The sequence below is a fragment of the Ambystoma mexicanum genome, chromosome 8 (assembly GCF_040938575.1).
Source record: "Ambystoma mexicanum isolate Mex_15411 chromosome 8, UKY_AmexF1_1, whole genome shotgun sequence".
In the NCBI taxonomy this organism is placed as follows: Eukaryota; Metazoa; Chordata; class Amphibia; order Caudata; family Ambystomatidae; genus Ambystoma; species Ambystoma mexicanum.
This window is the reverse complement of record NC_090929.1, coordinates 870,688,313-870,760,401: the sequence shown is the minus strand read 5'-3', so window position 1 is coordinate 870,760,401 and position 72,089 is coordinate 870,688,313.

Here is a 72,089-nt window from a genome sequence, read left to right as displayed (position 1 = left end):
CATAAGGATTCCTTTGTTCATTGGCCGAGTTACATCGTCTGTTGTAAAGGTGGGTCTGCGGATATGACAGGGCTACCAAAGGCACCAGTCCTTTCTTCCGCATGCTCGTACATAGGGATGCTGCGTCACCTCTCGGTGAAACCGGAGGGGGTGCTGGTGCAAGACCAGGGATAGACACAGTGTTCAAAGTTTCCATTGTTTTTACCTTTGACATTGCAGTCACCCCACGAAGACCACAAACACTCTGCTTCACTCTACTACGTTCCGTGTTCGTTAGGAGCTTTTAGGCAGGAAACTCCACCTCCAGTCAACAAGGGTAGAAAAAATACTCATGGCTGCAGCTCCTCTTGGCAATGTGTCACAACACAAACACTCTGCTTCACTCTGCTATGCTCCGCGTTCATCAGGAGCTTTTAGGCAGGAAACTCCGCCTCCAGTCAACAAGGGTAGAAAAATTGCTTGTGGCTGCATCTCCTCAATGTATGAAATCACCTACATGAAAAACTATACTTTCTTTGTTAATTCCAAATGTTTTCTGTCATTATGAAACTATGTATTAAGTTTCCAGGCGACATGCCCTAATGTTAGTAATACAATACAAACTGTCCACCTACTTAATTATGTTTTTTCTCTGCTGAGATTCCTGAGACACATAAACATTTTGTGATCCATGCCACAATATATTGAAATGAAGTATTTTCGGTAATCACAACCTCATGGGGCCATTAGCTATGTTGTCTCATAGTATAAAAAACCAATGCCACCCCGCAATGCTTACGGTTGCCATGACAACCGTTTGTCAACAATATTGTCTAAATTAACTTTTTAGACACGCGTTGACACTAATCACACCCATAATTGATTGAGCTTTTTTTGTGCCCCCAGGATGGAGCAGAATTCATCATTTTGTTTCTCACTCGATCCTAGGGCCATTCCAAGATGGCTGACATATAAATACCTACAGGGACCTAGCAACAGCGTTACCAACGCTTTGCAGTCTGGCCCCTGCAGTCTCAACTGTGACACAGCAGCCTGAGGAGCTCCAGCTCGTACTTTTTTGGCCGACAGGCTGCCCATGCTGCAACCCTCACAGGTACTTTAAAATAAACCCTGCACTTACTGCTATATATATGAGACAGTTGTTACTAGGTAACCACACTCACCTTGAGCCATATATATTTTTTAGCTGTGCAAGCCGTGTCTGTTTCCCACTGATACCACCCTGGTTCAGCATTTTTCGACCTCCAGCGAGAGGTAAGATTTTTTTCCCTGCATATAATAAAAAACTTTTTTTATGACTATTTAAATGGGGACATGTTTAGCTTCAACCTCCCTTTGCTTCTCTCGTTCTCTGTTATTTGCAACAGGACCATACAGAGACCAGCCCATGCGGCTATCAGATCTCAAATTTAGCGCCTATGAAATCTATTAACCCATAGGTAAGCTATGTGCTTTTTGATTTTACATCAACCACACGTGATTCACTCAAACTAAATAATTTTGGCTCAGACACCCCCCTGACTGTAGTCTCCTTCCCCTGCAGCACAGACGTCAATCTACACAGAACTCCGTCCTGATGAAGGCCGTGTTAAAGATGAGGCACACCTAGCCCACCTAGAAACGGCTGAAACACCTGGTGTAGACGAACTACTCCCCCCAAAACTACAGCACATTAATGCTGTTTACGCAAGAAAAATAATTTTGTGTACCTACCATTGTTCTATGTGTTTTCCACAAATGTTGACTTGAATATGTACACTGCAATATGTGAATTTCTTGGCAAATCCTAATAGGAGTTGGGTTTGTTACACACACACAATTTGGAGATTGTCCCAAAAAATGTTTTTTTGGCACTGTGTGTTGTAAATATATTTTTTTGTCTGATTGTTCTGTTTTAGCAAACCATTTTGATGTCTTAATTTCTCTAAATGTTGGATTTATGTCTTTTTGCACACAACTTTAATATAAAAAATGAGATTTATCTCTACAACATACTATTGAAGAGTGATTCCTTCCTTAGCAATGCAGAGTTTGATAATACATGTGGAGGTGTTGTTCTGAGCCTAGCATCCTTGGACCTATTCATTTGTATCTTTTGTTTTCCTCTTGGTAATGTGTCACAGCACAAACACTCTGCTTCACTCCGCTACACTCCACGTTCGTCAGGAGCTTTTAGGCAGGAATCTCCGCCTCCAGTCAATAAGGGTAGAAAAAATACTCATGGCTGCAGCTCCTCTTGGCAATGTGTCACACCATAAACAATCTGCTTCACTCAGCAATCTTATTTGAAGACATAATTCTGACTAAAACTATTCCGGCATCTTGGCATTACTCTTTCGTAATTCCCATTTTCAAACAAGGCGATCGTAAGGCTCCGCGGAACTATTGCCATTTCGCAATCTTAGATGCGTACTCCAGCATTTTTGCAGGCCTTCTCTTAAAGAAGATTGAAGACTGGTCAAATGATAATGCCATCCTGACACCTCACCAATATGGATCTCGAAGAGGGGTAGGAACAGAAGTACTTGGCTACTGATATCTCTCTTGCAAGAGAAATCATGGAAAGAAGGCTCCACTCCAATCTAAATGGCAGCCATGGATCTGTCTATGGCCTTTGATCTTGTAGACAGGTCCAGACTTTGGCTTAAAGTAAACAACGTGGGGCTACCAGGGGAACTTGTATCCATACTTATTGCACTACATGAGGATTCACAGATTTGTGTCTGTTTAAACATACAGAGGCAACTGTCAACTCCTATACCAATCTATAACAGGCAAAGACAGGGATGCATTTTTGTTCCCACACTTTTTAATCATTATGTCTCAGATGCAGGGGAATGTTGTATGCACCTCCCCTAGTTGAAAACTTTAGAACAGCGTGGTGTGCTTACACAGATGATTTTTTAATCTTTGATCAAACGTAAGCGGGTGATACAGAATTCACATGAAGCGTGGGTCGATCCCTGGGCGTGGTTTATATAGGCAACAAGGCCCAGAGACTAGACCGCACTGCTTACTTTGTGCTGGGAACCTGTTACGTTCATCTGATATCCCCGGGGGTTTCTGGAAGGCTCTGAGATCTGGATCCCTGGATGCTTAGTTGCCCAGTGCTGAATAATGAATCTTAGTTATTTGTAGGGTGAGCTATCCGTCCTGCATTTCTTGTGCAGGGGCGCTTGATGTTTGTTGGTGAGCTGCCCGAGTTGCTTCACTGGTGCAGTTCGCCTTCCTTGGGCCCAGGCCTGCTGTGACCCTGAATCTGCTGGTAGGCAGGTAGGTTTGTTAATTGTAAGTCTTTGTTCTGTTTATGGTGAGAATTTGTTAATGTCTTTATCTCCTTCTTTTCAGGGGTGAAGGTCTTGATGCTGGCGTGCCGGATGGAGAGGCACATTTCTAGGTAAAAGAAAGCGCAAAACGCAGCGCCTTTATTCTCTTTTAAAGCTAACCTGTTTTTTTCTTCTTCTTCTCTTCACAGGCCGCTTTGGTGCTGCGAGTGGATGAGAATGCGATGAAAAACAGGCCCCTGGGTTCCATTAAGGTAAGTACAGTGCTGTGCGGTTGTTTAATACTGAAAGCGAACATGAATATGTCTCTTTTCCTTTGCAGATGTTGCTGTGGCGCTCCAGATGGAAACATGGCATAGCGCAATGGAATTCAGGTAAGACTGATGGAATTCGATGTTTTGGAAGCACGCATTCTAATATTGTTTTTCCTTTGCTCGTTATTGCAGGTCGCAATGTTCGAACAGCAGCTGTGGTAGCGGTTCGCTGGAAGACCTTAAGCTAGTACTCACAGGTGAGTGATGTTTCTTCTTCTCTTGGTTTCCACAGATTGCAGCACAGTTGAGATGCTGAGTGCTGGATGGTGTTTTCTCAGGTAAGACAGAATAATCTTTCAGAAAAATAAGCCAAAGGCACCAGGACTGACTTCAGTAGCCCTTTTGCAGTGGTTTTAAGGCCCCCAGGGTTCTGGTGGGAGCCTGCTTGTGGCACAACCTGTGCACCCTCACAGTGGTCATGACAGCACTCCCCGCTAAGGCCCCTCTCATGTTATCCTTCCTGTCCAATCCGGGTTTGGTGGGGTTATCCAGGTGAAACCTCTTAATCAGATGTGGTGTGTGAATATGTTCACTTGGTTCCCAAGTTCTGTGTTGAGGCCCGTACCCTTTCCAGTCCACTAAATAGTATAGCTTAGATCTGGTACGTTTCAAATCCAGGATGTTTTTAACTTCAAATTCAGGCTCTCCATCAACTAGCACAGGTTTTGGTGGTGTTAAGACTCAGGTTCCTGATTGTACAGGTTTTACAAGTGACAAATCGAACACTGGATGAATTTGCATGCTTGGTGGTAAGGCTAACTTGACGGCCACCGTATTTATCACCAATTCGATGGTATATGGTCCTAGATATCTTGGACGAAAGGTCTGGGTACCTTTTATGGGCACATGGTTTGATGCCAACCAGACTTCGTCTCCAACTTGGTAATCGGGAGCTTTCTTTCGATGCCGGTCCGAGAATATTTTTTGTCTGTCTTTGGCTTGCAGTAAATGTTCATTTGCCCTCTTAAAGGCTTGGGTTATGCTTGTGTGTAGAGTCTTTACCGCTGGCAGTTCCAAGGTCGTGGGGGAGTCTAGTTCAGAGGTACGTGGATGTCTTCCATATATTGTGTAGAACGGGCTTTGTCCCGTGCTGGTGTGTATGGAGTTATTGTATGCGTATTCTGCTATCCATAACAAGTCTTTCCAATTCTCTTCCACTTGATGCAGCATGCAACGTAGATACTGTTCTGATGTCTGGTTTGTTCTTTCTGTTTGTCAATCCGTTTGTGGGTGATGGCTAGTGGATAATCGAACATCAATTTGTGCCATGGTACAACATTTCCTCTAGAAGTTGGATACAAATTGGCTTCCACGATCTGAGATTAGGACTGAGGGGAAAACATGCAGTTTTATAAAATGTTCAAGAAATGCTTTTGCCAGACCGGTAGCGTTAGGAAGTCCTTTGAATGGAATGAAATGTGCCATTTTAGAGAACAGGTCTACAACCACCTTGACAGGGAGGTAAGTCCGTAATAAAATCAAGAGAAAGAGTATGCCAGGGAGCTGGTGGAATATCCAGTGGTTGTAGGAGGCCAGCTGGTTTCTGTTTTTGTGATTTATTCTGTGAACATATCCCACAGGATAGAACAAATCGAGCAATGTCCTTACGCCAGGTTGGCCACCAATATTTCCGTTTAACCTTGGCTAGAGTCTTAGCAATTCCAGGATGGCCTTCGTTCAGGGAATCGTGATAACCAGACATGACCAATTCTTGCAGATCTTTACTTGGTAGATATAGTCATTCCCTGAAGTAGGGTAATCCATCCAGAACCGTGTGATGTTCATTTTGGGAATTCCATTTCTGCAAGATCTCGGGGTTCATTAAGGTTTGAATCTTATCTTGAAGTTCACTCAGAGTTAATGTGGTGGTGAGTCCCAGTAGTTTATCACTTGGGATGATGGCAACAGGGTCCAGGGTACTGTTCATTTTCTCTTCAACACCCATATGAGACAAGGCATTGCCCTTCCCATTCCAAACTCCCAGTCGGTATGTTATTACGTAATCCTATTCTGTGAAGAATAGTGCCCACCGCAACTGTTGTGACGATTGGGCTTTTGCTGACTTTAGGTATTGAAGGTTTCGGTGATCTGTGATTACTGTGATGTTATGTCTGGCACCTAATAGATACTGGCGCCAGGCTTTAAAGGCTGATTTTATTGCCAACAATTCTTTGTCTGTAATTGCATAGTTAAGTTCTGGTGGTGAGAATTTACGTGACCAAAAGGCCACAGGGTGTAATTAGCCTGTCTCTGGATCTCTATGAGAGAGAACCGCTCCCATAGCAACGCTGGAAGCATCTGTGTACACTACATTGGGGAGATCAGGGTGAGGATGTTGTAAAATTGGCGAGGTGAATCTTTTCTTGAGTTCTTGAAAGGCCTGTTCCGCCTCTTCTGTCCATTGGAATTATTTGCTGTTTTTTTATTCAGTAATGTTGTGATTGGTGTCAGGGATAATTCTCATTCTATGGCTAATTTCTCTCAACTAGTGAGTCCCCCAGCAGCTTTGCTGGATTTCTGGAGTTTATTTTTTCCACCGGGTAAGAGTGTGAGCTTTTCACCCACTCTTACCTGTGTTTTGCCATGTGTATTTTGACTGTTTTTGTGATTGTGGACTCTGGAGTACACCACTTCATTAGCCCCACCCTTTTATGTGTTACACAGCACCTTCAGTGCAGTAACACAGGGTTGTCTCTTAGGCTTCCCACCGACTCCATTTTCTGGGGCCGACTACTGTCCCCAAGAAAAGGGTAAAGTTGCCATTAACCACAGATCCAGTGCACCCCATCTTATGTGGAGTATTGGAAAGGGTTAATTCTTAGCCCGTTTTTATCAGTACTTCTTGGAGCATGGTTTAACTCCCTTAACATTAAGACTTGGCTGGTGGCAGGGGTACCTACCCTCATTTTCCTACCGCGATTATATTATATAACGTGGTAAAATTTTAGGCTATTTTAGTAGCCTCGAACATTAAACCTGCTTGCCCAAATACTTTTTATTTCGGCTCTGGTTGGGTTTAATCACCATTTCTTTCTGTTAACATCCTTCTTGGGTCTTTCTTTGCGTGGCAAATCAGATTTGACTCCTTTGTTCGCCGACCGTGGTGGGCTTCTGACCAGAAGCACTCCTTTGGTGTCTGGGTGCTTAGGTGGGCTGAATGTGAGGGAGGGGTGTAGTCACCCCCAAGTCGCACTTTGTGTTGATTGCCTGAGGTGGTTGTCCAGGCTGGACAACCCCCCTGCTGAGTGATTGACAATCAGGTTGTGTGATTGGGGAATTTTGGCATACAAGGCTGGACTCTTAGGCTGGAAGTCAGAGTCGCCACTGGAACTGCAAGGTACCAAAGAGAAGCAGAGAAGAAGACAGCTGCTGCAACGCCGGATCCCGGTGAAGCCCTGCTGCATTCCTGAGCTATCTACCCTTCAATGACAAGAGAAGATCCAGCCCGGAGTCTTCCTCCCTTGAGCCTGATGGGATCAACCAGCTCACCCTTTCTTCAGTCAGAGCATCCTCTCCTGGGTCGAAATCACTGCTTTGCTGTAGTGGTCTGGATAGCCATCAGAAGAGCCCTCTCCTGATTTAAAGGAGTGCACCTTTTATTCATTGTTATCTTTTTTGCTGCTGCTGGCCGCATCCCTGGGTAGTGCAGATCACTCCAGACGTCCTCATTCTTGTCCCCACGACTGAAGCCGCAGGAACCGTGAGTCTGCAGGAACTATCAGGAACAACTGCCGTGGTACCAGCTTTTCTCCAACGGAATAAGGTACTGTGCACATTTGGTCGTTTTCTCCGACTGACCATCCGGAATCAGGGTGAACCGTTTTCCTCCACCAAGATTTATACTTTCTTCCCTCCCTCTTCTAACTTTTCCTTCCATCTGACAATATCTAAGTACTCTAGGCATCTCAAATCTCGAACTGTTCAACGTGTGATCCTCAGCAACTGAGCATCTGCTCCATTGACACTGGCACAGGCCTGTTGACTTTAATCTGTATCTTTGAACAGGCCCTCCGATTCCCTGGCCTAGACAAAATTATTGCCTTTTCCCTTGTATTAAATTCTAAAGTACAAAGTGTGTTTTAACTTCGTGAGCCTTTCTATCCACGGGTACGCGTTAGTATCGCAACACCAGTCTGTCAAATCCTAATGTACTTACCTTGAATTTGCTGGAACAAGTGGTTGTGTGTGGTGGATTATATGTGTGGTTTTGAATTTATAGAAGTGAAGTGTTTTAGGAACAGATGGTTTTAAATAAATGTACTCATATTTTCTACCTAAAACCATGAGTCAGTGTTTGCTTGAGTCACAGTAATTGTCGTCCTTTGTGTAATCTCTACTACTGCTCATTTACTCTTGAGATAAGTGCGGCTGCTCCACTACTGCTACCACTTTAACAGTATAGTACAGGCTTGTACCAAAGCTGAACTTGTATTACCACTTGTTGGCCCTCATTACAACCCTGGCGTTAACCAATGGCGCTATTAGCGCCATGGTAAACACCGGTAATTTACCGGATCCGCCATGATGACTTGGGGAATTACCGCCCCATTCCAAGGTTGGCAGGGCGGTAATTCCCCATTTACCATTGGCCCTTCCCCATTCCCATTTTTGCCCCATAGGGCTCAATGGGAATGGGGAAGGCGGTAATTACGGTACCGCAAAATGCGGTACCGTAATCACCTTCAAGGTCTCTTTGCGGGTCCCTACCTTAATGGCTGGTACCAGCCGTTAAGGTTGGGACCCGCAAAGGGACCTCGTAATCAGGCGTTAAGGGATTACTGGTACCGGTACCCTTACCGGTACTGGTAATCCCTTAACGCCAGGGTCGTAATGCGGGAGGTAGTCTTAATTGTGTGTAGTGGTCCCTAAGGGCACTGCACAGGATTCTGCCTAACAATTGGGTGGACTATCCTTGAGAAATCTGGAATAAATTGGTGATAAAAATTTGCAAAGCCAAGCCTGCTTTGGGTTCCTTTAAGTGAAGAAGGTGATGGGACATTAAGGATGGCATCTACTTTGTGCAAATCCATCTTCACTCCCTTTGGCGAGAGAACAAAACCGAGTAACTCAACTTCGGTGACATGAAAGGAGCATTTCTCGAGTTTAGCGTCATGTTTGTGCTGGCAAAGTTTTGCAAGGACTGTGCAACATGTTACACATGATCGCTTTCAGAGGGGGAATACACCAGGATGTCGTCAATATAGACCAGGGAACAGACATCGATTAATTCCTGTAATACATCATTCATAAAGTATTGGAATGCTGCAGGAGTGTTGCACAGCCCGAAAGGCATTACCTGATATTCGTATAGGCCATACTTGGTGCAAAACGCGGTTTTCCATTCATCCCCTTTCTTAACACGTACAAGGTGGTATGCTCCTCTGAGGTCTAGTTTGGTGTAGATTTGGGCATCCTTGACATGGTCCAACAGTTCCACTATAAGGGGCAAAGGGTAGCGGTTATTTACTGTGATTTGATTAAGTGCACAGAAATCGATGCAAGTCCTCAAATCTCCTTCCTTCTTGGGTACGAAAAATAAGGGAGAGGCTGCCTGTGACTTTGACGGGCCAATAAACCCATTAGCCAGGTATTGATCCAGATAGGACTTCAAGTGGAGATGTTTGGTTTCCGTAAGAGCATAAATTTGACCCCAAGGAACCTGTGCGCCAGGTATCAGGTCGATCTGACAGTCATGGGGTCTATGTGGCGGTAATGTGTTATCCTGTTCCTTCTGAAAAACATCTTGATAATCCTGGTATTCTTTTGGTAAGGTGTCCATTGGTTCTGCGATCCCTGATGCTATTCCATGAACAGATTTCAGGCTTAGATGTGGTATAGATTGCGGGTAGCAAGCGTGGCTGCATTCGTCAGAAAAGGTCAGTCTCTTTGCACGCCAGTCTATGTGGGGATTTTGAGTTACTAACCATGGCATCCCTAAGATCAACGGGAACTGAGGAGCTTTGATGAGGTCAAACGTGATTGCTTCTTGATGACCATCCTGACACAGAAGGGTTAGTTCTGTTATGCATTGGGTTACTGGTCCCGAAGCAATTTCTGTACCGTCAACAGTAGTTACCTTTTCATTTGTTGGTTTTGTGCATAAGGGAAGTTCCATTTCTGTTGCCAGATCTCGATCTATGTAATTACCAACTGCTCCGCTGTCTATACATGCATCTATGGCATGCATCCGTGACGGTTGTTGGTGATTGATCAAGGTTACTGGTAGGGCGAAATGTGATTCTGTGACTCATCCATTTTGCTTGAAAAGCGGACATCTACGCTTGCCGGGACTGGTAGTTTTCCGATTCCTTTCCATCATCTTCTTTCTCTGTAGCACCTACCACCTTCCTTAGAGGTTTCACTGGGCATACTTTGAGGTAGTGACCCGATTTACCGCAGTATAAGCTTAACTGTAGATGTCTCCTCTTGTCTCTTTCACTCTTGGTTAAAGGGGGTCATACTCCTCCAATCTTCATGGGTTCTGTGGTATTTTCTGATGGACGTTGAAAATTATCTTTTGAACGTACGTAAATGGCACGATTTTCGAGTCTACTTCGGTCTGTTCTTCGATCCTGTAATATGTGGTCCAACTGCACTACCAGGTTGATAAACTCTGCACAGTCTTTAGGTGGGTGTACCACTTGAGCAAGGACATCCTTCAGGTCTCCTCGTAGGCCCTGATGAAACAACATGGTTCTTTTATCTTCTGGCCACCCCGCTTCACAACCAGTTAAAGGTGGCAATATAAGTCAGCAAATCTTGATTCCCTTGGCGGAGGGACAGGAGTTCGTTATCAAGTGCTTGTCCATTCAAGTGTCGAGCAAATAACTTTTCCATCTCCTGTTGAAAACCCCTGAAGTTCTGCAGTAATGGGTCATCCCGGCTCACTAAAGGTACCGACCAGTCTATGGAACTTCCACTCAAATATGTTTACACAAAGGCCACCCTTGCCTGATCGTTTGGGAAAGCCCCAGGCCTACTAAGAAAATGGAGGCGGCACTGGTTCATGAATGTTGCGTACCTACTGGGGTCTCCATTAAACCGTTCTGGTGGTGCCAGGGGTAGTGCTCCCGGCAACGTTATCTGTACTAGATTGACTGATGATGGTGTAGTGACGGATGGGGCGAATCCGGGCAATGGAGCCAGCCCCGCCTGTGTCTGTAGTAGCTGTTTGCTTAGTTCATCAGTACGGTCTTTTGTGACTATTAACTCTCATCTTAAGGCATTGGTTACCTGCCAGGCTGCGTGTACCTCGGCGCGTAATCGTCCCAAACGCTGGGCTAGCTGATCAGTTTCAGATGTCTCCATGACGCCCATGTGGATAAGGTTCAAAGGCTTTTAGTTCTGTTACACTCACCTAATATCTCTGGGGCGTCTGGAAGGCTCTGAGATCTGGAACCCTGGATTCGTACTTGCCCAGTGCTGAATAATGAATCTTAGTTATTTGTAGGGTGTGCTATCTCTCCTGCGTTTCTTGTGCAGGGGCGTTTGACGTTTGTTGGCGAGCTGCCCGAGTGCTTCACTGGTGCAGTTCGCCTTCCTTGGGTCCAGGCCTGCTGTGACCCCGAATCTGTTGATAGGCAGGTAGGTTTGTTAATTGCAAGTCTTTGCTCTGTTTATGGTGGGAATTTGTTAATGTCTTTATCTCCTTCTTTTCAGGGGTGAAGGTCTTGATGCTGGCGTGCTGGATGGAGAGGCACGTTTTCTAGGTAAGAGAAAGCGTGAAGCGCAGCGCCTTTATTGTCTTTTAAAACTAACCTTTGTTTTCTTCTTCTTCTCCTCACAGGCCGTTGTGGTGCTGCAAGTGGATGAGAGCGCGATGAAAAACAGGTTCCCGGGATCCGTTAAGGTAAGTACAGCACTGTGTGGTTGTTTAATATTGAAAGCAAACCTAAATATGTCTCTTTTCCTTTGCAGATGTTGCTGTGGTGCTCCGGATGGAAAAGTGACGTAGCGCGATGGAATTCAGGTAAGACTGATGAAATTCAATGTTTTGGAAGCGCGCGTTCTAATATTGTTTTTCCCTTCCTCGTTATTGCAGGTTGCAATGTTCGAACATCAGCTGTGGTAGTGGTTCGCTGGAAGTCCTTAAGCTAGTACTCACAGGTGAGTGATGTTTCTTCTTCTCTTGGTTTCCACAGATTGCAGCCCAGTTGAGATGCTGAGTGCTGGATGGTGTTTTCTCAGATAAAACAGAATCATCTTTTTCGTGTTCTTGCAGGATTAAAGGAAGATGATGAAGACCAGGAGCTGGACACGGTGAGCGTCACGCTGCGAGTTGCAGAATAATTCAAAGCATGTTTTGCAGTCAGGGTGTAGTTTATATAGCCCAGGTAAAGCAGTACCAGGGAAAGTAGTTCCAAGCCTGCCACACGCAAAGCACTAGACCGCATGGCTTGGTTCTTAGAACTAGACTGTGTGGGTGCTTCCATGTTGGATTTAAAGGCCCATGTACATAAATGGCACCTCGTTTGAACAGCCCTTCCTTCCTACATATGAGCCTGGTGCCAAAGGTGCCAGAACTGGCTCCATGAGCCCTTTTGCAGTGGTTTTAAGGCCCCCAGGGTTCTGGTGGGAGCCTGCTTGTGGCACAACTTGTGCCCCCTCACAGTGGTCATGACAGTACCTTTGTCCATATTGGGGGAAGCAGGAAGTTCTCTTGGCTGTGATTGGATGATGGGGTTTCCCTGATGACATACCTTGGGTTCTCAGAGCCTTAACCCATGCCACTCCTGATTGACTCTTCCACCTATCCCTAGGAACAACACAGAAAGAGGGCCTGCAAGTATGCCTCTGGTCCGTAACCATGACAGTTGAGCAGGGTGGCATGGTTGACAGTGTCAGAGGCAGAAGAGAGATCAAGCAGGATGAGGACACAGTGGGTGTTAGAGTCAAGCTTGGAGAGCAGGTCTTCACGGATGTTCAGGAGAGCAATTTCTGTGCTTCTGGAAACTCTAAAGCCAGACTGATGGTCATGAAGACAGCCAACAGATTCAGTGTGGAGATTAAGCTGGGAAACAGCAAGTTTCTCCAGGAGCGTGCCCAGAAAGGGAGTGATGGAGATTGGGTGGTAGTTAGCCGGGCAGCAGGGGTCTTCAGAGTGTTTCTTAAGAAGAGGGTGCACAAGGGAGAGTTTCAGGAGGGATCGGAAGACTCCAGTGGCGAAGGAGTGGTTGCAGAAGTCAGCCAGGGCAGCGGGAAGGGAGTCAATGTTTTCCGTGATGGTTTTGGACGAACTGGGGTGAACATGTTTTGATGATACTTTCATAGATCGGACTTGTCTAGAAACTTCATCTGCGGAGAACAGGGGAAAAGCAGAGAAGGAGGGAGGAGAGATGGTTGAAGAAGGGCCAGAGGAAGAGCAGGGAGTAGGGGGAGGGAGGGGAGAGAAGAGTGAGGACAGGATGTCCTGAGTTTTAAAGTTGAAGTGAGAAGTCAGTTTGCGTAGGGCCTGGGAAGGGACTGTGGCAGGATTGGCCAGTTCCTTGCAGATTTTAAAGAGTTCAGCCGAGTTGTTGGATGCCACAGAGATGCAGGCTTGGATATGAGCTCTCTTCTTGGTGAGGACAGAGAGCCGGTATTGCCTTTGGAGCTGGTGGCAGGCCAGTTTGTCAGATGATGTACATGAACCACAACATTTCCTCTCGGCCACCCTGCACTTGCATTTTAAGATGACAAGGTCGGAGTCATACCTGAGTCATACCAGGAGTTGCATCTTGCTTTGGGCTTCAGGCGGATTCTAATGACAGGGGGAAGTAAATCAAGAGTATCAGATATAGCAGAGTGAAGGGTGGAGAGGGCTGTGTTAGGGTGAGTGTCAGACAAAGGGGGAGGAGGGGTGAGAAGGTGACGGTGAAAGCCTTCATGAGGGTTAGGGAGGGTGAGACTGGAGGAAAGGAGAAAGTGATCACTCCAGGAGAGTGGAGTGGAGAGTGGGTCAGAAATCAGGAAGGTCTGAGGAGATCAGAACATCCAGAGTGTGCCCTGCAGAGTGAGTCGGGCCAGAGGGGAGAATAGTGAGTGAGAGATAGTCGCAGAGGTCGCAAAAAAGTGCAGAGGGGATACAGGAGGCATCCAGGTCGATGTTGAGGTCTCTAAGAAAGAGCAGTTGAATGGCTGAGGCCAGGAGTGAGGAGGAGAGGTCTGCCCACTCAGAGAGGAAGGAGGAGATCTGACCAGGCGGCCGATAGATAGTAGCCACAGTAAGGGAATGGCTAGGGGAGAGAGAGAGCCTGCAGATGAGGCATTCAAAAGAGGAGTAGGCCTGTGTAGGAGTGACAGAGGCAGGAATCAACTGTGGGAAGATCAGGGCTACCTCCCCTCCGGAGCAGTTGGACCTGGGCGCAGAGAGGATCTTGTAGCCATCAGGGAGGAGGGTGTCAAAGCTTGTGACAGAGCTGGCTGTGAACCGTGTCTCTGTGAGACCGAGGACATCGAGGTCAAGTTCCTCCAGAAGGCGGCAGATGTCAGAGGAGTGTTTGACAGCTGAGCGAGAGTTAAGAGTGGCAATGTGGAGAAGGTTTCTGTCCTCAAAGGACTTCCGGGGAGGGGTACAGATCAGAGGTATGCTCTGCGGAAGTGTTGAAGGAGCCCGAGAGGGGGCAGAGAGGGAAGGAGAAGGCAAGGTAGCTGAAGTGGAGGCAGCAGGGGGAGGCAAGGAAGCACGGAGGGGTGAGACAGATGGCAGGAGAAGAAAGGAAATTCATGAGGAGCGGGAAGCGTCTATCAAAGAGATGAAGGTTGGCCTGAGGGCCTTGGACCAGGACGGTCCCATTCGAGTAAACATTAATGATGACCTTAGAGGAATGGAAGGAGGCCAGGTGGGCATCCCACCGGGTGCCACCATTATTGGGAGAAGAAGAGAAAGGAGAGAGTATAGAGACCATATGTAGGGTCCATAGGTCTGAGAGAACGACAAAGAGGATATCTGTGTCAAAGAAGAGATTTATAATGGTGCAATCCCATAGGAAAACGCTGTGGAAATCAGGCTCTAAATGTCACTTTGGATTCACTAGACCAGTTTGGACCAAAGTACCATGTCTACTGTCAGGCACGGTGTAAAAAGCAAAGCCCCCCAAAATATATACAACATTAAAAGAGATGAGGCATCCAAGTACATCAATGATTACAATCCGATCTTCGCCCTCTTGTGGAACACAAATATTGACATTCAATAGATTGCAGACAATTCAACTGCTGTTGCAAGGTATGTCACAGCCCATCTCACTAAAGCTCAGAAGACTGAGCTACAAGACCTTTGGAATGACATTTCATCTGACAAAACTCTGTCACAAAAATTGTGAAGCTTTGGTATCAAAATGCAGTCACATAGAGAATCTGAGTCCTATGAGGCTGCAGATTGTTTACCAGTGTGATGAATCCTGCAGAGTCAACACTGTTCCCCAGCCTAAAGTCTCCTCCCATGTGGCCAGGGGAAGGCAGTCGCTACCTGATCCTGATCTTGGGGGTGGTATTAAGTGGGAGGTTAACATGGGAGGAGATGGTTGTCGGGCAGAGGTGGTGACTCCCTTGTGAGAGACGTAGTATTCTTCTTTCTGTGAATATAAAGATCCAATAATCAACAAATACTTAATGGCGTGTTGTCACTGTGCAAGTCCCTCTCATGTTAAAACTGAACGAACATTGTATGAGATACCCCCTATACATAGTAAGCTTGACACTTCATAAACACGAGTCACATTTAACATCCCTTGATTGTAGTGGTTCTGTCCTGGTTAAGAGTGTTAACCACAATATCACTACACATGTTTACAGAACAACTACTGGTTTTGACAAACCCCCATCCAACAAGCATTTAAAACAATATAGCTTTGCAAAGCTTAAAACCAACATGTACTTCAATTCCCATAATGCCTATGGTAATGGGACGAAGAAGAGGAGTGAAGTGTCAATGTGCAATTGGAACAACTTTAAGACAAAAGATGAAGACCAGTTGTTCAACAAATCATCAGCTGTGTTGGAGATATAAAATAGTGTGTCTTGCTAAATACCATGGTGGCGGGGGTGGTTGGGGAGGATTAGCAGGAGGGGAAGTGGTCATAGTTTGGAGGATGAAGGAGTGAAAAGCCACAGAGGACGCAAAACAGAAGATGAGCTCCGCAGCAGAGTCACAGCAACAAGCCGTGCAGAAGAACGAAGATGCTCACGTGCACCTACCTTGATGCGTCATGCACCAGAGGAGAAGGACTCTGGGTAAAGTCTGAGGATGCAGAACCGGGCAAAATGTAGTTATGCAGAACAGCAAAAGTTCCATTAGCAGAAGCGTGATTGATCAGTGTGGGAACCAGGACTGTGCGAGCAGGTAAACCAATCCGACAATGGTTCTTTGTCAAAGACACACATTAAGCCGGTGAACCAGCTAAAAGGACTTGGGGCCCTGGGAGGAGTTATAAAGTTAAAGGACCCTTGAGCGGGCAATTTGAATACTGACCCAGTATAAAAGAAGGGCAGAAAGGGTACAATTCCCCTCACATGTGATGTCAGTTTGGGGAAACCTGGGACCCGCTTTGCATCAGCCAAGTGGCTGTTAAGTAGAGAAGGAAGGGCAAAAAGGGTACAATTTCCCTCTCATGAAATGTCAGTTTGGGACACATTGCCACCAGCCAAAATACTTTAAAGAAGAGCTAGAAGGGCAGAAAGGGCACAGTACTCCTCACATCAGATGTCAGTTTGGGGAAACCTGTAACTCGCATTGCCTCCAGGCAAAAGTATTTGAAGGGGATGAAGGATAGCTCAGGGGCAATGCATTTGTCTTGAAAGCAAAACAATGGAGGGCAACACAGGCTCAAATCCTGATCCTGCGCTTACAAACCATTCCTGGTATTAAGCACTTCATAAATGAACAAATGATAATAATAATAATAATAATAATAATAATAATAATAATAATAATAATAATAAAAGAAGAGAAAGAAAGGAAAAAAGGGCACACATCTCCTCACATAGAAAGTCTGTTTGGGGAAACCTGTAACCCACATTGCCACCAGCCAAAAGTGTTTGAAGAAGAGAAAGGCAAAAAGGATGCAATTCTCCTCTCATGAGATATCAATGTTAGGGAAAGCTGGAACCCACATTGCCATAAACAAAGAATGGGGCAAACATTTTTTATTTTTTCATGGAATAACTACTGGTTTTGACAAACCCAAATCCAACAAGCATTTAAAATAATATAGCTTTGGAAAGCTTAAAACCAACATGTACTTCAATTCCCATAATGCCTATGGTAATGGGACGAACAAGAGGACTAAAGTGTCAATGTGCAATAGGAACAGCTTTAAGCCAAAAGATGCAGACTAGTTGTCCAACAAATCATCAGCTGTGTGGGAGATACAGAAGACTAGCTCCGCAGCAGAGTCACAGCAACAAGCCGTGCTGAAGAAGGAAGATGCTCACATACACCCTCCTTGATGCATCATGCACCAGAGGAGAAGGACTCTGTGTAAAGTCTGAGGCTGCAGGACTTGGTGAAATGTAGTCATGTAGAACAGCAAAGGTTCCATTACCAAAGGCGTGAGCGATCGGTGTGGGAACCAGGACTGTGTGAGCAGTGAAACCAATCCGACAACGGTTCTTCGTCAAAGACACGCATTAAGCCGGTGAGCCAGCCAAAAGGAGTTGGGGCCCTGGGAGGTGTTGTAAAGTTAAAGGACACTTGAGCAGGCAATTTAATACTGACCCAGTATAATAGAAGGGCAAATAGGGTACAATGCACCTCACATGGGATGTCAGTTTGGGAAAACCTGCAACCGGCGTTGCCATCAGCCAAGTGCTTTTTAAGTAGAGAAGGAAGGGCAAAAAGGGTACAATTTCTCTCTCATGAAATGTTTGGGAAAGTCTGTAATCCACATTGCCACCAGCCAAAAGACTTTAAAGATGAACTAGAAGGGCAGAAAGGGCACAGTTCTCCTCAGATCGGATGTCAGTTTGGGGAAACCTGTAACCCGCATTGCCACCAGCCAAAAGAATGTGAAGGGGACGAAGGATAGCTCAGGGGCAATGCATTTGTCTTGAAAGCAAGACAATAGGGGGCAACGCTGGCTCAAATCCTGATCCCGCGCTTACAAACCACTCCTGGTATTAAGCACATTATAAATGAACAATAATAATCATAATAATAAAAGAAGAGAAAGAAAGGAAAAAAAGGCCACACGTCTCCTCACATAGGAAGTCATTTTGGGGAAACCTGTAACCCACATTGCCACCAGCCAAAAGTCTTTGAAGAATAGAAAGACAGGCAAAAGGGGTGCAATTCTCCCATGGTGAGATATCAGTTTTGGGGAAACCTGGAACCCACATTGCCACAAACAAAGAACGGGGCAAACATTGTGCAATTTTCATCATATGGGATGTTGATGTGGAGAAACCTGGAGCAAAGATTGCCACAAGTAGAGAGAAGGACAGTAACAGTTGTGTGAAGTACAAACCATTCCTGGCAGATGAGTAAACCAGGACAGGAGATGTTTTTATGAAGCAGAAACCATTTTTGGTAAGTGAGTGAAACATGAAAGGAACAGTTTTTGTGAAGTAGATACTATACCTGGCAGGTGAGTAAACTATGAAAAAATTAGTTGTGTAGAGTGGACACCATTCCTGGTAGGTGAGTAAACCAGGAACTAAACAGTGTTGTGTAAATAAACATTTACTGTATTATCCTGTCAAACTATTTTACAACAAGACACATTGGTTATGCCATTCTAACAAAATTATTCTATGAGTAAAACACTTACTTGGACCACCTGAGAAAAACCTTCTATGAAAGAAACAATTATGTTAAGCAACTTGAAAAAAGTGTTCTATGGCGAAGACCGTTTTTACATGCTCTTAAGTAATCATCTTTGACATCTGGAGAAGAATATTTCATAAGAGAAACAGTTGCTCTGGTGTTCTGTGGAAGGGACATTTACTTTGGCCATTTGAGGGAGGTGTTGGGTGAAAGAGATGATTTTTATTGAGCTGAATAGCATATTTTTGGAACAGGACTCTTCCAAAAACGTTCCTGAATTGATCCAGGTTAAGGGGGTCAAACCTTGGACACAAGGATTGCTTTCTTGGAGCCATATTTGTGAACTTTTGCACATTTTTGTTGAACTGAAAACAGACACATTTGCCTTATACATTTTGGTTCTTAGTGTGAGGGTCACATATACTTGAACAACAAAGTCAATTTTTTCTTTAGCTTTAGTTTGATAGGCAGTGCAATTCTTGTTAGGATGGTGGCCGAAAGGCCTTTATCGCAACCCCCTTTTTTATTTTAATAAACATGACTAATGTTGAGAAAATTACAAATGTGTGTTTCTGCCTCTCATTTCTCACCCCTCACAACAGGTACAGCCTTATATGGGAAATCTGAAAACATGATCTGGCTAAAAACTTGGTGCAGCTTCATCATGAAAAAAAAATACTTAAATACTATCAAGAAACTGAAGCAATAGCCACAAATGATACCAATGGCCAAGATACTTTAAAAAAACAATGTGATTGACACATACTATCCAAATGGAAGTACTTATTTGGAAAACATGTGCCTTTACGACTTAGCCCAAAACTATTCCTTGAAAAATAATTTTATGCCAGATGAGACAACTGACAAATATTCTGTCTTAAATTGTGAAGGAGGCCTTAGCCTAAATAACCATGTAAAGTTATCCTTTAAATCTACTCAGCATAGAGAACTTTACTACATGGCCCTATTACAACTATTCGCACTTTGGAGAAAAGAAAGAGAATTGTTAGGTGACTATGGTACATTTCAATCTGCATTCAAGGCAAATGAGTACAGTATAACAAATGTAAATTTGAAACAGTACAAAGAACACCAACAAGAAGAGGAAATATAAACTATACTAGAGAATGACATTCCTGAAGACAGTCAACCTTCTCTTACAGGAAGCCAAGAACCACTTTGAGAACCGCTCATTCTAAATGAAGCAGAAATAGCGATTAATGAGGTAGTAAACGCCATCTACCAATCCAAACAAACTGAAGAAGATTTGCCAGGGCTCAAATCACAGCTAAATGATGAACACATCACCATTTACCTAGAGGTCAATGACGAAATTGAACATGGACTAACATATGAAAGTAAAACTTGCAGTTGTAAAAATTATGAACCTCTGCTCTTGTATGTAAGTGGTGGAGCTGGTTATGCAAAATGTTCTTAATTAAAACAATGAGGACATGTTTACAAGAGCTAACAAATAACCTTTCAGCTGTTGTAAAAGCCCCCACAGGTCAAGCTGCCTAGAACATAAGAGGTGTAACTTTACACTGAGTACTCCTATTTCTGTAACACAGGCTTTGTTCTGCAGTTAGCAAAATTATAGTTTGTACACATTTCGATGTTGTAAGTTTTGGATGTACAGTTTCATAACTTGCAAGGAATGAGCTTTTATTCCAGCCTTCTTTTATAAAGTGATTTAAAACATAGTTTTTGGGGTCAGTTCTTATGGAAGCTCCTCATATCTGGTAGCGACTGCATGCAATTTGTGGGGTGCTGTTTCTTAATAGAGCAGAGAATTATTGGTTTCCCACCATTTTCATGCCAGTGAGACAGTCTCTATTTGTCTTAGATCTCCCCATACTGCCATCTGCTTTATACTTGAAAGAAGCAGCACAGTTTGCAGTTGTTTGGCTTCAATGCAGTTTTATGGCTTCAATTTGATTCAGGGAAACGGTTTTGGGTTCGGTTTATGATGACAGATCCCACATATTGCTCCCTATGTTGTTGTTCCACAATGTGTGTCAAAAGGCAGAACAGTCATCACCCTTTGTATTTATTGATTTTATTTATAACATGTATGTAATGCCCAGACCCAGGGGTATCAAAGCGTTTGGTACAGAGAATTGGGAGTACCGGAAAATGTCATAGGATGTTTAGTCATATTCGTTAAGCAGCCAGGTGTTTGCTTGTTGCAAGTGGATCTCACGGGCTCTTTTCATTTTCTTTTAATTGAAGCTTATGTAAATCTAGTTAAATTACATGTACATGTTGTGTGGTATATGTATGCAAATGTTCTTTCCATTTTGACCCCAAACCAACTTCAACATCTGTACTGTGTATTCTACACTCGTATATCACTGAGTTCCCACATGGCTAATGTCTTCGGACTGCTAATAGGTCCTCCACTTCAGTGATAGTGGGTTGGGGAGAGGAATCCTGTATAAATCTGTCTCTTTTGTATGCACATTGTCTTTGCTTGGGATGGTTAGATCTGTTTGGCAAGATGTGCCACTTTTTTGTATTATATGATTTCTGTTGAAGAAAAGGTGTGAACATGCACTGAAATATGTGGGCCTGTCATCACTTGTCTTTGTCATACCACCAACAAGAAGATTTTCTCGTTATTTCATGCCATTTTCTTTGACCTTTGAATTATTGTCTTTGGCTTCTTCTTTTTTTCAATTTCTTTCTCAGACTTTTCGCTTCTTCTTCACAGTGAATGCTAATGGTTCCATTGTAGGCACGCAAATTGTCCAAAACGTAAATCCCCTCCCCATGCTATGTTAGGACATAATTATCAAAAATAAACATCACAAATACATCTACTGCAGATTCACTAATTATTTACACTACTGCTGTTGTAATCAGCATTTTGGGTACACATCTTAGTATTAGGTCATTTCCTTCCATTCCCTTTCTTTTTCATATTAATGGTGAGCAGTAAATAATTTCATGTACACAAGACAATGGGCCTCATTGCGACCCTGGTGGCTACTGTGACGTCACATTACAAGTTTGCTTGCAGGTGGCTATATGCACGCCCGGTCTGGCCAGACATGCATACCAATACCTGCGAGAAGATCAGGATGCTAACAACAGACCCGTGATCAGTGGGTCCATTGTTAGCACCTCCCCATTCCTATTGAGCCCTATGGGGGCTCGAATGGGAATGGGGAAGCACCGGGTCCCGAAAATGGGAAATACCGGACACGCAAAAGTCGGAATGGCCCGGTAATTCCCTTTTTTCAGGACCCGGACACGAATTTGGAGGCAGCCAAACTCGTGTCTACCTCCAAACTCGTAATGAGGCCCAATGCATTTTATTTTGCTTTTGTTGATAATTTAATGACACTATCAGGATGATGCCTTGCATATCTAACTCTCTTGTTAAAAGATAAGGAAGCAATTGTCCCAAATGTTTTATCAGCCTGTTGTTGGAACAATTGGTAACTGGGGGCACATTTGGCATGTAAATGTAGTTCTCGTTTTTCAGTGACTTGAGTAGTTATACAATGATTTAGAGCGTTATTGTTGGGTAAAGTAACAGAAGCCCACCATTGTTACAAATTTGTCACAAGGATTACTGACTCCCTTCATTGGCAAAGTGCCTGATGACCGAAAGGAAGCCTGGGTACTCCCATTGCTGAAAAAACCGACCCTGGACCAAAATATTCCTACTACCTATCGACCTATCACCACGGTTCCTTTCTTTCGGAAAATATTAGACCAAGTAGCCTACTTACACATACAAATATTCTTGGAATCTAATGACCTCCTAGGCCTCAGGAAGTCTGGCCTCCGTCCGGGCCATGGTACGGAAACAGCACTTCTGGACCGTAAAATCCAAATGGATCAAATCAAAGACAATGGAGACATAGCGATCCTCCTCTTGCTTGATTTATCTACAGAATTTGATTTGGTTAACCACAAAATTTGATGCCAACATCTGGCAACATCCGCTCAATTCTCACCAAAAGCCATGGAGTGGATCAAATCCTTTCTCTAGTCTAACTGTACGATGAGAGATTTCTCCACTTTCTCAGAAGCCAACCCAACACTAGTAAACTGCGGGGTGCCCCAGGGATCATGTGTATTGCCTACCTTATATAGTGTATTTACCAAGCCTCTTTTTGACAGTCTCGATAAATTGGTTGTTACGTATACAAACTATGAGGATGACACATAAATACTCTTACCTATCACAGGCTCGTATGACACTGGGGGTCATTCTGAGTTGGGCGGTAAGGGATACCGGGCACCGGTAAGGAGACCGGTGCCGGTAATCCCTTACCGCCCAATTCCAAGGTCCCTTAGCGGGAACCGTAAAGGACGCGTGGTCTGACCACACGTCCTTTACGAGTCCTGCTAAGGGACCAGGGCGCTAATAACGGGCCTGCTATTCACAGGCCCGTTTATTAGCGCCTTCCCCATTCCCATTGACCCCTATCGGGGCTCAAATGGGAATGGGGAATGGTTGGTTGAATGGGGACTTACCGGGCCCTTCAGGGTCAGAATGACCCGGTAAGTCCCCATTCAACCAGACCGGACCCGGAACCAGTATGGGAGGCAGCCATGGTGGTAATAGCACCATGGCTACCGCCCAACTCGGAATTACCACCACTGACTCTAAGATACTCAACAAAATCTACCTCACTATCCAAGCTTGGCTTTTGCAAAATTAGTTATGTCTCAATTATGAGAAAACCGAATCGCTCATCATAGGTAGCCAAGCTAAATTGAACAAACTACCCCAAATATACAAAACCTTCAACATTGACAGCAATATCATCAACGTGGTCAAGGAGATAAAAACTGTAGGTTTCAATATCGACTCAGCACTTACATTAACAAGGCAAGTCAAGGCCATAGTCTCCTCTGCAGCCTACACTGCCAAACTGTTAAGAGCCAGTAGACCCTTCCTTTCCCCTGACAACTTTATCATGCTTGCAAGAGCACTAATCTTATCCGGGATTGATTATTGAAACTCCCTTTTTGCATGATCTAACACCCATAACATCAGAAACTTACAAGTTGTACAAAACAATGCGATCAGAGCTGCTCTCAACATACCAAAACATGAACACATCTCATCAACTAGACCCAACCTTCATTGGCTCCCAGTTCGTGGCAGAATTAAATTCAAAATCCTCTCATTGACACAAAAATGCCTCTCTAACAGTGCCCCAGCATATCTAATCAATCAAATTTCAAAAACTCAATCTAACAGGCATACCCGGTCCACCTACGCCAGTCTTATCACCAATCGTAGTTTCAGATATCAGAAAGCTGGCGGATCTAGTTTCCCAGTGCTTGCCGCCAAACATTGGAACTCCATGCCTCTACCACTGAAAATAGACACATCCCTATGGTCCTTCCACATAGGCCTCAAAATATGGTTGTTCTCCCAAGCCGGTAACTAACCCACACATAAGCATGTGTTCTCACAGGTAGTCTTCCAGGACACTACCAATGTACTGGCTGCACAATCTGCTTGTCCTAAGGCTCCTGTTTGCTACCTTACATCACCTAAAACACATGTAACCCATGTAACAAAGAACTGCCTAAGAAAATGTGTAAATATTGCAAGATAAGATTGTAATCTGTTTCACTGTTGCCTTTTATGACTGTAACTGCAACTGTAACCTGCAAATGTAACCAACTTCCTAAGAAAAAACGCCTAGATGCCTTTGGGCTTTGTGCGTTATGTAAATGTCAATATAAATAAATAAATAACCAAATAAATAAATAAATAGCGGAACCCTGATGCAGTCTTCTAATCACCCCATGCAACTTTACATTAATATACATCTAAGGGGCAGAATATCATGACACCATATTTTTGAACATGTGCTTATTATACAAACCAAATAAATATCATGAGATGAGGAACCAACCCTATGACATCCCAGAAAATGTGACTCTAAACATAACTCATTAAGTGGGTTCAAGATGATAAAAACCGAGACTTCTCTATCTTTGTACGGGTTTCCCTCTTTGGAGAGAAGTGATCACCACCCAATGCCTTAATTTTAGCAATGCTTCGGACACGCCTGGTACCACTTTATATGTACACTGAGTGGTTTGCAGATGAAGACATAGTTATACAAATGCTGAAGATGACCACTAAATGCAAAGATGAGAACAATATTTGACAACACTTGCAGTAAACACACACACTCCCTGCATGCACTGAGTACTTATCCATGATATTTCTGGTAGTGCTACTTGTAGCTTTGTGTCTTATTATTTGGTACTGTTTTTCTTGCATGGAGAACTCATCAAAAATTCCAAACACTGTTACAAATTTGTCGATTTGAAACCTCTTCTAGTCATCAACTTTGTCACCATTGCTGAGTCTTAGCTGCTCCTGACCCTTGTTCTGCTCAAGTTAAACATCCAATTTCGTTGCCAGCAAGAATGTATTTGTGTGCCTTTAGAAATTGCACCATGATCTAAATTTACCCACGTTCCACATGTGCATTATGGAAGTTTCTGAGGTTAAAAGACCAGGAATTAGTGTCCTCTTTTCCAATGAATTGGTAATGTATCAAAGGACACTACCACACTCTTTTACTTTTCCTACCTTTGCGATGCTATTGGATCAAAGGACACTACCACACTCTTCTACTTTTCCTACCTCTGGGATGTTAATTGATCAAAGGACACTCTCACACTCTTCTAATCTTCCTACCTTTGGGGATGTTATTGGATCAGATGATACTCCCACACTCTTCTAATGTTCCTACCTTTGGGGATGTTATTGGATCAATCCTGGATTGTTTTGAATGGCTCCATGAAACAATATTAATCATTATTCGGCCCTCATAATTGTGTGGACTACAACTCCCTTGATCCTTCACTATTGGCTAGGCTAATTAGCGATTATGGGAGTTGAAGTCAAAAACATCTCAAAGACCACATGAAGAGTTACCATGTCCTATATAGAATTCCACATGGAAACGTTGTGGAAGCAATTTTACTGCTCAACTGGGTCATAAAAGCAGCACTAGCATGACACCCAAGTAGGGTACCTTCGTAGGTACCATATCTGAAGTGATTTCGAAGTAGCATCACCTCTATAATCATGTGTTAGCCCTTGATCTTTCCCTGTGCCGGCTTATCTGAAAATGTGTGCTGTGCAGTCATTTATAGGTAGTCCAAGAACCCACGAGAGGAAGGCCTAAGACCAGCTTTCTCTAAAGACACTGCCACTTTCCCATGACAATGCTTCTCACCTCCCTTCACAGACGAATATAGCACCCACCAGCAGATCATTAAGCATGATGAAGGTAAGCCCCCGAGCTAACAGTTGAATCTGTAGGAACAATGTGCGCCCCAGTTTCACTATTGACCGTTAATTGTGCGGTAACCCACTTTCACAAGGTCACTATCCTCATCATCTACATCTCGTCCTGCAGATAGGCTTCAGATCACATTCTTAGCAGCATAACAATAACAGCTACTGCTGTCTTGAACTATCAGCAGATCCATCATATATTTTGTGGATCTGCACTGCTGAGGCATATAGTGTTGGTTTGCAAAGGTTTCAATAATGTGCACTTCTATTTCGTTTTGTGAATGAGTTGCATTTTGGGTAAATTACAGATCCAAAGTGGGTGAAAATGATGCTTTTACACGTTTTAATCAGGGCCAATATGGTTATCACTCCAAGTTAGTTGATTTTATATTAAAAGATTGTTCAAGCAATCTTTTCTGGTGGAGACATCCAATGCACCACTTAAAGTGCAATAAAAGACAATTGTAATGCATATTTGTTTGCACTGCATATTTTATTGTGTTTCTATATTTTGGAACTTTTATAAAGCACTGCTATTACCTTATTCAGACTATTTTGTCATTTTGAAAAAAAAATCTAGAATGTCCTGCAAATATAAATAACAGGATACTGCCAAACCCCCATTTGTGGATGGCCGCCATGTGCTGTGTTTATGGAAGATACCGGGTAATGGTTATTAGAAATGTTAGAGCAGTCGCAGTCACATTTTCTTTTAAAAGCATACTGCTATATCCCATGTGATCCCAGTTGTATGTATTCCTCCTCAATAGAGCAGGAAGAGCATTCATTTCAGGAAAGTGCACTTTCCAAAGCTGCCATTATGTCATTTAGCTGTGGTCGTATGGCTCCATTAGCTGGACTCTCCATGAAAGACATTAGACAATGCAAACTTCAACATGGTGATCTTCAACGGAAAGAATCTTTCTGAAGTCATACCTTTATTTTAACTCAGAAATGACCCGGGAACCTACAGCATATGTCACAATCCACTAATCTACAGAGCACATCTCCGTAAATGCATTTGGACAGAAAATAAAACAGCTACGTGTTATCTTCCGTAAATACGTGTAGAGTCTTTATTAAAAAAATCCGTCATTTCAAGCACTTCAAAAAAATAAACTTAATCAAAAACTGACATGTGTAAACTCACAATGGTGAAAATAAATGAAGAACAGACGTAGTAAAAAAATTAATACACATCTGTCTTAAAATCTTTATCCCGGCGTAGCATGTATGTGCGAAATGTTTTCATTGAGGGAGAATCGGAAAGCAATTTGCGTTTTCCTATGCAATGTTCCCTACAAAAACACGTGAAAGAAATACAATACAAATCCGAAGAAATTTGGAAAATTTGTTGAGAAATAGAGATAAAAATGACCAGAAAGTTGTAGGAAATCACAGAAGTTGCAATCATTTACCATTTTGTGCATTAATCATAATTAAGAATGCTGGATGCCACTGGCCTCATTAGGAGCGTTGCAGTAAGGCAACAACGGTGCTGGTAGTGCTACCGGCGCCATTGTTACCTCGCCGCAACATTCTAAGTTTGCTTGCGGGTGCCACTCTGGACGCCTGGTCAGACCAGGCGTGCAGAGCAGCACCCGTGAGCAGACCAGGATGGTAGCAGCGGTACCATTATTAACGGTACCACTGCTACCATCCTCCCCATTCCCATTGAGCCCTATGGGGGCTCAAATGGGAATGGGACGTACCGGGTCCGGGTCCCGCGAATGGGAAATACCGGACCCTCCAAGACAGTCTATTTCAAGGCAAATTAAATGCAAAAACACATGTTGTTTGCCCAACCTGTCATTTCACTGTAAGTGTATTTAGTACACTTGTCTGTCAATCTTTTTTTTCAAAATATTGCCGTTAGAAGTGCTGCGCGAATCTCCAGATAACCCATCAAAGAATCTGTGCATTCTCAGCAGTTTACTTTGGGTGCATTCTGAGCCTGGGTTCAGAGTAGCAAGAGGGCGAATCAGAACCTGTGTGCGAATTCAAGTTTGTGAGTTACTTTTTGAGCTAGATAGTGATGTTAGTGTGTCATTTGTGAACTCGTGTTAAGATTCTGGAGAAATCGCTGGACGAAAGTGAGTCTGGACGGCTATAAAGACACAGGCGCATTTGGGAAAGAGCTTCGGTTAAGAGATGTTGTGGCTGGCTGACTCCCTCCCTTAGGATAACGCTTCACCAGTAATTGGTGCTTCTCATTGACATTGCTTGCTGCAAAAGTAAGCTCCACCCCAAGTTCACAGCATTCCATATGCTTGGAATGCACACGCATTCACGCACGTGCATTTGGGAAAGAGCTTCGGTTAAGAGCTGTTGTGGCAAGCTGACTCCCTCCCTTAGGATAACGCTTCACCAGTAATTGGTGCTTCTCATTGACCTTGCTTGCTGCAAAAGTAAGCTCCACCCCAAGTTCACAGCATTCCATATGCTTGGAATGCAGACGCATTCAAGCACGCGCATTTGGGAAAGAGCTTCGGTTGAGAGCTGTTGTGGCAAGCTGACTCCCTCCCTTAGGATAACGCTTCACCAGTAATTGGTGCTTCTCATTGACATTGCTTGCTGCAAACCTAAGCTCCACCCCAAGCTCCCAGCATTTCATATACTTGGAAAGCACGCACCTTTGCTCACGCGCATTCGGGAAAGAGCTTCAGTTAAGAGCTGTTGTGGCTGGCTGACTCGTTCCTTTACGATAACGCTTCACCAGTGATTGGTACGACTTCTGAACAATGGGCGCTTACTGCTTATGAAATTGATTTCATATGTGCATTTCTCTTTGTTGTAGGTGCTTCTCATTGACATTGCTTGCTGCAAACCTAAGCTCCACCCAAGCTCCCAGCAGTCCATATACTTGGAACGCACGCGCATTCACGCACACTCATTCGGGAAAGAGCTTTGGTTAAGAGCTGTTGTGGCTATTAGGGCTGTGACGGGCAACCAGCGTGATACTTTCATATGGGGTAAGCGTTTATGTTTTACGTTGAGTACAGCCATTTGTTAAAATCTAGTATCACTACGTGCCCAAGACACAGCTTTAACGTACTCCTTATTCTTCAATCGTTCAACACCCCCTTGCATGAAATGAAATGAAATGATAAATGAAATTAAATGATATTTCATTTATATCGCGCTCGTACACAAGTGTTTCAGAGCGCGACCAGGCAAAAAGGGAGGGGAACAAGGGAGAACAAAAAAGAAAAAACGCAATCTTACTAGACCCAGTGACATTTAAGAAAGCGCAAGTGCATGGAAAAGGGAAAAAGGGGTCGAAAGTGCATTGAAGGGGGGAGTGGAAAGTGCGGAGCAGAGTAGAGAAACACAATAAATATTAAATAAGATAAATAAATGCATAAGGGCGATAACCAATGGCAGTGCAGCCAACAAGTGGCAGGTGAAAGTTAGTCAAATAAAGTATATCTGATAAGTGCAGAAGAAAGGTGAGGGGGGACAGTATGGTTACAGATAAAGAGCCCTAGTGCAGGGGGTGGCCTGGAGGCGGTGCAGGAGGGTGTCATGGTGAGCAGGTAACTTGGCCCGGATGACAGAGGGCGGCCAGGTGCACAGTGCCAAGGGAAGAAGCAGATCAATAGGGGCCAGGGGGGCAAAGGCAGAGGCAAAGATGAAGGTCTTAAGGTGCTTCCAGAACTGGAGATGCATGCGGAAGACTTGTACTCTGAAGTTATACACCTTAAAAACGGACATGCCATTGAAATTGGAGATGTTAAAACGTATCCAGCGATTGAAGTTTACACCCATTAAAAAGGATCAACCATTCCCCTCTCACATGAGTCCCGCTCCTGGAACTCGACTGCGACCTCATTCCATGTCGGCCGACATTTGCCTGTTTTATCCAGCAGACACAGTCAAATCTCAATTAATGCGGTCCCCTGCGAGACTATAGAGCGTCGACTTCAACTAACGCTGCAATACCAAAACCATTTGTTAGTGACACTACTATGGAAGCTGTACCTATTATAGTGACCACCCAAGTAGTATACACTGACATTGATCTTTCAGGCCTTGCCGGGGAACATTCACAACCTTCTACTCGACCCTTGAGCTCCGCGGTGCATTGTAACCTTGACCTATCTATCCCTCCAATGGGTTATTTAATTAACATTGAGTCCCCCATTAATGCTGACTACTTCGATGCGCTAGCTGAAAATGTGAACTTTGCGAATATCTCCATGCAAGCAATGTATCCCCTACATGCCTCTACACAAAGTCAGTATATGAAATGGGATGCTAAAAATCAGGAAATGCCACATTTAACTTGTCAAAATCACCTATAATGTTTTGTAATGCCCCCCATAACTCATCTGAACTATCTTCACCTCCCCCGTCATGCAAATCCAAAAGGCGTGGGTAAAGATATTTCTGACCTCTCCCTATTGACTGTCCGTGTTGATTGTCCCTTAATGCAAAACACTGTATCGGCACTGATTCTTGCTATAACATCCTTACCAAAGCTATATGAAACACTTGATGCACGACTATCGACACAATGCGCTCTAATTGAAAAGTTACTACAACAACAATTCTTGACCACTGAGGCATTGGTGTCCTTATCGCCTTCCCCTCCTAAAACGGAGATGGAATTACAACAAACTTAAACACCATTCCACAAAATCTGCTCATTCAAAACTGCACTACAGAGATCATCCAACAGCTTACTAAATATCAGACCATGGAAGAAGTAATTAACCCAGTAAATGTCAACAAACAGGCTCTAAAGAAAAAAAGAAAAATAACAAAAACAAAGAGAGACCAAGGCATTACTGCATTCTGCAAACCCCTAATCAAAAACACTATTTCACTTGAAACCTGATTGCAGGAAAAAAAATCCCAAAATATAAGATTTACCAAATTATCGGAACATGCAGCCACTAAATGTTTCTTGAAACATGTAACTAAACCTAAGAAAGCATTAACAGCTGTTAGTGCTGCAATAACCAAAAAATACGCAAATATGAATAAAATTAATATGATACCATCTCAACCTATTACCCAAGAACCTGAGGTCTTGGTGCCCCATGAACCTTTGGATGATCTCTTAGATGTAATTGACACTCAAGCAAGAAAACCTTAAGGACCCTTGAGAAAGACGAATTCTGAGAATAAAGGATTGCAAATCCATTCTCAAACAGATAAAACACGTGAGCATGAACTATACGTCTTAGAAGAAAGACTTGCACAAATACAAAAGTCAGTGCACTCACATCTTTCAAATATTTCGTCTTCTCATAGACTTCAAAATTCCCAACCAACATTAACTTTAAATTCACTTTCTCAAAAACAGGACTCATACTCACAATTGCCGAAGAAAGATAACGACCAGCCTAACATTTCAAAACACAAATATAAAAACCCTGTAGCGAGCAAGCTGGCCCAAACTACCATACCATACTAATAGAATGTAGACCAGGACCTTATGATATATATGATCTTAATCGTACTTCCATATTTAACATCTTCGCAGAAATTCCTAGCATGGAACTTTCTCTTCTACTGTCATAGACCAAGTAGAATTTTGCGATGTTTCAAACTTTTCCTTTGCTCGAATATGGATCAAGTCTGGTGTCATTCTGAACCTAATATGGCAAGCAAGACGAATGATCTTTGACTTAGGCTACACCCTAATATATGAAACATTTCAGAAAAAGACTCATAATCAGAAAAAACAGTATCGTCAAGCAAAGAATTATTAATCATCGAGCCATAAATCTGTGCCAACCTTCAGTTACACATTACATCCTGTTTCTGAAAGAAAAACAAACTCACTAAGCTCAATACGTCATATCTGCACATTACCTATTTCAAACTCATAACCATCAAAAGCAAAATCACCTCGCATACTGAAGCTGGTTATTTGGAATACTCAAGGTCATAGTCATCTTATAAACAATCCCCAAAATGATCTTGAAGCAATATGATATTATCGCAATGCAGGACACATGGCTAATAGAAACACCTGCCTGAAACAACTACACTGTCCTAACTATACCTGCAATGCAACAACGTAAGGGCAGACCAATTGCAGGCCTCCTTGTTGCAGCCAAAATATCATCTGGTTTAACCATGACCAAACCGGCTGAACCCAACTATCACCTTCAACTTGTCAGAATTGCTTATAACTCCTATGCGATAGCTTTAATAAATATTTATTGGAATTGCGCAGCCATCTCAGAATAATGCCTTCTTTACAGATATTGAGTCGTTATTAGACTTAACTCTTTCTGATATATCAGTTTCAACAACATTCATAGTTGGTGACTTGAACATCCACTGCTTTCTAAATAATCCCCCCTGTGAGACCACTTTGGTTCGCAGGTGAATGACCCTCATGGCAGATCGCCAGCTACTAATGTTAAATGGAACAGTTGAAGGAGATGTTCCCTACAGACCAACGTGGCGTCGCTTAAATCAACAAGCAATCATAGACTATATTTACACAGACTGTAGCACTTTTTCACTTATATACAATCTTGTTATTCAAAGACAATCATACAGTGATCATGACCAGTTGTCATTAACATGCAGCTGGGATTTTACTCCTACTGTGTCTGAATTCTCAAGAAACCAATTAGCAGTAAATGCCGGTTGTAATAGATTACGACTTTCTGACGACCACTTACACAGTCTGCACTACTGCCTAAAATTCAATGTACCACACAACCTAATGGTTCTAACCTCTGATGCTCTGTATGTGGCAGCCCTCCAACTGTTTGTAGAACCTAAAACAAGATTTTTTAAAAAAAAACATATTGAAGCATAAACATTTGTTTGATCCCAAACATAAGCAACGGAAAGCTCTCCTTCTGAAATCAATAAGAGTGGCAAAGAACCTCAAATCACCTGATTATCCCACACAGATGAGGTGCTTGAAAGCAGAGTATAAAAATAGGGTAATAGCGAGGAAATCCCTCATGTACCAAAATGACAGGGAAGATATGCTAAGAGCTCTGGCATCAAAGAACTCGAGATCCATATGGCAACTACTCAATCACTATACTCTTACCTCTCAACTCTCATTGCAGTCAAACGCTGTTAACGAGCAGATGTGGATAGATCATTTCCCGGCACTTTACGCCTCTCACGATGCAGTAGCTTTAGAAACCTCTGACATGCCATCACCTAAGTTTAACATCATCTTTGACTGCGAAGATATAACATTTTACATCTTGAAGCTCAATAGATCCAGAGCGCCTGGCCCTGATGGCCTATCAAACTCTGTCATAAAATCTAAACCTAAATTATGGCCCCAAATACTGCACTTAATTTTTAGTGAAGTTATTATTCACAAAAAATACCAGCCACATGGCGTAAGTCAACTATAGTTCTTATCTTTAAAAAAAAGGGGACAGCCAACAACCACAAAGCTATCGCCACATTGCACTGTTAGATGTGCTGGGGAAACTTTTCTTGAGACTAATTTTGCGGGACCTTAATCAATGGATCTCTCAAAATAATCTCTATGATCCCCATCAAACGGGATTTATTCCTGGGATTAGAACAGCAATTAACCGTACAATAATAACTGCTCTGCAACAACAGGTTAAAACATTGCACCAAGCGATTTACATGGTGGTTTTGTGGACTTTAAGTCTGCTTTTGATTCTGTAAACCCATTATTGTTGGTGAACAAATTAATCAGTGCAGCATGTCCTTCATCACTTCCGACTTTTATTACACAGCTACACTCAGACACTACAGATTGTATAAGATTAAATATGCAAGGCCTCCTCTCAGCTCCAATCAGAACCTATTGTGAGTTAAAGCAGGGCTGTGTTTTGCCAGCTATATTATTTAACTTCTTTATTTCTGACCTAACTGTAGATCCTCCACGTTTGGGCCTGGCACAGGTACCATGTTATTATACGCGGATGATCTGGTCCTGCTATCCAAGACACCCAGAGGCCTTCAAACACTGTTATCAGTCCTTGAGCTATATGTTCGGCTAAACATGCTGCAAATCCATACCGAGAAAACAAAAGTTTTATGCTGTACGCATACAAAAGTGACAAAAGCATCTACCTTCAAATGACATTCAGACAATCGTCAGCTTGAGGTCATGGACAAATACAAATATCTCGGCATTAGCATTAATGATCATCTGACAGATGAACCATACTTAACTGACCTATGGGTAAAGATCTCCTCTAGTGCATCCCAAGCATTAATTATTCAAGGAAAATATGGGAAATTATCTTACCAAACTGCAATTACTTTTTATATGCAGAAAGTTACAGCGATTATTCTCCATGGCATCAAAACCAAACCTCCAAAAAGCGAACAGTTTTGTAATACAATTGACGGCATATGCTGGAAACGAGTGCTAAGCCTCCCAAAGAGCCAACCAATGTGCATCATGAGGTATGAACTGGGTATACCCTCCTTATATACCAAGAGCACATGGAAAGTAATAGCACTGTATAGAAAATTCTGCTTACTAATTGATCCCAAAATGCTAATTTCCAATACAGCAAAATATATGCTTGAGTCAGACCAACCCTATCCGCTACAATGGAGTAACTATGTAAAATCTGTAATGGTTGCAGCAACCATCTCAGAAACACTCCTAATGTCTAACCCAATGGGAGCTAAACGTAAACTATGGCAAACCAATTGGATTAATACAATGGAACTATGTAAAACCTATAGAGTGTTTAAAGAAAATCCTCTTATAGAAAAGAAATTTAGAAACACCGAATCCTATTTTATTAAATTCTCAAATCCTAAATTACGAAGCATTTTTCTATGCTTCCGCTTAAACCATTGTAAAACTAGAGATATTAAAGCCCGACGACAGCAACTAACTTACCAGGAACATTTCTGTAGATTTTGCTGAAATCAAGAGCACCATGAAACGCTCTAGCATTTGTTAACTGAGTGTGCTGCCTTGATTAATCAACGCAATACGCTGTTAAAACCGTATTTCGAACAATACAAAATACTTCAGATGACTTGTGGAAGAGGCGTTATCACACAAAGTTAATTGCAGTTCGAATCGCAATTGTCAAATTCATGACCTTCTTAAATCTAGATGCTTGATTAAGAAATACATGAATTGGAATTGAATACTGTGGTAACAAACCTGTGCGTGTTCGCTGCATCTGGGACACCCTCGACCCTGACTTCTGCTGTCGCGGAATCTACACGACGTCGAGACGTCCCTCTGATCGCATCTGAACCTGCAAGTACCGAAACTGAACCGGAGAAGCCTGGGTCTGCCTGCATCGGGGACCGGTGAGTAGTCAATACCCTAACCGGTCACCCTCCCGCAGGAGCCTGTGGCTTTCCAACGCTGTTGTAAACAGCAAACCCTTTCCCGCACTCACGCCCTGCTTCTGCCCCCAAGTGGAGGCCTTGCCTGAGTCACAGGGATTTGTTCACCATCTTTTCGTCCACCTTTCTGAACTGCCTGATTTCCCTGAAGAGACTCTCCTTTGCCCGTTGGCACCCGCGTGTGCAGGTACTTTTGAGCACAAGTCTCCACTCTTCGTAGAGTTCGGACTACCTTCTAGTTAAGTGGCCTTTGATGTCGAACTGGGTCTAACGATTACTTGCACTGCCTGTTTTCCTCCCCATCTAGGTGGTCTGCATATTTCGTGCTTCTAACTCTTTAGACCCCTCGGTCTTGTATATATTGTATTGATTGTGATGTGTTGGTTTACTGGAGTGTTACCGTGATTCTTTACCATGGTTGATGTTACAAAGGCCTTGTAATAAATGTGTCTATATTTTTAATATAACACCCGTCTGGAGTAATTTGTAAGCGTCCTTGCTTTGTGTGCTCATTGCAGGCTTTCAGTCACCCTCACCCCTCTTGAGACCTAGTCTTGACCACCGCCATCGCTACCCTGATTGGTCTGGCTTGTCCAGAGGTTACCCTGTTCCAAGAAACTAGGCTGGCCTTCTGAACCTCTGGCCCTCCAGGACAGAGTTCAGAAATCCATTTTAACAACATGCCAATTCCAACAAGAGCAGTTACCATCAAAGGCTCAAAGTGTAAATACACAAATTGGCTACGCTTGTATAGAAGTGTGCTATATCAGACTGATGGTGAAGAAATGCTGAAAGTTATTCAATCCAAAAATAGTGCCGGAATTTGGTCCCTTATGAATGTAGCTGCCCATAAAAGGCAGCTTCCTGTCCACTTCAACGGAGTACTACCGCATCAATGGGTATCACACTTTGTCCAAATGTATGAAGCACCACCTCATGGTGAAGACAAAAAAGCAGCTGTCTGCTCGAATTTTGATAAATTGGTAATCATGGAGGAAGACATTCTTTATTATATTTTGAGATCGAGTAGTTCCCGAGCTCCTGGCCCAGATGGCCTGAGTAATTACATGTTTAAGGAACACCTGCATATGTGGGTTAAGATACTTTATAAGCTCTTTCAGGTGATACTAAGGACTAATGCTGTCCTGGAATCCTGGCGTAGCGCTGTCGTAATTCCCATATTCAAGAAGAGCGATCTGACCTGTCCCAAGAACTATATGCCGATCGCCCTTCTGGACACTCCAGGCTAAATCTTCTCAAGGTTTATCCTGAGAGATTTTAATGCATGGACGAAACTGAACTCGCAACGGGATCCTTGTCAGACAGGGTTTATTCCGGGGATGGGCAATGCCATCAATATGTTAACAATCAAGTCCATCACTACACATCATTTGGCATCAAAACAAACAATACACTTCACCTTTGTGGTTCTAAAGGCAGCGTTCGATTCAGTCTCCAGGGAATTGTTGTATAACAAATTCAAGTGTGCCATGTGTCCACCTTATTTAATTTCCCTAATTCGAGCCTTGCATACAAACACAAGGATGCAAGTGAGAGTAGATCTAGAAGGGAATTTGTCTCCATACATTGAGACACACAGAGGCCTAAAACAAGGATGTAACCTTGCCTCGGCACTTATTAATTTCGTTATTGCACAGGCACAGAGAATGTTCACTGAGGTAATCTCTGATGCACCAAGATTGGCATTTAGAACCATTCCAGCATTATTTTACGAGGACAATTTAGTCCTAATGTCTAAAACTCTGCAGGGACTTCAACGTTTGTTACATGCCCTTGATGCATATGTAGAAGCACATTTTGTATCTATTAATTCAGATAAAACTAAAGTACTGGTTTGCGCTGATAAGAAAAGAGGCCCACTGAAAAGCTATAAGTGGACATTACAAAATAAACAACTAGAACAAATCTCTGAATATACGTACCTAGGAGTGACGATGGCAGCCCACGAGGATGAAAAAGTGTTCATTAGATGCCTTGAGAGTAAACTCACCACGTCTATTTCATAAGCTAGGTTAATATTAAACAAATATGGTACATTTTCCATTCGCCCAGTACTCAAATTCTTTCTACAGAAAACGACACCAATACTCATGTATGGTGCAGAAAGTAAAACCAACATTTCAGCCACGGTCTGGAATAGATTAGAAGTGAAATTTTGGAGGAGCTTATTGAAATTACCGCTTTGAGTACCTGGCGTGTGGATTAGATATGAGCTGGGCCTAATCTCACTACACATAAGACATATCTGGAATATAATGGCCTTGTTTGTAAACTTGCACAGTCATCCGAAGACATAATTGGCACTCTTGCAAATCATATGTGTGAATCAGTGGATGTGTTTACGTGGAAATGGAGGTTAAAAGTACAGCACGCATTAGAGAGTGCTGACATCACCCTCGAATTGTTACTAGAAAATCCAACAAGAGCAAAAACCAAGTTATTTCAACATGATTGGATGTCTACAAGGGAAAAGTCCATGAGATATCATGATTTTGCTGCAAAGCGCTTTGCCCAAAAAAAATAGAGTGAGCCTGAAATGTATTTGAAACAACAAAAAAAAAACCTCTCCTTAACACAGACTCTGTTTCATGCGTATTAGATTTAACCTATGGCATACCAAAGAAGTACTGGCAAAACGAAAAATGATAGAAAAAGAGGAAAACTTTTGCCGATATTGTTCTAACGAAAACACCAATGAGACCTTAAAACATTTACTGGTAATCTGTGAAAAATTGACTCCACTCAGGGTGCAATGCCTGAAACCCTTATTCAGGGAATCCAGTGGTATGACATCTGATTTGCTATGGCTTGATATCTTCTCTGGTCAATGGGCATTATTTTGTTGTGGTGCATTACATTTTTTTTAAAACTCTTCAACTAGATTCTTTGTAAATTGTGATGATATGACAATACCTGTGTTGGATTGGTGAGTTTAGCAATCTGAGGTGAGAAGCCCAACATATTTGAACTTTCAATTAATTAATTAATTAATATTGTGAGAAGTTTAACTCAATCTATCAAGTTGACCTTTTATGTGTTAAGCTATGCACCTTAAAAGAACAGATGTCTTATTCATTCATTTGAAAAGTGTGATTTTATTGCTGAATTTAAAGATTTTTTTTCTGTTTTTATCTTCTTTTCCTTTTTCTTTTTTCTTTTGTGATTTTTCTTAATGTTTTTTTTTCCTTTCAATCTGTGTTAATGTTGTAAAAAATGTAAATTTGATAATTGTATTAATAATTTGTAACTTTTTGTATAACATGTATTATTGAAAAGTTGAGCTATATCAATAAAAGAAAAAGAAGAAAGGTTGAATTTCTGTTTGCTAGCACAGAAAGGTTTGACTTGCAGTGTTGGAGTTTGTGCTCCACCTTCAAAATGTGCAATTTATTTCTGATATTGTATCACTGGTATAATGTGAGAACAGATCCTAGCAAGCATTTCACAGACAATTGGCCTCATTACGACCCGTGCGGTAACCATGGCGCTAGTAGCGTCATGGTTGCCTCCGGTATTTTACCGATTCCGCCATGGTGAATGGCGGAATTACTGCCCCATTCCAAGGTTGGGGGGGTGGTAATTCCCCATTCACCATTCGCCCTTCCCCATTTCCATTTTTGCCCCCATAGGGCTCAATGGAAATGGGGAAGGCGGTAGTTATGGTACCGCAAATGCGGTACCGTAATTACCTCGAAGGTCCCTTTGCGGGTCCAATCCTTAACGGCTGGTAAAACCAGCCGTTAAGGTAGGGACCCGCAAAGGGACCTCGTAATTAGGCGGTAAGGGGTTAACGGCGCCGGCACCTTTTACGGCGCTGTTAACCCCTTACCGCCTGGGTCGTAATGAGGCCCAATGTAGCAATTGCTGAAAAAACGTGTCACCATAAAGTGGAGTACATGTGCAAAGTAAGTGAGATACATCATGTTCCCCTCCCTTGGGCAGAAATATCACTGAAGCCAACCCCAAGATAGTGTCTGATGACTTAACCACTCTGCCACCACTTGCTTCCATTTATACCATATATACGTACCTGAGTGGCTCTCCTATCAAAGACGTGTGTGTACAAAGTGGCTTGCTGTTGGATGCCATGCTGCTGATAGGCTGGCTCCTCTTGCTTTTCAGTGTTACCCCTGAGGGGGAGGTGACCCAATGCACCATTAAAACTATGTAGTCAATGATTTAGCCACTCTCTACATACCGATTCAGAACTGGACTTTCCCTCCCTCCAAACTGTCAAATGTCTGTCTAAACGTAAAAACGACTGCAGCACCCAACAGACCTATAGCTTTGCGAGCAAAGAAAATCAGGCTGGACATTTGCTTTTGGGCATTACGACTTTGCATCAGCTCCCTAAAACCTTTATTTGGTACAATGGCATGTGGCAGAAGTCCTGGACATGCCTCATGTACTCTTTGGCATTCATCAGCCTCACTTATGTGTGGACGTTTACATTGATATATGACTCACTGGGATTGGCATGCCTCATACTCATTGTTACCATGCACCTACTATAGCTTTGATTGATGCTCGAAATAATGTGTTATGATCTTAATACACCTCTCTATTCAAGTGAGGCAATACTGGGCAGTGCCTGCATGCTGCAGACTGTTCTTCTTCATTCTGATCCCTCTTCTGTGCAGGATCGTGCTTCATATGGCCAAACATCAATGAGGAAGACAGATTGTTCCACGTCTTCCCAACATACACCTTTTTGGCACAGTGTGCAGGTGGCAAGGTGCAGTGCATGATGCTAAACGAAATATTTCCACATAGAAGATTTGTATTATGAGTTTGCAACACCAGCATTAGCTGTCATTCGCAGTTGGGCAGTGGCAGGAGGAGTGGAAAACTGATATTTGGCAAAGTGAAATGGTGCCATAGGATTTACTGTTTTCTAATATGATGAACTTGGTGCTGCTTTTGTTTTTTGGACAATATCCCCAGCTGACACTTTGGAGACTCTGAACACATGTCACAAAGATAGTGTAACAGGGTGTGCGCTTTGTTTGATATCTGCACTCTGAATGCACGCAGGGGTTGCTCTGGTGGGTGCCTGTTCAGGGATGTATTGCTCTTCCATCTCCTCTGGCTCAGTGGCTCAGTGCTGCACAAAACAGCACTGCCCTATCTTCAAATTGTGCTGTACATTTGACGGTTCCATGTAATAATGTCGCCACAAAAATCTCGTCATGCAAAAATATCGCCAAAAAATGGCAGTTTTTTGTGGCGACATTATTGCATGGAAGAACTTTTTTTTTAATTTATTTATTTTTTAAATTTATTTTTTTTGCCCCTGTCCCCATATATATGGTCACCCATATAATATCGCCGCAACCTTTTGCCGGCGATATTATTTACGGCGACCATATATATGGGGATAATATTACCTGATACCCATTTGACAAGATATTAATGTGGATGGTATGTGTGTCAGCTACTGTGCTCAACCAAGTTGTGTGTGAGCACGTATTCTATGAGCTGCAGATCTAAAATAAGTTTGCCCTTCATTCAAAGTGCACTAATACATTTTACAAGAAATGCAAGCACCACTTTCAGCAAATGTGATCAACAAGTAATGCGCGAGTGCATGTCTAACCAAGCGAAATGTCTACAATATGTTTTCCTTCCCTTAAAATGTATTAATACATTCAACAAGCAATTTAAGTGATTTTGTGTGTCAGCAATTGCACTCAACCAGGTTGCGTGAGAGTGCAAATTAAATCAGTCCACAAACCGAATAGGCTCTCGCTGTTGGCTGTGTTCATTCACAATGCCTGGGTACAAACTCAACCGCTATCCATGCATGTGGTGTGGCGTGTCAAACACACAATCAACTTGCCACTAATTTCTGTTCCAGAGCAATACAGTAGTCATGCAAACATTTCACCAGCACACCTCTAATACCTCTGCCCTCCGCCTGTAGTGTGATAATACATCTGACAAGAAATTCAAGTGCTGGTGTATGTAGGCTATTGCTCCGAAGAAAATTGAGTGTATGTGTTAAAAAAAAAACACTGTAAGGAAAATTCTTCCTCAGTCCGGAAGGTTTGTGTGTTATGTCAACCACCTAATCAAACTGATACTAATGCCACTGCTTGAGTGATAAACAAGATCCTGCGAACACTTTTTCCCCCAGCATGTTCCAAATATTACAATCAACCAGTGTGTGTGTGTGTGTGTGTGAGCGCACTTGAATTTAAGGTTCGCTAGTGCACATTCTCCCTCTCTTCTGGCAGATGGTGTGGTTCAACACTGTGCCACTAATGCTGATGCCTCAGTGATAATGAAGACCCTTCTAACAATTATTTTACCACCACGAACAATTTTTCGCTTTTGCTTTCTCAAAGGGTGCTCATTAATTTGCCATGAAATCAAAGTGCTTGGGAGAGATATTATACTCAAGAAATGTGTGTTCTGCGTTCAAAGTGTGTTGATAATTGTGACAAGGCTTTCAAATGCTCACGGTTTTCAGCACCTAAACAAATGTGTATAATTTTGTATAAGCACATGTTCCATCACGCCCCATGGCCAAAGACTGCTAGCCTTCTCTCGAAGCGTGCTAACAATTCTTACAAGCAATTCAAGTGCCCATGTGTGTCAGCTATTGCAGTAAAACATGTCATGTGTTAGCATGCATTCAATCAAGCCACATGCCGCAAAGATTTGTCCTCCTTATTCAAGAGATTGGCAAACAAACCGTGTACTGTATGTAAGTGTGTCAGTCATTGCTCTCAGCCACAGGACACATACTTCCCCAGTCCACGAGTTGCACAACATAGCCAGTCTCCCTGCCACAAATACCACTACCTGGTTAATTAGAAAGACAATTAAATAATTTTCCCCAGCAGTCCCCAAGCAACTTCATTCAAAGTGTGCTAAAACGTTGACAAGAAATTAAAGTGCCCATGTCAATTATTGCATGCATGTGTGAGGGCCCAGCCAGTGAAGCCACCCCTCAATAAAATATGCAAGTACACTGCTCTATGAATGTTTGCCTAGCCAGCCTCTTTCAATGAAACACAGATCATATTGAAAAGCTGTTTTTAAATATAAGAAAAACAGTTCCGTACCAATGCCTAAAATCACCTCTGAAATCGATGCCTAAATCCTGCCTTGGGAAAATGTTCCATCTCGCTAGCTACCAGCAACACTAATCACTCTCCCCCCTCTCTTAAATATTCCCAGTGACTGCTGATGACCTCCAGAAACAGGGTCCTTGTAGAGACAGGGTAATTTGGCTACGCAAAATCTCTTAGAAATTTGGCAAATTCCAAATACTGTGCAAATGGGGCCTTTTTGTTTAGGCCAAGAAAGCCATTAGCTCATCTTTCTCATTAACACAAGTATGACTATTTGTTGGTACAACCACTGCAACCCCAGCATCAATACATGCATCTTGGAGTTGTAACAGGACAATGAATCGGATGTGTTCAGCTGTTTGCTGCTGCTGCTTTACTCCATCGCTCTTCTGCAGATTGCATTTTCGGCAGTCACTGACTTCATACTCCACTCACATGACCTGACAATTTCTTCTAGTGTTGTACTTCCCAGCCTATATGCTGTTTTGATCTTCTCTGTTCCCTCTGGGCATCTCTGATACTGTGATGCAGTGTTTCGTTTCTTACTCGTCTCGCTCCTCTCCTTTTTTTCGCAGTTATTTTTTCTTGTCCCAGTTCGTGGTGTTATTTAGACTCACACTTTTTTGCGATCAGTTCATGATCTCTTGACATTGTACCCTAATCCTCTGTCTTGCCTTCAACAGTGTCCTTAAGCACATTACTACATCCATGAGCCACAGAATGTTTTATGTGTTCCTTCCTTTACAGACTATTTTCATCAGGGCTGATCTACCTGTCTTCTGCCTATTAAATCGTGCATAGCAGAGATTACATGAATTTAACCCTACTATAACGGAAACTATCTCCAATAATTGTATCACATGTTTTCAACCACACAATGTCTCATTTTCAAAGAATACTCAGTGACCAACAGTATGAAAGAAAACCTGTGTACATTCGTATAGCTTAGTTAAATTGTAGATCAGTAGTCATAGACAAAACATTCACCTTGCATATCCATAATGTTTTCCTGCTTCTTAGGTTACAACTATAATTCCCCTTGAACATAACTTGCACAATATTTATTGTTCCAGAATCTCATGTATAAAATGAATGGAAACATAGAAATATCCTTAATTTTCTAATCCTACATACACTATGGAATTCATTGGTAAGGATTGGTGGATACAGTCTTCTTCCTTTTCAGTGTATCCCCAGATAGCATGCTATGATATGGCTTTTAGAAAACACCCGTACACAAGTGTTTCCTGTGTATAGGCGCAAACGAACGGGGGATATGTTTGGCTTTTCTAGTTATACATCACATTTTTTTAAAAGTCTCAATTTTTGTCAGGCTCCCTTGAACAGATAAATGGTATCCACACTCAGATATGTGATATTTGCAGTCTTTAATTCATTGTATATCGCATGTTTATGCTTTGTATAGAAAGGGATTTCAGAAGGAAACCATGCCCACATGCGTGCATAGGGTTAGCCACTCTTAGAAGTAATTGTCTACAACAAACAAGTAATTGCAAAAATAATATATTATTTATTTTTGCAAACGATAAGCGATCTTTCCATGGATGACAGATTGTGTTAGCTTCCCACGAAATCATGAACAACATTGTCAGCATTATCACCAGGTCAGACCTTGTGGCCGGAAAGGCACCCCCTAGCAGAACTCATAGTTTGCCGGCCCAGTAATCATTGTTACCGGACCGGCAAACTTGTAATGAGGCCCATGGGGTTCGGCCCTACTGTGAATACCATCTCACTAAAGTAATATTGAGAGGATAATAATGTTAGCACGGTGAAATATTCAGTAGACACAATTGCATTAGTATCTGGGTTTAATAATCCCATTGCATGTTAGTATGTTTGGTAGATGGGTGATATATCTTTAGGGAGGGGTAATTAAAACACTACATGAAAATTATGTTTCTCTGCTGTCACCCCAGCACATGCACCCTCGGCACAACTGCAAATGACCATGAGACTGGGGAAAGTGGACCAAGATGTGTATTCTGAATGGTCTAATACATGATTGTACACCAGACAGGTATGTAAGTTCATAGGTGTATTATCCTCTACTTGCACAGGCATGATGCTCTGTGTTTCAGACGAATGGTGTGGATCCCACATGTCTTATCTTGAACCTTGCCCACCCTCAAGATGACAAACTGAGAATTGGAGTTGGTCCAGGTGAGAACTAAATTTACAGTTGGTTGAGTGAGAGATTTATTCACTAAAACGCTGTCCTCTATTCACACTTCATACTTTGCAGGATTGAAGCATGCAAAATCGTGCATCATCTATTATCACATTCCTACTAACCAGACATGACACCTCAACAATCCTGGCAGATGTTCACCCAGCAAGAATCAGTTGTTTGATTTTAGTGGTAGGGAAATAGCCCTGTTTCTTGACTAAGTATTACTAAAATTCGAAATCACTTCTCATCACTTCTCGTTTGGCCTGATATTCTGACAACAGAAATATGTTTCATGAGCCTCTCATCCTCTGAATAACTGGAAATCACTTTGTATTATGTGCAGACTAATGTGTTTCCCTGACAGAAAGGCCCTCCTGCATGTAGGATGAACTAAAATAGTGTATGGAAATCAGCAGCATGGTGTGTACTTAGTCATTCATGCGTCAACTAGAAAGAACAGTGGTCATTCTTAGGTTGACAAAATAAATGATCTTTGATTTTAATATATAGCAGGATGGGTTCTCACTTGTGCCATTTCTCCCCTTCCTATGTAATTTAGGGTTATTTCTAAATTACATAATAAGGTGTTACCAGCGTGTCCTTCTTGAAGAAATAACCTGTTTGTATGCCCTAAGTACCTCAGAGCGAACTTTCCAAAAGTTGCACACGGGTTCCTATTCATTTTCTACAGGAATTGGGTTGTTGGGTTCCCGCAGATTTTCTTCCAGCCCAAATCGTACCAAATCTCCCAGATGAGGCGTACATTTTCAAGAAACTCTGTGAGAAGTTTAGGCAGATTCGGGCTGATTATTGGTGAAAAATACATACACAATAGTTTAATAGGCTTAATGATGGGTGAAAAATAGTTGCGTACATTAGGGGGTTTCTGGTGTGGCTGACTGGGATGTTAGCAAGATAAAATGGAGTCCTGTGCATTTGTGCATGTTATCCAAATTGAGAACTCTGTATAACAATATCACAGCAGATTAATGTACCAATTGAAGACATCAATTTGTATCCTGAAGATCTCAGGTTTGAATCAGGATAATAACAACTCTACCTTTCATCATTTTGAAGTTGATAAAATTAGTACATTTGAAGTGGGGAATGTAAGAATCCATGTCAGACGAACATATTCAGTCACATGGCAGACATGCCTAGGTCTGCTTTTCATGCTTCAGAGGTTGGTATCATTGAGGTTTATAATATTACACTATGAGGAATTTGTAAAAGGCATTGAGCCTCATTACAAGTATGCCGGTCTGGAAAGAGCAGTGCTGGTGGCACAGTACCGGGACCATTTTCCGGACTGGCACATTCAGAGTTGCTAATGCGGAAACACTGTTACCTCAAAGTCACACCCATGGTGCCACTGCATCCGACAGAAACATGACTGCAAACTGCAGAATGAGTTGCTGGAAGTGCCTGAATTACCAACGCAGCGTTAGTATGGTTAGTATACCGCCTACACAGAAACACTGCCATAAATATGGCGCTGGCACTGTGAATACCGCACCTGTAATACGGGCACCACGGACCAGGCATTAAACAGTAGCAACAGGCCTCAGGTGTCCAAAATCAGTCTAGCTGCACACCATTGACCACTGGGAATGTACAAAAGGACCACACCCACACCAAACCCCCCTCGTAACACAACCATGCTGGCAGTCGCTGTAGCAGTGATTGGGCTGGGGAACCTGCAAGGAGGGATTGAGTATTAAGCTGCAGAGAGGCAGAGTCGGTGGTGGAGGAGCAGGAGGCGAATGAGGAACCAGTTGGCCATGCAGAACATCAATGGCCAGCAGGTAGCGCCCCGCAGGCAGCCACCAAAATCAGTGCCACGCCCTGGAACCTACCCCCAAGCCAAATCCACACCCTTTACCGTATTGACAGGGAGAACATTACATCATTTGTTACCCTAATTCATAAGGACATCAGCAGCCTGATAAATATACGGACTGCAATCCCCCCTTTGCTGAAGGTAGTGTTGGTACTACACTTCCTGGCAACCGGCACATACCAACACACCATGGGTGAGCTACAAGGGCTGTCACAACCCTGTTTCTCAAGGGTCCTGTTCCAGGTCCGGGATGCACTGCTGTGCCATGTGCAGATGGTCTGTGATGCTGAACAAGTCATCACCCATTGTTGCGCTCAGTTTCTGGGATCCACCACGACTCAATGGTACTGAACAACTCCACGCTGCCAGGGTACATGTCACAGCACAGCGGAGAGCGCACCTGGCTGTTGGGCACATAGAATGACCAATGCATGACCTCTGTGTAGTGGGTGGCGGTAAAAAAGGTACTCACCAGAGTGCACCTGACTGTTGGGTGAGTGGAATGACGAATGCATGACCTCTGTGTATTAAGGGGGTATATAGACACTCACCAGAGTGCACCTGGCTGTTGGGTGAGTGGAATGACCAATGCATGACCTCTGTGTGTGAGGGGGGTAAATGCACAGTCAGCAGAGCATTTGCCAAATGCAATCTAACACACACAAATTGCATCCCTGATTTCAAAGGCATGGAACGCATGTACCAAATGGGTGTATGGATCAAACACAATCTCAATCATTTTGAAGTTATAGAGGCAACTCAAAAGTACCACGTGTACCAGAATGCATCAAACCATTTACAAAAAAAACGGAAATACGACCCCCACAGCATGTAAGCAATACACATGCCTGTCACAGCAGCACATACCCATAAGCATGTGTCATGTATGGGAACCTGAATGTGGCACACAAAAAGGAATGGCATTGATGAGCAATGTACGGCATATCAATGGACACAGTATGGGCTGACACAGCGGGCATAGAAAGAGGGCATGGAGGCATAGGCCTACATGGCAAGGTGTGTGAGAATCAGTGATGGAAAAGTGACTCCAAACCTCCCAGTCAACAACCCTGAATAGGGACCAAGGCAATTGTCGCCATGCCAATCGCCAACCCCCCCATCCTTTACACAACTGTGAAGCAAGCACCAATTGCAGATTACAGTGCATACACCCACCACAAACAGTTCCCAATTCTGACAAGGAATGACAACCAAACCCATGCTGCATCATGTGTGAACGATAAACATATCACTGCACACATGTACCCATGTACCAAATCGATGCACATCAGTGTTCCTTCATGCAACAAATTGTACCGGTGATCGCAGACATGCAAATTGACACATTGTTAGGCGGAAACCTGTGCAGTTCCCTCTGGGACCACTGCAAAAGATTTAGGACTACATGTGTTTGGCAGTAAACCCACTTGGTAGCAGTCTGTACCACACAGATTCACTTGGTAGCTGTGGCTGAGCATTCAGACTTCCCTCAAGAAGAGTTAGGCAGTATGTGGAGTATACAACATAGGGCAATTCTTCACAGTAAGACAAGCAAACATGCAACAAGGCTTCAGTGTAAAGATATAAAGGTATTTATTTATAACGGCACATCTATAGAAAACACTCTGGCACTATTACGGCAAACACTTCAATTACAATTACTCTACGAAGGAAAAGATCAATCCCCCTAACAATAGTTCGACACGTCTAGGTTTTTCCAGCATCACTTATTTGCAGACAGAGGTGTATGCTTCAACCTAGATGGCACTCTAGTATACGTTAGGACGGGAGAGAAAAATAAGCAGGTTACGAAATCAAAACAATTCAATACTTCACAGACAAATGCAAGGCAAGAAGACAAAAACCACGATAGATCATAAAGTTCAGAGGCCAGGCCCACTCGGAGAGAGGCAAGGCGATATGTCCCAAAAAGTCTCTTAGTGCAAATGCGTTTGAGTCTTTGTAGCAAATTGTTATAGGAAGATTGGACCAGTTCAGAACAACACGTTAGAGAAAGCTTGGAGGCGACCCTATGGAGAGGCGAGGATTAAGACACCTCACTCTAACCAGCGACAAGGGAAGCCAAGCGGACACAGTACATTGATTGTGGAGAGACAGCTCCGGCAGGGGCAGTTGTTCCTGGTGGTGGATGCACGTCCGGTCTTTGCCAAGAGAAGAGATGATCTCGCCGTCGAAGGAAAGCTGAAGATCGTTGCACCACCAGGGAAGAGACCAGCCGCAGAGTGCTCCGTCACAAGGCACCACCTTTTGGTCGCGGTCCAGGGGTAGTGGCTATCCGGTTGCCGAGGTGCTCTGCACAGGCAATTCGACCACTACGTCCTGAGGCGAAGAAAAAGAAAATGGGGACTGGTTGTTCCCACCAGTCAGGGGAAGAGACTCTCTGGCAGGGAGATCTCCTCTGTCGTTGGGAAGTGGTGAGTCGGTTCAGCAGGGCTCCACCGGTGGTGTCATCGTTGCAGGTCGGCTCAGCTTTACCCTCGTTGGATTCTTAGGTCCTGTGGCGACTTCTGAAGATCCAGTCCCAAAAGCCCTGCTTTTATGCAGAAAACCCCCATTCATTCAGCCTAGCTGTCAATCAACCCGCTAAGTGGTGAGCGGGGAGGCTCACGACTTGGGCCAGTCGCACCAGAGTGCGACCGGAGTTGGCAAGGCAACTCGGTCTAGGGTGCCTACACCCCCTCCCACACCCCTGTGGTAACCCAGACAGAATGGCACCACTTCGGAGGGTCTCTGTACAGAAGCCCGCCAAAAGTGTAACAAAGGGCTCAACCTTTGGTTTAGGAGTCACAGAGACGAACACAGACGCCATTTAAAAAAGCCGAGTTCTGGCAGAAAATACCACCCGATAGACTTATTAAAGATAAGTAGACCGGAGGTATGTTAGAGATTAACGCAAAACAGTATCAATCTCCAACAATGGGAAGAATCCAATAGGGTTATATTCGGGGTCGAATATAACAAGTAGTTTCCACTGCCACCAGCCAAAACTCGACGAGGGGGGACGGGACAGTGCCCCCTCGAATAACAGACCTAGGAGTAATCGAATTACCCCTACTAGTACGTCCACAATAAGATGGTTTGTACTAGTTCGGTTAGTAAATTTAGGTCTAGTAAAGCCAATGGTGACTTTACATGCCTGGGGAGACAGTAGTCAGTCCCCGGGTATGGAGTCTATGATGGATGTCCGCTAGGACGCCCCAGTGTTACGGCACGGAGGGTGCGGTGTAACACACATAGCAAAACATATGAGACCCTATGGAGTAAAAGACCCCATAGCCCATAGAACACATTGACATTCAAAGGAATTACACACATTCATGTCCAAGAGTGGGAAAAAAAGAGTCTCACTCTTGGCAGGATGGAAAAAACAAACTTCAGAAATCCAGCAAAGCTGCTGGGGGACTCACTAGGTTAGGAAATTCAGCCTAAACAGAGAATTCTCCCTAACACACATGAGCACTCAGAAGATGTAGAATGGCATGGCAAAGCAAGCAATGCACACAACATGAACCAACAATGCAGTGGAATTGGGCAGCAATATGTGAGACACATCAAAGGGAACACGTGTATGGGCCACATCAGGAGGCAGGCGGGAAGCCCGACTGTGCCCCTTCTGGGGTTCTGCTGGACTCTAGACACCTTAAATGCACCAGGCTTACCAGTGCCAGAGGGTCATTACAGGTTGGTGTTGCCCAGGAAGCCAGGTGCCGGTAAAATGCAAGTCCCCCTTACCATGGAGTTCCATAGTACCCAATGGGGATATGGACATGGGAGTGTCAGGCCTCATGGGTGCTGCAGCTGCAGTAGACAGATTGTTAGCACAATACCAGATATAAGGCTCCTAGTAGGCGGCCACGCACCCTTGTGTGCATACCAACAAAAGTACACATATCAGCATTCAAGGCCATTTCATTGTATGACCGTCTCTCTGTCCGCACCAAGAAGAGAGTCCACATTCAAGCTCATGCCTCTGCAGCATCTAAAACTCTGCTGAACACTTTAACATCTGCAAGGAGCTGGCCAAACCTGCTGCAGTCTCTACCCCTCCTGTTGCCTACCAGGCTCTTTGCAATGCCCTTGCCTCTCAATTCATTAAAAAAAACCAGGACATCCTGTCCACCCTCTCCACCCTCAGCCCTCCTCTCCCCTCTCCAACTGTGCTGGCTGACCCTCCTTTAGCCAACCCTCACCATCCTTCTTGTCCTTTCCTCTTTTCTCCCCTGACAAGGTCGCTAGACAACTCAGATCTATGAAAGCCTTGTCAAAACAGGTTCATCCCTGTTCCTCTAAAACCATCAAGGATCACATTGACACCCTTGCTCCAGCCCTTGCTGATTTTTGCAACCACTCCTTTCCCTCAGGATCCTTCCCCTCCCCTCTGATGCACTCGCGTGTGCATCCTCTTCTCAAGAAACCAACAGCCGATCCTTCTTGTCCAGCTAGCTATCGCCCATTTTCCATTAATCCCTTTCTGGGCAAACTCCTGGAAAAGTTGCCCATCTCTCAGCTTAACCTTCATTCCAATTCTCTTGGCTGTCTCCATGACCACCAGTCTGGCTTCAGAGCTGCCAGAAGCACGGAAACAGCTCTCCTGAACATCCATGAGATCTGCTCTCCAACCTTGACTCTAACATTCCCTCCTCGATCTCTCATCTGCCTTTGACGTGGACAACCATACCATCCTGCTCAACTGTCTCCGTGAAAACCTGGGCATCACTGATCAAGCTCTGGCCTGGCTGACCTCTTTCCTCTCTGATCGACCCTCCAAGGTCCAACTTGGGTCCTTCCTATCATCTATCTTCCTATCTACCTGTGGTGTTCCCCAGGGGTCTAACCTCTCACCCTGGCTTTTCAACCAATACCAGCAACTCTCGCCCACTGTATTGCCATATTCTGCTCAAATTTCCAGTGCTATGCTGACAACACTCAACTCATTTTCAGGCTGCCCTCGGCCACCTCCTCTCCCTCTCTCATCTCTGATTGCCTAACTGCCATTCAAGATTGGTGTGCTGCCAATGATCTTTGTCTGAATGCCAGCAAGACTGAGATCCTCCTCATCGGCACACCTTCACCATCCTTTCCCCTCACTCTCTGGCCGGCTTCCATTGGCCCTCCTCCTAGCCCCACCTGCGAGGCTAAGAACCTGGGGGTCATCTTTGACTCCACCCTTTCCTTCTCTGCCCACATCTCTGAGGTCCCTTAAAAGTCAAACTTCAAACTGCACCTCCTCAGGGGTACTCTGCCTTTCCTCTCCTTCCCCCAGAAGCTCATGGTATCCCAAGCTCTGGTTTTCTCTAGGTTGGACTATTGTAACAGCCTCTTTCTAAATCTACCTGCCTCTACTCTCCACCCTCTGCAACTAATCCAGAACAGGACTGCGAGAGTTGTCCTTGGCCTCAAGCTCTGGGATCGTATCTCTCCAGCTCTGAAATCTCTCCATTGGCTCTAAGTGGATGCAAGAAGTAAATTCAAAATCCTCTGCATTGTCCACAAGGCTTTCTGGGGCCTGGGTCCAAAATACATCAGCTATCCCTTCGCAAATACCTCTCCTCACAAGCTCTTCGCTCCTCTATCTCTAACTCCCTCAGGTTCAGTCATTTTTCTGTCTTCGGTTGGGACCTCCCTCTGGAACAGCCTCCCTGCCTCTCTAAAACTTGAGAACAATCTCCGATTCCGGAAGCACCTCAAGACCTTCCTCTTTTCTTCTGCCTTCGCTCCCCCTCTCCCCTGCTGATCTGTTCTCTCTTGGCACCGTGCACCTGGCCACCCTCTGTCCTCCGGGCCCAGGTACCTGCTCACCCTGCCACCCCCCTCCTGGCCACCCCTTGCACTGGGTTTGTATCTATACCCATAGAGCTCCCCCTTTTTCTTCCTGCACTTATCAGACCTACCCTGTCTGCTGGCTTAAACCTAGCGCTTGCAAATTGCTGGCTGCACTATCACTGTTTGTTGCCTTTATTATTTATTTATTATTATTTATCTGTTTCTCCTCTGCTTCGCACTTTCCACTTCTCCCCACTTCCATGCACTTTTCCCCTCCCACTCTCCCATGCACTTGCATGTTCTCAATGTCACTTGGCCTAGTAAGATCACTGTTTTGTTCTCCCCTGTTGCCCTCCCTTGCCTTGTCGCGCTCTGAAAAATTTGTGTACGAGCGCGATAGAAATAAAATATCAATATCAATATGACTGCAGACAATGAGCATGCAGAACAATCTCAGATCAAATGACTGACCAACCATTTGAATGGGGTCATGGCATTACGTGTAACATTGCACCAGTTACTAGGGTCATCTCTGCCATGTGCTACATCTTGTGCTAAGTAAATGTGGGAAATGGGTACATGCACACCTCACTGACATGAAATTGGCACCACAATGATTCCATCCCCCTTCTGTCACTCCCATGCAGGTGATGCTGGATACCCCCTCACGCCATGACTGATGACACCCGTCAGACAGCCACTGGACATGCATGAAGAGGCCTACATCCGTGCACATACACTTACACGGGGCACTATAGAACGGATAGTTGGACTGTCAAGTCAAGGTTCTGCTGCCTTAGCAGATCTGGCTTTGTCCTTATGTATAGCCCCATAAAGGTGGGCATGATGGTCCTGGCCTGTGCGATGTTGCACACTATGTGTATTAGACGCAACATTGCACTGCCCCCAGACATGGACCCCGCTGCGGAGGAGAATGGCGATGTGGACGGGATGCCATTGCAACCCCACCCGGGAGGCCATGGATGGACAAAATGCATGTGATGAACTAATACACAACTTCTTCTGATGCACTACTGGTGGCACGTACTTTTGAGCACATGAAATTAGACACATTATACTCCCACAAAAACAAAATGTCCAGTCGTGATTTGTATGCAGAACCAACTGTATTGTACATGAAGTATTGTAACAGCAGGAGGCCCATTAAAACTCTCCCCTACCCTTCCCCAATTATGAATTCCAACTATCATTCCCACCCTGCCCCTCCCCAACGTTCCCTCCTTTCCTCCTCCCCAACTATCACTCCCAACTATCACTCCCTAGTCACACGTGGTGCAAGTGCTCAACGGCCATGTATGATCCTTGGCATGTCCATGGTTACGCCCCACTTGCGCCCACACTTGGAACCATGTGTGGACTTATGTTTCGTGCCAGACAGGCACATGGATCACCTCCTAGGGCTGCCTGGTTGGGAGCTCGCAGGTGTGGAGCTGGTGAAGCCCAACATTGTGTGGTGGCTGGCGCTTCGGCCCATGCATGTCTGGAGGGCCAGTGACTTTGTCTCCGCTATTGTGCACTGGACGCTGTTCCCCTCACACATCCTCCTAGCCAAATGTACAGTGGCTGCAGTTGACCAACCGAGTGCACAGGCTGCTAGGGAGAATTCTCAAGAATGTGCTAATTTCCTTTACCTTTTTAGACCCCCCCAGCAACTTAGCTGGATTTCTAGGATTTGATTTTTTAACTGGGAAGAGTGTGAGCCTTTTTTTCGCACTCTTCCATGTATTTTGATGTGTTTTTTACTTTTGTGTTCTTTGGATATAGAGTTTGAAAACAACTCCATAGGCATCATCTTTTTCTGTGTGTCATACGGCACCCACAGTGCAGTGGCACAGGAGTGTCCTTCAGACTCCCCAATGTTTAAATACCTTCTCTGGGACTGACTACTGACTACTGTCTCCCAAAGCATGTAAAGTTAAATTGACTTTACTAGTCTTTTTAAATGTACAGACCCAGCACACACTATCTTCCTATAGAGTTGTTACTCATGTAACAGTCAAATGTTACCCTTTCCCACTTGAAATGGCTGGTGGCAGTGGTTTAAAAGAAACTACCATGATTTTTCCGCAAACACCGGTAGATAAAAATTGGGTCAGCCATGTTTTCCAATATGGAGCCCAAGACCTATCTGTAAAAACAGACTCCGGTCAACTTTTTTAGCCATTTCTTTTTGGAAAGGACCTTCTTGTGTTTGTCTCTGTGTGCCAAACCATGTTTGGTCCCTTTGTTTGTTGGCCTTCGGTAGGATCAGTGCTGTGGGCTTGATAGGCCAATGGGGCTGAATGGCTCCCCCATATCCAGGGTGTGATTGGTATTGCCTCCTGTGTCAAGCCAGCTTCTCCAGCTCCATCCCCATCACTGGTGTCAGTGCCATGGTAGTCGGTCAGCTGGGGTGGGGGTGGTGCCCATCCCCATGCCGTTCCACGTATGTGAGCTTGTGCCGCAGCAGATACTGCCAGGTGGTTCGTGGCAGCTGGGGTGTCCTCCACAGGGGCTGCCTGGTGCACTGTGGCAGTTGTGACATGCACAGTGCCGGATGAACTGTCATGGGAAGTTGACAGGTGTTTTGAAGTCCACCTTGCATATCTGGTGCCCCTCGATGTATCTGGTTGGCCGCCGTCCGTGTCAGATGATATGCCTGTGGGCCAATAAAAGGCATGATGTCAGTGACCAGCCTGGGTAACAATTGTCCATTTACATGCAACATGGTGATCATGTAGTATTACATTGTGTGGGCATGCAGTGCTACATGGTATGCTGCACTCATGCATGTATTGTGTGGTCACAGCTGCAGGAACTGTGCAGGCGGCACATGCAACACACCTGTGCTGGGACTGCTGCCATGTACACCCACATTTGGCTGGTGGTAGTGGCATGCCGGTCTGCCAGTGTGCCAGTCCACTGAGATGTGTGCCGGTGACCTTACACGCACCCTTGTTTCGTGACTGCCACGCTCAGGATGTGGGCCACTGTGTGGTGTCTTGTCATGTGGTTGGGAATGGGCATTCATGTGAGGCAGGGCATGTGACTTTTTTTGCGCCACATTGACTAGGTGGGGAGGCAGTGCTAGTGCTGGTGCAGGTCTGGGTGATGTGGGCAGTGCTATGACCATTTCAGTGCAGTGTTGGTAAGGGGGGGCAGGGTACGCGGTTGTAAGGTTTACATTGGGGCACTTTGTGTACTCACCGGTGTCAACAGGTGTCCCGGCTCCCGCCTCTGCTGCACCGACTCCCTCAACCTCCTCTGTATGCAGCACACTGCTGCACTTTTCCTCCCAGGGCAACAGCTGGATGGGGGAGGATGGTCCGCCACCTGTACCCATGCAGTGCCTGCGGTGTGCAGCAAGGAGGCTGCACACACTCAGACGCAGGTCGTCCCAGTGCTTATGACAGTCCTTGATACTGCATGGCGTGGCCCCCAAAGGAGTCCCCTTTCCGGGCAAATTCCTCTCAGATTCCCTTCCTCTGGAGCTACGTGCTGTGGCGCTGGTCGGCAGAAAATAGCTCCCCGGAATGCTCCACACTGATGTCGACAAGCATGTTAAGCTCAGCCTCACCAATGCGTGGTTTGCGTTGGTGTGTTTGCGGGGTCCTTGCTGTCATGTTCCTTGATTGGTTCAGGAACTCAGAAGGGGTGGATGGCTTCCAGAACAGGCGGATTGCAGTGAATTATGATTTTTGAATGGCATCTGTTTCCGAGTTGCCGCGACATCTGCCATGCATGCGACAGAGGCGGAAGCACCGCCCACCTTGGTGGTGGTGAGCCCCTCTCCATCGATGTTACTAGTTCCACATATAAGGGATTCGCGCGACCGACAAGGTGTAATACTTCCATGTTTCCGGCGGAGTGCTTTGGCGGAACCAGTGGGACCGCCATCATGGTAAAACCGAAATGCTTCCACCGGACTCGTAATGAGGCCCGTTGACATTTATCCTATAGGACTATGAAAGGGTCATTGATGTATTAGGGGTGCATGACAGCACATTCATTCTGATCAGCTTGCTTCAATGAGAAATACGGAATGTATTTATTAAATAACAATGAGTCTGTGCCTACAGGCCAATTGCCTCAGAAAGGTCAGTAGGGATAAGGCAGAGTCAATCAAATGTCAAGCATACACGATGCAGACTCTGATGTTCCTTGGAGGAAATGTATTTAGTCTTGTACGGTTGAAATGTAATGAGCTCCATAACATGAACCCCAAATAATTTACCCTATTCACAAAGTTAATTTGTATGTGATGTAGCATAAGTGCTCACATTCAGATTTGCTGTTCCTTCCCTTTTTCAGAAATATGGTTGAATTTCTGAACCTCTTAATACAGATCCCAAATTTCGGAATTAGATGCAGAAAACAAACACAATCCACTGTGCCTCTATGGAACAGGAATACAGGACTTACAATGCGTGAGAGTTTTTGGGCCTCATTACACGGACGGCGGTAACCATGGTGCTATTAGTGCCATGGTTGCCGCCGGTATTTTACAGATTCCGCCTTGGTGAATGGGGGAATTACCACACCATTCCAAGATTGGCGGGGCGGTAATTCCCCATTCACCAAGGTCCTTCATCATTCCCATTTGAGTCCCCATAGGGCTCAATGGGAATGGGGAAGGAGCAAATAACGGTACCGCTATTAGCGGTACCGTTATTTGCCCTGAAGTCCCTCAGCGGGTCCCTTCCTTAACGTGTGGTCTGGCCACACGTTAAGGACGGGACCAGCTGAGGGACCTCATAGTATGGCGCTAAGGGATTACCGGCACCGGTGCCCTTACCAGTGCCAGTAATCCCTTAGCGCCATCCGTGTAATGAGGCCATTTGACTCCAAATAAATCCAGGAAGCAATAATTAGGTGCAAAATGTGCATAAATACAGCACTTTAATGCATGCAATTATTGTCTGGGAGGTCATTCATCTATACTTGACCAGAAGGCTGAGAACACTCGAACCACCCACATCGGGCCACAATTTTTATAGACACAAACCACACAATTCAAATGCAAAGCCTATTCGCCTACTGGCTCTTGCCATTTATAAACCTAAAGATCGAAATACATTACCCAGCTCTATTGGTTAGTACATTCCAAGTGACATTCCAAATTCATCAGGTGACGTAATCGTCAATTGGGGAAATGTGAAATCAGCACCTTGCGGCAACAAATAATATGACAAAACAAACAGCCTGTTACTTCCTCACAGTGCAACATATTTTTTCCAACTAACACTTTGATACATGTTGCATTCCCAATTGCTTAACTAGACCAAGGAAAAAAACTGTTAGTTTGTGGAATGTTCATCTTGTCTAGGAAAGACAGAGAGCGGTTGGGGGAGGGACAGCGAGAGAGAGAGAGAGTAAGAGAGAGAGAGAGAGAGAGAGAGAGAGAGAGAGAGAGAGAGAGAGAGAGAGAGAGAGAGAGAGAGAGAGAGCTCATCGAGAAAACATGTAACTGAAACCCCAGATTTGGGAAGTAATATCTTGTATTATTTGTACTACCAGACCACTTTGTAACAAACTCGACAGTTCTAGGACTTCACTAGAGGGCAGTAGATCCAGAGCTTGAGTCAGTATTTTCGCAGTGCTTCAACCTGAAGCCTGGTTCACACCAGAACGCGTCTTTTGCAACTATTGCATTACTGTCTGACTAATGATTAATACATACATCGTTATTACTGGAAGTGCTCAACTTCCCTTTGAAAGACTTTGTGTAGGAGGGAGAGATAGAGAGGGAGAGAGAGAGAATGACAGAAGCCTCTTCCTTGAAACAATAAGCAATATGATTACTTTTTCTCACTACTGTGAGAAACCTGAAGGTGTCTACCTAGCTGGTCCCCAGAGATCTGTTTTCCAGGTGGACAGGACATGGCTATTGCTATTGAATCCAGTTCCTGGAGCTGGACCAGTATGTGAGGATCACCTGGATGGGGGGTCCTCGGGTAGTGGGAGTGGGACACTGACGGGTGAGATGTGGTATTCCCTTCCTTTGACACCTTTTCCTCATCTTCTCAATAGGATATTCTAAACCACCGCCCCTGCCCCTTTCTGACTCTAACACTTTATCACAAAACACAATGGACAGCGGACTAACACTGCCATTTACCTGACATGTCCCAATACGAAGGTCAGGCAAAGTCAGGCAAATTGATCAGAATCACACACACACCTGATGGCCCTTTCCCTTCCCCACAGTGATAAAAGGTGGATCCAAAGAGCACAGTATGAGCAAGACAAGCACAGCAGACAGCACAACGAGATGGCTAAGCGAGGAGAGAAATGACCTTGCCCTTTTTGTCCAGGCCCACTGAACCTTTGCGGAAGAGAGCCTTAGACCACGAACAATAGCACAAGTGTCTTGCAGCAGATGTCAACGGTATACAGAGCATGCCGACGCTGATAAGCGTGAGCGAGGGAAACTCATGTTCCTGTGGTACCAGCTTAGACTCCAGAAAAGCCAAAAGCCAGGCTTGTTCATCACCACTCTTGAGTCGAGGGAAGAACCGATAAGAACCGGACTGTGTAGAATGTTAAATCGCAGAAGTGGCAAGTTTGAACCATGTGCAATGAACTTTAAAAGAACTTTAAAAAGTGTTAAATGGAGACCAGCTAAAGAGGGAGACTGGCCCCACGTGTGTGCTAAACTCAAGATACTGTGGTCAATATCCTTATATGAAGGAAACTACAGCTACCAGAAGGCCGTAGGAATGCCGCCAAGTTAGGTCAAAGTGGTCATAAGTGAGGTCAACCAAAATCCCAGTACAATTGAAATACTTTGATCTACAATCTGTTAAGTGAAAGGAAGGGAAGTGAATCCCTTAGTGAATATGAAAGCAAGGGAGACAAATCCGACCATATGAGAAAGCAAGGGAAGTGAATCCTGCAAATACAAGCAAATGTGAAGTTGGTAGAGGTGAACCTGAAGGAGGGATGCCAGAGTTAAAGCTATCACCCAAGTACTAGCAATCAAGAGGGGTCTGAGCATGGCAGAGGGATATCCAGGGGTAAAGCCATCACCTGAGTACTGATAGTCAGCAGAGGTCTGAGTCCAGCAAAGGGAAATCCAGGGGTGAAGATATAATTCAAACTTCAGGAAAAGATTAAAGAACGAACATATAAAATTAAGGAATACAATACGTAAAGGGTAATCGCCCAGAAGAGGGGAATCCAGGGGTGAACCCATCACCCAGCGAACATTGGGAATCAACTTTCATTTGTTAAAGAAATTTTAATTTTGGAACCAGAGATGCCCTCGGAAGTGAGAAAACATAGCTATCCGGGGTCTCGATATCACTTAAGAGCTTTCTAGGGATTTGCGCCCAGGAGGGGAATCCTGCAGTGAAAGTCATCTCCCAAAGCCCATTTAAAAGAGATTATGTATTTATTTTTGTTAGTTAAGTATGTCAGGTCCTCCAAGGCAAGAGACTTTCAAGGAAACAAGACTTGGCCATTAACCGTCCTGAGAAATACCATCGGAACTGTCGTCTCATGCTGGAGAAGCCCAAGACTGTACTGTTCTCCAAGCTCCCATCTTACTCTGTGTCCAAATCGTGGGGAAGGGAGACCCAGAATACTGCATCCTGACATATTATTTGAGAATACTTGTTTCTTTTCTTCAGAACTATCCCACAACACTTTTGGCAGTAGGTTTCTTGGTATAGGCCTTCTTTATTTTGAGACAACACCACTAGGACTGCCTTATTTTTCATTGTGATGGTCGAAGCTTGCGCCCATCTTAGATTTAGGTTTAGATTAGGCATTTTTCCAGCCTGCATACAACTTTCATTGTTCAATAAACATCCTTGAACTGTGATCACTTGTGTCTGTCTTACTTGTTGTCACTATGAGTTTCTCACACTGCCTACAGGCACACATGTACTAGACAACTTTAGACATTTTCTTGGATGCACAGGCCTGAGGCCTAATTCAAAATGGCAGAGATATTAAAGCACCATCGCATCAGTACCATCATTGTTTTGGCAGAAATCCTTATGTTTTTCTTATTCTCACAATGTATATTTCCCTTTATGTTTAGGGCATATCATTTGCATATTTACATTCCCTCCTCTAGTTAATTAATTAATAACAACTCTGCTCTCTTTCTTCTTGTCAAAACGGAATCTTTGTACCCACACTTTTCTAACATTGTGCACATCTCTGAAGTATTTGTCTTGGCTGCAAGGAAAAAAAAGACAATCCCCAACCCCAATGCAATCAATGTAGCTTTCAATGTAGTTTTTAGAGTCATTTGGGTGACCAAAGTGAGTTCCTGCTGGACCAATTGGTTTCTCCATTATAACCATGTGAGGCAGCAATTCCCAAGTCTATTGTTCCATTTGCGTGTGAACATTTTTCAAAAAGGGATGGTCATCAACATGTTACAGTGTGAGAGACATCATGGCCCTTGCTTTAGACGTGATCCTTTGGGAGCATCCCATATTCAATTGTCAGGTGCAGAAGAGAAAAAGTTCCAAGACAAGAACAGGAATCAGCAGCTTGAAAATATGACACATCCATGTGAGTACCCAGGAAAATAATGCTGTAAACCAATCATTTTCCTTCACTCCACCCTCTTTTTTTCATTTTGGTGCCAAAACTGTGCATTGCATGTATTGCCTGGGTAAGTATACTACTGTCTGCATCGTTGGAAGGAATATAAGTAAAGCAAGAAATACCAAACATCACGTGCACGCCACCTTCAATTGCAGTTAATAAATCCAAAGAGAAGCAGTTTTGAAACGTGGTGAGCCTACTTGCTCTCAGTATTTCTCGTATGGTATTCAGTCCCTGTTCTGTTTCATTAGCCAGCTGTATACGTTCCCAACTTGTAATCTGAAGCCATCTGGCACTGGCCACTGTTTTTACCCCAGGAGCAAAATTGAGGTAAAAATGTTTTCGGCTTTGCTAACCAACATATAAACATCAGGTATATCATTGTGCTTTTTGCTGGAATTCTGGCACAGGGAGTTGCTACAGTGGTGACGTAGCAGGGCCAAAGAGTGCCAGATCCGCTGATGCATGAGGTGCACAGGCTTAGTCATAGGGTGTTTGCTAATTGCTGTGATGTTGGCAGCTGTGATTACCAACATGGGGACATGTTAGGGACATGTATCATTGCTACCAAACAGATTCCTCACCAGGATGGCAGTAATTGCACATAAGCCCTCCCTCCACAGGCCCAATAAATGTCAATGAGTGCTGCTGCACTCGCTTGGATGTCTGGGAGATCTGTCATCTTGTCACTCTGCTTGTAAGTGTCCACAAATATAGGTCTGTTGCCTCTGAGACACAAGGAAAATCATGTAAGTATCATATCTTTGTTGGGGTTTATATCAAGTAAATCTGTTTCCAGTGCCAACTCTACCTTTCATCATTTTGAAGTTGATAAAATTAGTACACTTGAAGTGGGGAATGTAAGAATCCATGTCAGACGAACATATTCAGTCACATGGCAGACATGCCTAGGTCTGCTTTTCATGCTTCAGAGGTTGGTATCATTGAGGTTTATAATATTACACTATGAGGAATTTGTAAAAGGCATTGAGCCTCATTACAAGTATGCCGGTCTGGAAAGAGCAGTGCTGGTGGCACAGTACCGGCACCATTTTCCGGACTGGAACATTCAGAGTTGCTAATGCGGAAACACTGTTACCGCAAAGTCACACCCATGGTGCCACTGCATCCAACAGAAACATGACTGCAAACTGTAGAATGAGTTGCTGGAAGTGCCTGAATTACCAACGCAGCGTTAGTATGGTTAGTATACCGCCTACACAGAAACACTGCCATAAATATGGCGCTGGCACTGTGAATACCGCACCTGTAATACGGGCACCACGGACCAGGCATTAAACAGTAGCAACAGGCCTCAGGTGTCCAAAATCAGTCTAGCTGCACACCATTGACCACTGGGAATGTACAAAAGGACCACACCCACACCAAACCCCCCTCGTAACACAACCATGCTGGCAGTCGCTGTAGCAGTGATTGGGCTGGGGAACCTCCAAGGAGGGATTGAGGATGAAGCTGCAGAGAGGCAGAGTCGGTGGTGGAGGAGCAGGAGCCGAATGAGGAACCAGTTGGCCATGCAGAACATCAATGGCCAGGAGGTAGCGCCCCGCAGGCAGCCACCAAAATCAGTGCCACGCCCTGGAACCTGACCCCCAAGCCAAATCCACACCCTTTACCGTCTTGACAGGGAGAACATTACATCATTTGTTACCCTAATTCATAAGGACATCAGCAGCCTGATAAATATACGGACTGCAATCCCCCCTTTGCTGAAGGTAGTGTTGGTACTGCACTTCCTGGCAACCGGCACATACCAACACACCATGGGTGAGCTACAAGGGCTGTCACAACCCTGTTTCTCAAGGGTCCTGTTCCAGGTCCGGGATGCACTGCTGTGCCATGTGCAGATGGTCTGTGATGCTGAACAATTCATCACCCATTGTTGCGCTCAGTTTCTGGGATCCACCACGACTCAATGGTACTGAACAACTCCACGCTGCCAGGGTACATGTCACAGCACAGCGGAGAGCGCACCTGGCTGTTGGGCACATAGAATGACCAATGTATGACCTCTGTGTAGTGGGTGGCGGTAAAAAAGGTACTCACCAGAGTGCACCTGACTGTTGGGTGAGTGGAATGACGAATGCATGACCTCTGTGTAGTAAGGGGGTATATAGACACTCACCAGAGTGCACCTGGCTGTTGGGTGAGTGGAATGACCAATGCATGACCTCTGTGTGTGAGGGGGTAAATGCACAGTAAGCAGAGCATTTGCCAAATGCAATCTAACACACACAAATTGCATCCCTGATTTCAAAGGCATGGAACGCATGTACCAAATGGGTGTATGGATCAAACACAATCTCAATCATTTTGAAGTTATAGAGGCAACTCAAAAGTACCACGTGTACCAGAATGCATCAAACCATTTACAAACAAACCCGGAAATACGACCCCCACAGCATGTAAGCAATACACATGCCTGTCACAGGAGCACATACCCATAAGCATGTGTCATGTATGGGAACCTGAATGTGGCACACAAAAAGGAATGGCATTGATGAGCAATGTACGACATATCAATGGACACAGTATGGGCTGACACAGCGGGCATAGAAGGAGGGCATGGAGGCATAGGCCTACATGGCAAGGTGTGTGAGAATCAGTGATGGAAAAGTGACTCCAAACCTCCCAGTCAACAACCCTGAATAGGGACCAAGGCAATTGTCGCCATGCCAATCGCCAACCCCCCCATCCTTCACACAACTGTGAAGCAAGCACCAATTGCAGATTACAGTGCATACACCCACCACAAACAGTTCCCAATTCTGACAAGGAATGACAACCAAACCCATGCTGCATCATGTGTGAACGATAAACATATCACTGCACACATGTACCCATGTACCAAATCGATGCACATCAGTGTGCCTTCATGCAACAAATTGTACCGGTGATCGCAGACATGCAAATTGACACATTGTTAGGCGGAAACCTGTGAAGTTCCCTCTGGGACCACTGCAAAAGATTTAGGACTACAGGTGTTTGGCAGTAAACCCACTTGGTAGCAGTCTGTACCACACAGATTCACTTGGTAGCTGTGGCTGAGCAGTCAGACTTCCCTCAAGAAGAGTTAGGCAGTATGTGGAGTATACAACATAGGGCAATTCTTCACAGTAAGACAAGCAAACACGCAACAAGGCTTCAGTGTAAAGATATAAAGGTATTTATTTATAACGGCACATCTATAGAAAACACTCTGGCACTATTAGGCAAACACTTCAATTACAATTACTCTACGAAGGAAAAGATCAATCCACCTAACAATAGTTTGACACGTCTAGGTTTTTCCAGCATCACTTATTTGCAGACAGAGGTGTGTGCTTCAACCTAGATGGCACTCTAGTATTCGTTAGGACGGAAGAGAAAAATAAGCAGGTTACGAAATCAACACAATTCAATACTTCACGGACAAATGCAAGGCAAGAAGACAAAAACCATGATAGATGATAAAGTTCAGAGGCCAGGCCCACTCGGAGAGAGGCAAGGCGATATGTCCCAAAAAGTCTCTTAGTGGAAATGCGTTTGAGTCTTTGTAGCAAATTGTTATAGGAAGATTGGACCAGTTCAGAACAACACGTTAGAGAAAGCTTGGAGGCGACGCTATGGAGAGGCGAGGATTAAGACACCTCACTCTATCCAGCGACAAGGGAAGCCAAGCGGACACAGTACATTGATTGCGGAGAGACAGCTCCGGCAGGGGCAGTTGTTCCTGGTGGTGGATGCACGTCCGGTCTTTGCCAAGAGAAGAGATGATCTCGCCTTCGAAGGAAAGCTGAAGATCGTTGCACCACCAGGGAAGAGACCAGCCGCAGAGTGCTCCGTTACAACGCACCACCTTTTGGTCGCGGTCCAGGGGTAGTGGCTATCCGGTTGCCGAGGTGCTCTGCACAGGCAATTCGACCACTACGTCATGAGGCGAAGAAAAAGCAAATGGGGACTGGTTGTTCGAACCAGTCAGGGGAAGAGACTCTCTGGCAGGGAGATCTCCTCTGTCGTTGGGAAGTGGTGAGTCGGTTCAGCAGGGCTCCACCGGTGGTGTCATCGTTGCAGGTCGGCTCAGCTTTACCCTCGTCGGATTCTTAGGTCCTGTGGCGACTTCTGAAGATCCAGTCCCAAAAGCCCTGCTTTTATGCAGAAAACCCCCATTCATTCAGCCTAGCTGTCAATCAACCCGCTAAGTGGTGAGCGGGGAGGCTCACCACTTGGGCCAGTCGCACCAGAGTGCGACCGGAGTTGGCAAGGCAACTCGGTCCAGGGTGCCTACACCCCCTCCCACACCCCTGTGGTTACCCAGACAGAATGGCACCACTTTGGAGGGTCTCTGTACAGTAGCCCGCCAAAAGTGGAACAAAGGGCTCAACCTTTGGTTTAGGAGTCACAGAGACGAACACAGACGCCATTTAAAAAAGCCGAGTTCTGGCAGAAAATACCACCCGATAGACTTATTAAAGATAAGTAGACCGGAGGTATGTTAGAGATTAACGCAAAACAGTATCAATCTCCAACAATGGGAAGAATCCCATAGGGTTATATTCGGGGTCGAATATAACAAGTAGTTTCCACTGCCACCAGCCAAAACTCGACGAGGGGGGAAGGGACAGTGCCCCCCCGAATAACAGACCTAGGAGTAATCGAATTACCCCTACTAGTATGTCCACAATAAGATGGTTTGTACTAGTTCGGTTAGTAAATTTAGGTCTAGTAAAGCCAATGGTGACTTTACATGCCCGGGGAGACAGTAGTCAGTCCCCGGGTATGGAGTCTATGATGGATGTCCGCTAGGACGCCCCAGTGTTACGGCACGGAGGGTGCGGTGTAACACACATAGCAAAACATATGAGACCCTATGCAGTAAAAGACCCCATAGCCCATAGAACACATTGACATTCAAAGGAATTACACACATTCATGTCCAAGAGTGGGAAAAAAAGAGTCTCACTCTTGGCAGGATGGAAAAAACAAACTCCAGAAATCCAGCAAAGCTGCTGGGGGACTCACTAGGTTAGGAAATTCAGCCTAAACAGAGAATTCTCCCTAACACACATGAGCACTCAGAAGATGTAGAATGGCATGGCAAAGCAAGCAATGCACACAACATGAACCAACAATGCAGTGGAATTGGGCAGCAATATGTGAGACACATCAAAGGGAACACGTGTATGGGCCACATCAGGAGGCAGGCGGGAAGCCCGACTGTGCCCCTTCTGGGGTTCTGCTGGACTCTAGACACCTTAAATGCACCTGGCTTACCAGTGCCAGAGGGTCATTACAGGTTGGTGTTGCCCAGGAAGCCAGGTGCCGGTAAAATGCAAGTCCCCCTTACCATGGAGTTCCATAGTACCCAATGGGGATATGGACATGGGAGTGTCAGGCCTCATGGGTGCTGCAGCTGCAGTAGACAGATTGTTAGCACAATACCAGATACAAGACTCCTAGTAGGCGGCCACGCACCCTTGTGTGCATACCAACAAAAGTACACATATCAGCATTCAAGGCCATTTCATTGTATGACCGTCTCTCTGTCCTCACCAAGAAGAGAGTCCACATTCAAGCTCATGCCTCTGCACCATCTAACAACTCTGCTGAACACTTTAAAATCTGCAAGGAGCTGGCCAAACCTGCTGCAGTCTCTACCCCTCCTGTTGCCTACCAGGCTCTTTGCAATGCCCTTGCCTCTCACTTCATTAAAAAAAAACAGTACGTCCTGTCCACCCTCTCCACCCTCAGCCCTCCTCTCCCCTCTCCATCTGTGCTGGCTGACCCTCCTTTAGCCAACCTTCACCATTCTTCTTGTCCTTTCCTCTTTTCTCCCCTGACAAGGTCGCTAGACAAGTCAGATCTATGAAAGCCTTGTCAAAACAGGTTCATCCCTGTTCCTCTAAAACCATCAAGGATCACATTGACACCCTTGCTCCAGCCCTTGCTGATTTTTGCAACCACTCCTTTCCCTCAGGATCCTTCCCCTCCCCTCTGATGCACTCCCGTGTGCATCCTCTTCTCAAGAAACCAACAGCCGATCCTTCTTGTCCAGCTAGCTATCGCCCATTTTCCATTAATCCCTTTCTCGGCAAACTCCTGGAAAAGTTGCCCATCTCTCAGCTTAACCTTCATTCCAATTCTCTTGGCTGTCTCCATGACCACCAGTCTAGCTTCAGAGCTGCCAGAAGCATGGAAACTGCTCTCCTGAACATCCATGAGATCTGCTCTCCAACCTTGACTCTAACATTCCCTCCTCGATCTCTCATCTGCCTTTGACGTGGACAACCATACCATCCTGCTCAACTGTCTCTGTGAAAACCTGGGTATCACTGATCAAGCTCTGGCCTGGCTGACCTCTTTCCTCTCTGATCGACCCTCCCAGGTCCAACTTGGGTCCTTCCTATCATCTATCTTCCTATCTACCTGTGGTGTTCCCCAGGGGTCTAACCTCTCACCCTGGCTTTTCAACCAATACCAGCAACTCTCGGCCACTGTATTGCCATATTCTGCTCAAATTTCCAGTGCTATGCTGACAACACTCAACTCATTTTCAGGCTGCCCTCGGCCACCTCCTCTCCCTCTCTCATCTCTGATTGCCTAACTGCCATTCAAGATTGGTGTGCTGCCAATGATCTTTGTCTGAATGCCAGCAAGACTGAGATCCTCCTCATCGGCACACCTTCACCATCCTTTCCCCTCACTCTCTGGCCGGCTTCCATTGGCCCTCCTCCTAGCCCCACCTGCGAGGCTAAGAACCTCGGGGTCATCTTTGACTCCACCCTTTCCTTCTCTGCCCACATCTCTGAGGTCCCTTAAAAGTCAAACTTCAAACTGCACCTCCTCAGGGGTACTCTGCCTTTCCTCTCCTTCCCCCAGAAGCTCATGGTATCCCAAGCTCTGGTTTTCTCTAGGTTGGACTATTGTAACAGCCTCTTTCTAAATCTACCTGCCTCTACTCTCCACCCTCTGCAACTAATCCAGAACAGGACTGCGAGAGTTGTCCTTGGCCTCAAGCTCTGGGATCGTATCTCTCCAGCTCTGAAATCTCTCCATTGGCTCCCAGTGGATGCAAGAAGTAAATTCAAAATCCTCTGCATTGTCCACAAGGCTTTCTGGGGCCTGGGTCCAAAATACATCAGCTATCCCTTCGCAAATACCTCTCCTCACAAGCTCTTCGCTCCTCTATCTCTAACTCCCTCAGGTTCAGTCGTTTTTCTGTCTTCGGTTGGGACCTCCCTCTGGAACAGCCTCCCTGCCCCTCTAAAACTTGAGAACAATCTCCGATTCCGGAAGCACCTCAAGACCTTCCTCTTTTCTTCTGCCTTCACTCCCCCTCTCCCCTGCTGATCTGTTCTCTCTTGGCACCGTGCACCTGGCCACCCTCTGTCCTCCGGGCCCAGGTACCTGCTCACCCTGCCACCCCCTCCTGGCCACCCCTTGCACTGGGGTTTGTATCTATACCCATAGAGCTCCCCCTTTTTCTTCCTGCACTTATCAGACCTACCCTGTCTGCTGGCTTAAACCTAGCGCTTGCAAATTGCTTGCTGCACTATCACTGTTTGTTGCCTTTATTATTTATTTATTATTATTTATCTGTTTCTCCTCTGCTTTGCACTTTCCACTTCTCCCCACTTCCATGCACTTTTCCCCTCCCACTCTCCCATGCACTTGCATGTTCTCAATGTCACTTGGCCTAGTAAGATCACTGTTTTGTTCTCCCCTGTTGCCCTCCCTTGCCTTGTCGCGCTCTGAAAAATATGTGTACGAGCGCGATAGAAATAAAATATCAATATCAATATGACTGCAGACAATGAGCATGCAGAACAATCTCAGATCAAATGACTGACCAACCATTTGAATGGGGTCATGGCATTACGTGTAACATTGCACCAGTTACTAGGGTCATCTCTGCCATGTGCTACATCTTGTGCTAAGTAAATGTGGGAAATGGGTACATGTACACCTCACTGACATGAAATTGGCACCACAATGATTCCATCCCCCTTCTGTCACTCCCATGCAGGTGATGCTGGATACCCCCTCACGCCATGACTGATGACACCCGTCAGACAGCCACTGGACATGCATGAAGAGGCCTACATCCGTGCACATACACTTACACGGGGCACTATAGAAAGGATAGTTGGACTGCTCAAGTCAAGGTTCTGCTGCCTTAGCAGATCTGGCTTTGTCCTTATGTATAGCCCCATAAAGGTGGGCAAGATGGTCCTGGCCTGTGCGATGTTGCACACTATGTGTATTAGACGCAACATTGCACTGCCCCCAGACATGGACCCTGCTGCGGAGGAGAATGGCGATGAGGACGGGATGCCATTGCGACCCCACCCGGGAGGCCATGGATGGACAAAATGCATGTGATGAACTAATACAAAACTTCTTCTGATGCACTACTGGTGGCACGTACTTTTGAGCACATGAAATTAGACACATTATACTCCCACAAAAACAGAATGTCCAGTCGTGATTTGTATGCAGAACCAACTGTATTGTACATGAAGTATTGTAACAGCAGGAGGCCCATTAAAACCCTCCCCAATGTTACCTCTCCCCTACCCCTCCCCAATTATGACTTCCAACTATCATTCCCACCCTGCCCCTCCCCAACGTTCCCTCCTTTCCTCCTCCCCAACTATCACTCCCAACTATCACTCCCTCCTCCCCCTGGCCAACTTTCCCTCCCCCTCCACAACTATTCACACGTGGTGCAAGTGCTCAACGGCCATGTATGATCCTTGGCATGTCCATGGTTACGCCCCACTTGCGCCCACACTTGGAACCATGTGTGGACTTATGTTTCGTGTGTGGTGGCTGGCGCTTTGGCCCATGCATGTCTGAAGGGCCAGTGACTTTGTCTCCGCTATTGTGCACTGGACGCTGTTCCCCTCACACATCCTCCTAGCCAAATGTACAGTGGCTGCAGTTGACCAACCAAGTGCACAGGCTGCTAGGGAGAATTCTCAAGAATGTGCTAATTTCCTTTACCTTTTTAGACCCCCCCAGCAACTTAGCTGGATTTCTAGGATTTGATTTTTTACCTGGGAAGAGTGTGAGCCTTTTTTTTCGCACTCTTCCATGTATTTTGATGTGTTTTTTACTTTTGTGTTCTTTGGATATAGAGTTTTAAAACAACTCCATAGGCATCATCTTTTTCTGTGTGTCATACGGCACCCACAGTGCAGTGGCACAGGAGTGTCCTTCAGACTCCCCAATGTTTAAATACCTTCTCTGGGACTGACTACTGTCTCCCAAAGCATGTAAAGTTAAATTGACTTTACTAGTCTTTTTAAATGTACAGACCCAGCACACACTATCTTCCTATAGAGTTCTGGAGGGGTTGCCTAGCTTCCCCTGAGTCTAAAAACTCATGTAACAGTCAAATGTTACCCTTTCCCACTTGAAATGGCTGGTGGCAGTGGTTTAAAAGAAACTACCATGATTTTTCCGCAAACACCGGTAGATAAAAATTGGGTCAGCCATGTTTTCCAATATGGAGCCCAAGACCTATCTGTAAAAACAGACTCCGGTCAACTTTTTTCGCCATTTCTTTTTGGAAAGGACCTTCTTGTGTTTGTCTGTGTGCCAAACCATGTTTGGTCCCTTTGTTTGTTGGCCTTTGGTAGGATCAGTGCTGTGGGCTTGATAGGCCAATGGGGCTGAATGGCTCCCCCATATCCAGGGTGTGATTGGTATTGCCTCCTGTGTCAAGCCAGCTTCTCCAGCTCCATCCCCATCACTGGTGTCAGTGCCATGGTAGTCGGTCTGCTGGGGTGGGGGTGGTGCCCATCCCCATGCCGTTCCACGTATGTGAGCTTGTGCCGCAGCAGCTACTGCCAGGTGGTTCGTGGCAGCTGGGGTGTCCTCCACAGGGGCTGCCTGGTGCACTGTGGCAGTTGTGACATGCACAGTGCTGGATGAACTGTCATGGGAAGTTGACAGGTGTTTTGAAGTCCACCTTGCATATCTGGTGCCCCTCGATGTATCTGGTTGGCCGCCGTCCGTGTCAGATGATATGCCTGTGGGCCAATTAAAGGCATGATGTCAGTGACCAGCCCGGGTAACAATTGTCCATTTACATCCAACATGGTGATCATGTAGTATTACATTGTGTGGGCATGCAGTGCTACATGGTATGCTGCACTCATGCATGTATTGTGTGGTAACAGCTGCAGGAACTGTGCAGGCGGCACATGCAACACACCTGTGCTGGGACTGCTGCCATGTACACCCACATTTGGCTGGTGGTAGTGGCATGCCGGTCTGCCAGTGTGCCAGTCCACTGAGATGTGTGCCGGTGACCTTACACGCACCCTTGTTTCGTGACTGCCACGCTCAGGATGTGGGCCACTGTGTGGTGTCTTGTCATGTGGTTGGGAATGGGCATTCATGTGAGGCAGGGCATGTGACTTTTTTTGCGCCACATTGACTAGGTGGGGAGGCAATGCTAGTGCTGGAGCAGGTCTGGGTGATGTGGGCAGTGCTATGGCCATTTCAGTGCAGTGTTGGTAAGGGGGGGCAGGGTACGCAGATGTAAGGTTTACATTGGGGCACTTTGTGTACTCACCGGTGTCAACAGGTGTCCCGGCTCCCGCCTCTGCTGCACCGACTCCCTCAACCTCCTCTGTATGCAGCACACTGCTGCACTTTTCCTCCCAGGGCAACAGCTGGATGGGGGAGGATGGTCCGCCACCTGTACCCATGCAGTGCCTGCGGTGTGCAGCAAGGAGGCTGCACACACTCAGACGCAGGTCGTCCCAGTGCTTATGACAGTCCTTGATACTGCATGGTGTGGCCCCCAAAGCAGTCCCCTTTCCAGGCAAATTCCTCTCAGATTCCCTTCCTCTGGAGCTACGTGCTGTGGCGCTGGTCGGCAGAAAATAGCTCCCCGGAATGCTCCACACTGATGTCGACAAGCATGTTAAGCTCAGCCTCACCAATGCGTGGTTTGCGTTGGTGTGTTTGCGGGGTCCTTGCTGTCATGTTCCTTGATTGGTTCAGGAACTCAGAAGGGGTGGATGGCTTCCAGAACAGGCGGATTGCAGTGAGTTATGATTTTTGAATGGCATCCGTTTCCGAGTTGCCGCTACATCTGGCATGCACGCGACAGAGGCGGAAGCACCGCCCACCTTGGTGGTGGTGAGCCCCTCTCCATCGATGTTACTCGTTCCACATATAAGGGATTCGCGCGACCGACAAGGTGTAATACTTCCATGTTTCCGGCGGAGTGCTTTGGCGGAACCAGTGGGACCGCCATCATGGTAAAACCGAAATGTTTCCACCGGACTCGTAATGAGGCCCGTTGACATTTATCCTATAGGACTATGAAAGGGTCATTGATGTATTAGGGGTGCATGACAGCACATTCATTCTGATCAGCTTGCTTAAATGAGAAATACGGAATGTATTTATTAAATAATAATGAGTCTGTGCCTACAGGCCAATTGCCTCAGAAAGGTCAGTAGGGATAAGGCAGAGTCAATCAAATGTCAAGCATACATGATGTAGACTCTGATGTTCCTTGGAGGAAATGTATTTAGTCTTGTACGGTTGAAATGTAATGAGCTCCATAACATGAACCCCAAATAATTTACCCTATTCACAAAGTTAATTTTTATGTGATGTAGCATAGGTGCTCACATTCAGATTTGCTGTTCCT